Source organism: Patella vulgata, chromosome 3, assembly GCF_932274485.2.
Source record: "Patella vulgata chromosome 3, xgPatVulg1.2, whole genome shotgun sequence".
NCBI lineage: Eukaryota > Metazoa > Mollusca > Gastropoda > Patellidae > Patella > Patella vulgata.
Window position 1 is genome coordinate 14,416,764 of NC_065881.2, and position 72,089 is coordinate 14,488,852.

Consider the following 72,089-nt stretch of genomic DNA (forward strand, 5'->3'; position numbering starts at 1 on the left):
ATAAAACCCACGAGGTTGGACAGACGATCTTACTCCTTGTCACGTACAACCGGGGAATCGAAACCACGCCAGTTGACTCAATGGCAGACCGTATGATACAGCGCGCACGTGCTAACCATTCGGCCACCCAACTCCCCATCCCAATAACGTACGAGTTTTCTTCCAGTGAAAACAGTTGATAATATCCTACTGTTTGGAGTTTCTGATCTTACAATATTGTCTTACTTCTATCCAGGTGAATGTGAAGCAGGGGAGTTTAACTGTGGTACGACACCCGTCGAATGTATGCCGTTGTCATGGAGATGTGACGGAGACGAGGACTGTGATAATGGCGTCGATGAAATAAACTGTCCTACGGGTAAGATAAGCAGACATTAAATATTTGGACAAACTGTCCTTCCTCTATTCTAGCCAAACTTTCCTACCTCAGTTTTAGATAAACTTTCCTTCTCCTGTTGTCGACAAACTTTCCTCCTGTTCTAGGCAAACTGGCAACGCCATCTGTCCTAGACAAACTTCCCTCCCCTTGTTCTAGGCAAACTGGCAACACCATCTAATGAGCACAGTGGATAATGGGCGTTACACATTGGTCTCTGGGGAGGGGGTATGGGTGATTATGGTGATATTTTCAGACATCGCGGACTGCATAGATAAAGTTGCCGGTCGGGTGTGGGGTGGGATTAGATCTGTTGTGATAGAACAGGCCAGTTGGATAGCATTTCAGATATATTTATCGGGATATTTGTATTATTGTGTGTGGGTGTATATATGTATCTGCCTCAGAATAGACTTTCCCCAAACAGTTATGTTCATTAGACCAAAAGGAATACCCGTGTGTAGCCTACGGTTATTTAACCGACCCAGTTTTGTTCAGCCAAACTTGTCGACCTAATTTTTTATTACTTTGTCATAGAATTTTTTTCACCTAATTTCCCAGATCCTGTAAGAAAATTCTCACTGACCCGCTTTAGGGGGTGGGGCAAAGCAAACACGAATATTATTTTGGCTTTACTTAAAATGCCATTAAACATAATGTACTTAAAATATAATTTCAGCGAGTGAATGTCGAGATAATCAGTTCAGCTGCAGAGTGGATGAAGAGATGACATGTATTTCAAATACTTGGAGGTGTGACGATGACATAGACTGTACAGATGGAACAGACGAAATCAACTGTCCTGTTGTGTCAAGTGGATAATCTCTCCATGCCCGTTTAATATGACATTGTTGGAGAAAACTAATCCCGATAGGGGGGTGGGGTAAGATCAACATGTGGGTGGATAAATGGAGATTTTTAACCGGTCAATCGACCAAATTGTTCCGCGGAGTTCGTAATATTCATTGTAAATTTATCAGAAAACAACTATTATAGGATAATACCATACAGAACATTACGGATTTTTTTATTTACATACTTGAAAACGTGTTCTTCTGGGCGAGTCTCTTTGCAAAACGTCCAAGGCCAATTCAAGTAGGCTGGACATGAAAGTTAGCTACTTTTTCTTGTACAATTGTGCATTGATAGGGGATATCACGTCACAATTCCAAAATGGCTGCGATGATGTCATGCTCGGTTCCTGGTTGATGGAACCCTTATATCAGTTATTTTAAGGGGTTTCCCCCACAATATCAGTTATCTATCATGTAGGTTACGTCTACAGTTTGCTCTGCTCATCCGTACCTGTGATAATTATATCAGTTTTATTTCATAATCATCGTTACTTACCATTTTTCCATAGTTACTAACAAAGGCCTCAATAGTTACTTGAGACAGGTCTCTATAGTTATCCACATTTAGTCTCCATAGTTACCCGCGTGTGGTCTGCATAGTAACTTACATGGTTTCCATAGATACTCACGTGAGGTCTCCATAGTTACTGACGCAGGGTTTCCATAGTCTCATTTATTTTGTTAAATATTACTAGTCAATACTGAAGTCTCCATTGTCTCATTTATTTTTCAATACTCAATTTGAATATCTACGTCTATGTGAACATGTATTTTTATGTGTGTATGTTTATATATTTTATTTTTATATATGTAAAACTGTACAATAATAAATCTTAGTAGAAAAAATATAGCCTCTTTCTAGTTGCTGTCATTCATTCCAGCCTGGTGATAGAGAGAGAGAGAGAGAGAGAGAGAGAGAGAGAGAAATGGGGTTAAACATCCACTCAACACAAGCTAGGTCATTTCGGAACTAACACATGGTTCAATTTTATTTCAATGATTCGCTTGCGTGTAGGGATCTTTAGCAGTGGGAGGAAACCGGAGGACCCGGAGAAAACCCACGAGGTTGGACAGACGCCCCTTCTCCTTGTCACGTACAACGGGTGAATCGAAACCACACCAGTTGACAGACCTTATGATACAGTGCGCACATGCAGGATGAAAGGAAATGAAATGAAATGGGGTTTAATGTCCTACTGTTCTGCTCCGACTGGGCTATTGAAGACGGGCATACGTCATACAGTGTGCTATGAGGGAAATCTTACCCGGACAGTGGCACTATGGCCTACTCTTTTATCAAATTCCAACTGTCAAAGGGATCTTTTACGTACACGCCAATGTGTACACAGGACTTCGGTTTTTCGTTCCATCCAAATGACTAAACAGCTGTCCTTGTCAGCCCCTCCGTCCTGTATCACTGACAAGGGGGAAACACGCCGGAAAATCTGGATGAACTTTCTCGGGCAATGCTGGGATCGAAACACCCGACCTCCAGACTAGCTGACCAGCGTCTTACCCACTTAGCCACCGTGACCCCCAGGACAAAGGGCCTGGCAAGGGACAAGGTATAGTTGTTCAGGTCCTGTGTACAAATTGGTGTTCCTGTAAAAGAATCCTTGGCAGTTGGAATTCGAAATAACAGTAGGCCGTAGCGCCGTAGCGCCGCAGTACTGGCAAACTTTTCCTCATAGCACACTGTATGGGTATGTTCGTCTTCATTAGACCGGATAGAACCGACATATACAATGTTTAACCTTATTTCAAGCCTTCACCAATTCAATATGATGTCAAACTCCAATTTCATTTCATGTCTTCATTATCCGGTTTGTTGCAGAAAAGTAGGACGTTAAACCCCATTTTATTTGCACTGCAATTTATTTGTATGTGTTTTTGATTTAAAGCGCACTATCATAATTTAATCGCTAGAGTTACATGATCAGTGTTAGTAGTAGACGCGGTTATATCTAAAGTTTGTGTCACTAAAACTCTTTTCATTGTACACACATCACTATCTACAAGACATGTGAATAATTGAAATAACATCATTATAGTCTGTTTCTCATTATTGTCTCTCTTCTCTACTTTTACTTTAGTAATAGTCTGTTTCTTGTTTCCCACTAACTTTCCTTTCAACCCACCAATAAACTGTAAACCAGGATTTCCTTCTGCAATGAAATAAAATATTAAAATAAAATAATATGAAGGGGGACGGATTGTCCAAGAGGGAAGGAGTGCAGAGCTGGGAGTGTTTTCTGCGCCCTGGGGGAGGGAGTGCTGTGCTGGGGGTGTTCACTCTCCCCCCCCCCCCCGCATCTGCTGTTCATGTTGCATTATGGCAAGATGGAGGCTACCATCATCCATACATCTTTCTCTTTGAAATTGATATGGTTTGTCTATCTCCAGAGTTATTCCCCATTGATAATATCGTAACAATGGGGGTGCTCGATTGTCAGCCCGAAACGTTCCGAAGTGACGGAAAAGCAATTGAGTGACGCAGAATTCAGTCCTGTCACAGTTCTGTCAGTCCTGACAACGAAGGTGGTGTGAGTAGAATCGTGACGTAATTAAACCTAATGAATACGTTTCAGCTGTCATGGTTGGTTGAGATAGTTTTTCATGCATTCTGACCCAAGATCCCATTCAATCAAGTATCACCAAAGAAATGAAATGAAATGGGGTTTAACGTCCTACTGTTCTGCTCCTATACTGGGCTAATGAAGACGGGCATACGCCATACAGAGTGCTATGAGGGAAATTTTGCCCGGGCAGCGGCACTATCGCCTACTCTTATATCGAATTCCAACTGCCAAGGGATCTTTTACGTGCATTCCAATGTATACACGGGACCTCGGTTTTTCGTCTCATCCGAAGGACTAGACAGCTGTCCTTGTCAGGCCCTCAGTTCTGCACCACTGACAAGGGGAAACCACGTCGGAAAATCCAGATGAACTTTCTCGGCCAATGCTGTAGAGGCATCAATTATGATATGATTTTTCTGTGATTTGTTACTGAACTTTGTTAGAAGATTGGTGGAAGCTTTAATTACATGTAAGATCTTTAGGTCATAACCATTTGGACAACTTGGCCACTAGTGGACAGTGACTTGGTGATGGCTCACTAACAAGGCGGTCCCAGTTGGATCTTGGTATTGACTTTTTCAGTGTGGTATGTCTGTGTCAGTGTTGCACGAAATCGGTCTGGCAAACAACAGTGTTGGGTTCTCATTTGGATGAAACAAAATACCAAGATGCTGTATCTACCTTGCTATGCATGTTAAAAATACCAATTTAAAATTCCACTGGACACAAACTAGGTCATTTCGGAACTAACATGTTCAATTTTATTTCATTAATTTGCTTGCGTGTAGGGATCTTAAGCAGTGGGAGAAAACCAGAGAACCCGGAGAAAACCCGGAGAAAACCCACAAGGTTTGACAGGTGACCTTACTCCTTCCACATACAAGTGGGGAATCAAAAGAATGCCACTTGGCTCAATGACAGACCTTATGATGCAGTGCGCATGCACTAACCATCCAGCCCCCTCCTCCGCCCCCCCCCCCCCCTCCCAACTATGAGAAACATACATGGAATGAAATGGGGTTTAACGTCCTACTATTCTGCTCCAACTGGGCTAATAAAGACGGACATACAGCCTTCTCTTATTTCAAATTCCATCTGCCAAGGGTTCTATTAGGTGCACGTCAATGGGCACGCATTAACAATTTGGCCACCCAAACCCCCCTGTTTATAATTATATATATATAAATGGTGACAATATGTTAGTATAAGTACCTACCAGTATTTAAAACTTTCCAGCTTTGTGGTGCTTCTTCATTCAGTTTCTCTTTTCTATTGCAAATAAGCTCCACCTCTATAGCCACTGTACTGTCCTGGTGAACAAAGACTACAGGTTGTTCTATTGTAACATCAGCTTCAATACTATGTTCACTGGATAATCTAGAAACAGGTTCATCTCTAAATATTATAGGAAGCTGTAAAATATAAACACCATTGAATTAAAGGAGCTAAATCGCTAACATTTGGGACCTAGAAATTCACAAAAGTGGGTCGCAACGCATATAATACTGTAATATGAATGTATATAAACTGATTTACATTTAATGGTTTCCGTTTTTACTCCAATTTCAAATCAGTTATGTTCGGCGAAATAAGTCAGCAATCTCAATCGAGTGCAAATTTCTAGCTTCTAGTTATTCTAGAGTACATAACTCCATTTGATTTGGTGCAATGTGTCTAGCCTCGTCCCTCGAGTCTCTCAATACAACTGGGGCTGAAGCGCATTATGGTACACGATTCGTGTACCAATGTTAAAAAAATTATTTTATCTTAAATATCGGATATCAGAAGCTCATCTTTTCCCGGTAAGTTTACATCATCAATGTTGATTTAAATTGACCAATAATTTGTGTTTTCGATGTCGAAGATTTTGGAGGATTTTGAGTTACGGACTTAGGTCCTTTAAAGGCTTTATGCGTCATTTCCATTTCCGTCATTTCCATTTTCGCTAAAATATCAAATTAATCATGGCTTAATCCGTGCTAACATAATAATAATAATAATAATAATAATAATGAATTTATATAGCGTCTCTTATCTAGAACTTTTCTACTGGATAGCGCCGAGCTGCCCTATCATGTTTGGTATTTACAATTAAATAAGTGAGTCTTCATGGATGATTTAAAGGACTTTAATGTTCTGGCTTCCTTTAATGTTGTTGGGAGTTTATTCCATTGGATGGGTGCTGCCACTGAACAAGCCCCATCACCACAGGACACTCAGAGTGATTATTTAACAGTTAATTAAAGATACATTATGGGAGATTAGTTAAAGAGCTGGCAGTTCTCACTATAATAGTTAAAACTTAGATAATGTAAAGGGAATTTGCAGAAAATTTCAGTCAAATTGTTCCACTATGAACCAAGATTTTAGCGATTGAATATTGGGGTTAGCCTTGATCATCATTATTTAAGTCGGTAGGATAAAAAACATTGTCTTGATTATCCATTTTTTGATTTAATTATGAATGGAAGTCGAACAGCAAATCGGAATGTAATCAAATAAACATCGCAGGCTAGCGATGCCATCGAGAGTTGATTATTGTCTGGTGTGGTTTCCCCATGTCAGTGATGCAGGACAGAGAAACCAAGCAAAGATCAAGTGGTCGCTAGCCTGGAGATCGCGGGTTCGCTCCCTGTGTTGGCTGAAAAAGTTCATTGAGATTTTCCAGCATGGTTTCCCCATGTCAGTGATATAGATGGCCTGACAAGGAACAAAGTCTAGTCGTTCACAGTGCACGTAAAAGAATCATTGATAGTTGGAATTCAAAATAAGAGTAGGTTGTAAGCTACAACTTGTAACGCCACTGCCTGGGCAATATCTCCATCATGAACTACGGTATGCAATAAAGCCCTAAAATAGATGGTATCTATAAACAGTCCTACCTTCTTAAAGAAAAATCCTATTAATCCTATAATTCACTATTGCCAGTTGAGAAATTGGCAAAAATATAATTTTCAACTTCAAATTCAAATGTTTAAAGATAGCTATTCCATGGTGGGGAATAGGAAAACAAGGGAGGTAATTGTGTTATTATTTCCGGTGTTTAGATTTTTAAGTGTGAGAAAGATAACCTATGATCCTATAATAGTGAGTTGACAACCTATTGAGCAAAAGACATACAAATAATTATGTTTTGACTTTCTTAGAAAATAAGAAATTGTAACTTTAATAGCCTGGATAGAGCAGAAGAGCAGGAAGTTGAACCCCATTTCATTTCATTTAAAGTCTCTGCATGTCATTTCATGGATTGAGGAAACCCTTGCAAATCAGACTGGAGTCAATCTGATAAAATACATCATGTCAAGGATCATATGACTGATTTCTGACCAATTAAAATCAGTCATTCGATTAACCAAATTGGAAGTACAACATTTGCTTTGTTTCATTTTCTATTGCTGCAAATGTCTACCCACAGTTTGGCACGCTACATAAAAACCTGACTCAACAAACCACTTAATTGGTTAATCCCTCACATCAATCAGAACCTGCATTATTTAACAATGTTATTCTAGATCCCGGTGTACTGAAGCCAAGTAAAACAAAATTTTGGACTATAAAAACAAAACAATGTATGATCTGTGTTTTAATCAGATTGAAAGGAACTTTCTTGGCAAACTCAGACCCCCTGTTTGGTGAACCAGCGCCCTACCCACTGAGTCACACCCACCAGATCCCGAAAAGCTAAACATTAGATGGGTTTTGCCTTCTTACCTTTGATAATTTTGATGTTTTTAAATCAAGTATTTTAATTTCACTGTTATTTGTATCGGCTATATAAACTATTTCTTTCTTTCCATCAACACACAATCCTCCTGGTTCATTTAAAACACTAGTAGAGTTATCTCCCTGGTTACCATGACTACCATTACCTAATATAGTAGTACACATCTTCGTTTTCAAGTCAACACTTTTTATCTAAAAGAGAGCGAAAAAATAAAAAGTAAAAATAGGGTAAGAAAACTGTAATAAACCTTCAAACATAATTAAGACCAAGGATAGGGTGGCCCATGTACTGTACAGAAATAAAGTCCACCGCTGATAGTTCGAGACTACCACTGAAGCGTACTCATTCGCCGTGCCGATACCAACTTTCTGACAGTATGATACTATAAATAGCCATGGCACGTGCAATTCTCTACAAATCTATCAACTATTACAGCCGTAAAAAATTTATTGTTGACGATTTTGAATAGCAGTGAAATTAAGCTTCTTGGTTATTACAGCAGATTTAGAAATTACGTTCGTTTCATTTTTTAAATCGCTTTATCATTAACTGTACCGTTAAGAGCGGCATCTTTTGGTTTAGTACAAATAATATCTCTGAATCACTCGGGTTAGACAGGAACATGATACTACCAGTAGTTTCATTTTACTTTTACAAGGTTCTTAAAACGATTGTTGAGCTACCTAACGTGCTTATTTCTAAATTCAATTTCTTGTTCTAGCTTTCTGTTATGTTTCGTAAAAAAGTAGTCTTGATTATCCCGACCTGTCAATCAGACGTAGAATGGTCGATAGACTGGTTAAGTGAGACTAATTTCCAAACAAGGGCACGTAACCTATCTTTTACTCAAAAGTGTCTGGATGTTATGGACGACACTTGGAACCAGTTTTCAGTCTATTATTTATAGATGATTAATGGTCATAGCTTATTAAGTACAACATGATCGTTTATTTAGTGACTATAATTGTGTGAAACTGATTTGAGGCTTGGCATATATATATATATTGTGGCGTAATTGTCGAGATATATGGAGATATATGGAGATATTTATTTATGGTGGGTCACCCTACCAAGGAATGGAGGTTAAAATGAAATGAAATGGGGTTTAATGTCCTACTGTTCTGTACCTACAGGGCTAATGAAGATGGGCATACACCATACAGACTCAGTGTAAATTTTACCCAGATAGCAGTGCTGGACTGGGCCCACCTGTCCACCTGTCCATGACAGGTGGGCCTAAGCTCATTTAAAAAAGTGGGCCTAAGCCTACAAAGAAAAAAGAAAAAAAGAGAAAGAAAAAAGAAAAAAAAAGAAGAGAGAAAGAAAGGAGAGGGGGAGGAAAGAAAAGAAAGAAAGAAAAGAAAGAAGGAAGGAGAGGACAGGAGACAGGACAGGAGAAAGAAAAGAAAGGAAAAAATGAAAAAAAACACAAAAAAATAAGTGTACTAGAATTCTCAAATTCATCTAATAATAGTGCTCTTAGGTCATTCTGTTATCTAATTGTATCAGGAAATCAAACATTTGCCTTCTACTGCTTTGGTCTGAAATGCTTGGAAAATGGGTTTGCGGTTGTCAATTTTTAAAATTTTCCTGGGGGGAGAGCCCCAAAGACCCCCCTCGGACCGCGCTCGTGACACCCCTTCGGCGGGTACTTGTGTGGGCCTTGGTAAATGACCTGACAGGTGGGCCTTCGACCCCCCAGTCCGGCACTGCCAGATAGCAGCGCTATGGCCTACTCTTGTAGCGAATTACAACTGTCTAGGGATCATTTACATGCATGCCAATGTGTACACGATAGTCCATCCTGCACCACTGAGAAGGGGGGAACCATGCCAGAAAATCCTAATGAACTTTTGGCTTAGGACAATTTTTTTTTTTTTAAATACGAGCCAATTTTATTCTCAGTTAATCACACAATCCAAACGTCCGTCCAGCAGGTGTCACACCCTGATAAGTGTGCTTTAAAATCCTGAGGGTTCTTGTCGACCCATGCCTGGAGTTTAACCTGGGACATTCTGGTTGGGAGGCATATGACCAACAACAGTAGATAAAAAGTTTCTTGTGAATCTAAGATGGACAAATGCGATTAATTTTTATTTTCTATAAAAAAAACCCATGGAATGAGCTTTTGCCTGGATAACAAGAGTCCTCATTTAATTTCTATTTTCTATAAAAAAAAAACATGGAGTGAGCTTTTGCCTAGATAACGAGAGTCCTCATTTGTTTTATCCTACATGTATCTGATCTACTGAAAGCTGTTCCTTGCTAGTTCCTCTGTACTTCAGATCAAAGGGGAAATCCCCCTAGAAAACCCAGGTTAATGATTGTCTCACCTTATGATTATAGGAGTCAGCTATCAATAGTTGCTGTTTATCTTGTAATAAAGCAACACCTAGTGGATGTTGTAACTTAGCTTCAACTCCTTTACCATCAACATCACCAAAGGCAAACAGATTCTATAATATATACAACAAATAATCAGTGATAGATGGAGAGAAGGAGGAAAAGAGACAGAAAGAAGAGTTCTACCAGTAAATTGGGGGAACCAGAAAAATCTCACAAGGTTAGCCAGGCAACGCTATTCCCTGTGAGAGAGAGAGAGGGAGAGAGAGAGAGAGAGAGTCTACTTGACACAAACTAGATCATACTGGGACTAACATATTCTAAGGTTTTATTTTGCTTTGCAGTATGAGAAAATGAAATGAAATGAAATGGAGTTTAACGTCCTACTTTTCTGCTCCTAACCTGGGCTAATGAAGACGGGCAATCAAAGAACCTAGCTGAGACAACCCTTCTGTTTGTACAAAGGGAGTGAACTCTTTGATTCAACCTCTCTTATAAAAATCAACTAGAATGAAATGGGATTTAATATCCTGCTGTTCTGCTCAGACTGGGCTAATGAACATGGCATACACCATAGTGTGCCATGAGAGAAATTTTGCTACAATCTACTCTTATTTCGAATTCCTATTGTCCCATCCTGCACCACTGGCAAGGGATAACCACGCTGGAAAATCCTGACGAACTTTCTTGACGGACACCTGAATCATCACAAGTAAGTGAAGCAGCATCTTACTTGTCCATCGCAACTCCTATAGAAATCAAACCAGTTATAATGTTGGTGGGAAGTGAACACAAGCTATGTGCATTTTGAGGACAAAATATTGAAATATTCATGGTGCAGTATTAAAGTAGCTAAGTCCGTAACTCAATATCATCCAAAATCTTCGACATTGAAAACACAAATTCTTTTGCAATTTAAATCAGCATTGGTGTTGTGGTCTTACCTGGAAAAGATGGGCTTCTGATATCCAATATTTAAGACAAAATAAACATTTTACCATTGGTACACGAATCGTGTACCATAATGTGTTTCAGCGCCATTTGTAACAAGGTGCTCTGAGAATGAGGCTAGACATATTCCACAAGTCATGTCATACGGTGATGCCATATTCTTATTTGGAGAGCATGCGCAATATATACTATCAGTGTTGACTGGAATAACCAGATGCTAGAAACTGTCTTTCGGTTGAGACTTCTGGCGTATTTCGCCGAACATAACTGATGACAATTCACAGTAAAACGGAAACGATTGAATGTAAAACAGTTTATATAAATTCATATTGCATTATAATATGTGTTGGGACCCATTTGTCCCAATTTCTAGGCCCCAAAATATTAGCGATTTAGCTCCTTTAACCATGCTAATACAGGTAGGTGGTCAAATTCCTTATTTAAAGATGCATTATATAAGATTTAGATCTAGTTGTTCTTCCTATAATAGCTCAAAAATTGATAATGCAAAATGAATATATTGAAAATTTCATTCAAATTACTTTATTCTGAACGAAGTTATCACTGTTTGGAGTTTTGATAATACATGTATGTGGCAGTAATTGTTTATTATCGTAACAATGATACTTCTCGCTTCTCCATTTTTAAATTATATCATTAACTGACAGAAGCAGCGTTCTAATCTACTTCAAACGAGGGAGAGATGGGTTTTAATGTCCTCACGGAACAAAGTAGGTCACTTCAGGAATAACATAATTTCAATAATTCGCTTGTGCGTAAGGGTCTTTAGCAGTGGGAGGAAACCGGAGCCCCCCCTCCCCGCATCTTTAAGAGTACAATCTAACTGATGTTGTTATAAAAACTGAATTATTCTTACGTTTGGATCTCGTTCTCCACCAACTAGATTTTTAACAGCTCCATCTTTTAAACTTATCGTTCTTATAGTAGAACTCTCGCTATCAGCAATAAAAAGACTGTTTACTTCCTCATCATGTGATATTACTACGCCCGATGGTTGAGCCAGGCCAGCTTTCTGGGGATAACTATTGTTTCGGTTTTCTTCTGCTCCGCTACCAACAAACCTAACGCAGGTAAAAGCTGGGTATTTCCTGCCAAAAACATAAGATAGGTTGCCAGTGAATAAAACATATGCCCACAGCAGCTTACTAATAAACATTATGCACATGTACATGTATATAAAATGACGGCTTTGGTCTGTTTGTGCCCAATCTGATTAATATACAGATCTACATTTCGTTTCGTTTCTTTTATACTTTCGATGGCCTCCACTATATGAAATCTGGCCAGTTGCAGTGGATGGTCGCATCAGGGGTCATACGAACGGCTTTTGACACTATGACATCAGACATTTGATTAACCAATCAGCCTTGATGTTTCTAGTGGGATATCTACACTTCTGTGCACTGTGTGCCAAGAACTCACCGTAACAGATCGTTTCATTGGCTAATTTGTCACATCAACCAGAACATGGGTCATATAACAACTTTTCTAGATCCTAGTCTAAAACAAAATTTAGAACAATAAAAAACAAAATGAAATAGGATCTCTGTTCTAATCAGATTGGTTTGTGGCATGTGCCATATATTTAAATTTAAATTAAAAAAATTTGGTTCATTGGTCAATGATATCAACTTTTCAATAATGGGAAGCAAAATTCAAGAAAATATTGACTTACAGGCCTTTATACCAAGTTATATCTTGTAAACAATAAATCCAGATCTGGTGAGTTCCAGCCATGGCGATATATAAAACATCTTCTACAGTAGACCCTGTAATAATATAGGTTGCCCGTCAATGATACATATACAAACAGCAGCTGAGTCATACGAAGGGTCCATAAATTTTTATTTTTATTCTCTTCTAGGGGTTGGTAACATTTACCAGATGACTTTAATCAAGGGAAACAACCCATGAAGTGTAACTGTCAGATACATGTATAATTAATATTTGATTGGATTCTAGTTCTTCATAGAGCTAACATAAAACATGTACCGGTGAACAACTTTACCAGTTTGAATTTGGAAGATTTCAAGGCCAATTACTCTGATAATAGTGATTAGAAATAGTTGAAAGGTTTCTTCCTCTCATGAACAAATACAAATTTCAAGTTTATTCTCTTGAGCAAAATGAAATGAATGGGGCTTAACATCCTACTGTTCTGCTCCGACTGGGCTAATGAAGACGGCCATATGCCATACAGCGTGCAATGAGGGGAATTTTGCCTGGACAGCGGTGCTACAGCCTACTCTTATATCGAATTCCAACTGCCAAGGGATCTTTTACGTGCACGCCAATGTGTACACACGGGACCTCACAATGATCTTTCTCTGCCACTACTGGGACCAAACATGCGACCTCCAGGCTAGCGAGCCAGCATCTTTTTCACTTAGCTACTGTGGCTCCCTAATTCTCTAGAGCACAGGTTATTTTAAAGCGATCAAAGGCTGTTAGTCTGACAGTAGTAGACATATTCGTTTCATGATCATTCATAACATTACAAATGAAGTTCAAGTCAATCGGACGGTGGGGGTCGGGTGGGTGAATGGTCTAAGACATGCGATTTAGATCATAAGTTCTGTCATTGAGTCAATGTCAATATTGACATTCTGTTACACGTGAATTTGTTTAGTTAAAGTTTACTGGTTAACAACTTACTGAGATAAAATGAAAACAATGTGATTTTGTGTCATGGGGGTGGGGGTAAACATGTACAGTATATATAACGGATACCTCGGGACCGGAAGAAATTGGCCTTTTTAAACAGTGTCCGTTATACAAAAAATCTGCTATCGACCCTGAATTAGAGACCAGAAGGTAACACCACCCCATGAAATAACAACATTTATCATATGCAGAATCTACAGAACATACATGTATTTACATAAAAGTCATGTATGTATTCACAAGTTTCCCATAAAATCACTATGGATATTTTCTGGGAAAAGTATTACAGTCACCGATAATAAAATCAATATTATCATCATTTTGTTCTGTGTATCACAGAGTCCGTTATAAAAATAGACTTTACATTGATTTGTCGATTAGGGACCGATGAAAATCGTCCGTTATAAACGATTGTCCATTATACAGTGTCCGCTATAAAAGACTGAAAATGAGAAATTTCTATTACAAAAATCGGGACCAAACTATTGTGTCCGTTATAAGCGATTGTCTGTTGTATGTGAGTCTGTTATGTTTACTCCTTACAGAGTCAGTAATATCCTAACACCGTAGCTGCTGATGAATTACCTGGTGATTTTCCGAGTGTGAGATCCCAAGGTGAGGAGATAATCTGCTGGGTACCAATCTTACCGCCTACTTTATCATCTCCTTGTTGTCTGGTACCTATCACTGTAGTTACATTTCTTGATATAAGATCTACCTACAAACATATACAAATACTAGACAGGGAATGAAATAGGTTTAGCAACCCACGAGTCAGAGAAATGGGATTTAACGTCCACTCGACACAAACTAGGTCATTTCGGGTCTAACACATGGTTCAATTTTATTTCAATAATTCACTTGTGCGTAGGGGTCTTTAGCAGTAGGAGGAAACATGAGGACCCGGAGAAAACCCACTAGATTGGACAGCGACCACACTCCTTGTCACGTACAACTGGGGAATCGAAACCCCGCCAGTTGACTCAATGACAGACCATATGATACAGAACGCATGTGTCAACCATTCGACCATCCAACCCACCAAGCTATAAAGGAATTTGGCCTAGATAGTGGCATGTCAATGGTTCTTTTACATGCCTGCTAATGTGTACACAGTAGTACCTCGGTTTTTCGCACCATCTGACATCGTGCTGGCATGATATATTGTTTAATTGATCTATCTCGATTCACCTTCAAACGATTCGCGTATTGAATCGCAGAGGGTAAATCGATGTATCGCGATTCTTTTTTCGTGTTTTGTTTTTTTTTTGTCGCTTAAATTGTTTTGGTCCTCATTTTGCTCCACATTAATATAGTGATATAAAACAGTTTTATTTCTTCTACATCGCCAGGACTAAAAATATCAATTTTTTGTTTATCCTGAATTGCAATATGTATCGTATCATGACTGCAATGACCATAACCAACCAGCATTAATGTGAAAGACTAGACACTGTTCCTTGCCAGGCCTTCTGTCCTTCACCTCTGACAAGATCTAAATCCATGCTAAAATGTACTCTAAACAAACCAGCGGCACCTACATGTATAACTATCTTGGTATCTTGATTTCTAGCTTGCAAACTACATGTAGAGAGAGAGAGAGAGAGAGAGAGAGAGAGTTTAACATCCACTTCACACAAACTAGATCATTACGGGACTAACATGTGGTTCAATTTTATTTTGATTGAGAGGAAACCGGAGGACCTGGAGGTTGGACAGGCGGCGCTACTTCTTGTCACGTACAAACAAGGAATGAAAACCACACGAGTTGACTCAACTCAATGACAGATCTTATGATGAAACCTACCTTTCTAACAGTATGGTTATCAGTATCAGCGACATATATAACATTATCTTTAACTACTGTTCCTTGAGGTGACGAGAAACTTGCTGTATTAAAATCACCATCTTTATAACCTCGACTTCCACTACCTATTACTTCCTGTAAATATCATTTATCAATCACAGAATATCAGATCATAGTCCAGCCATTCAATTCACATTAACAGTGGTAGGTGTGGTGTACCAGGCAGGTTAAGCTTACTAGAACACCTGATACCACTATCTTAATATAATGACAGTTATACCAGGCAGGGTAAACTTACTCTCCCCAGAACACCGGATACCATTATCCTACTATAAATATCAGTAGTGGGTGTGGTATACCAGGCAGGGTAAACTTACTCTCCCTAGAACACCTGATACCACTTTCCTACTACATGTAGTATAACATCAGTGGTGGGTGTGGTGTACCAGAAACCTTACTCTAGACCTGATACCATTATCCTACTATAAATACCAGTAGTGGATGTGATGTACCAGACAGCCTAAGCTAAGCTTAGCACATTACATGTACATGGTGTACAAATGTACGTCCGTCTTCATGAGCCCCATGACCACTAGTGCAGAAAAGTAGGATGTTAACCCCCACCCATTGACGAAAATTAGAGAAAAGTGAAATATTAATACCAGTACATACCAAGATGGCTGTTCCCTTGACCACCTCACACCACCCATGATATGTGAATAGATTTCTGTATTATAGGACAATTTATTAGTTCATGTGGGCGGTACAGCTGGGCACATAACGATGCGGTTTGGGGATCAACTCAGCAGCCGTAGTTAGGGTGGTGTGTGATGGTCTAAGTGTTTAACATTTCATATAGAAATGAAATAAAATGTGGTTTAACGTCCTACTGTTCTGCTGCGACTTAGCTAATGATGACGAGCAAACGCCATACAGTATGCTATGAGGGAAATTTTGCCTGGACAGCAGCTCTAGAGCGTACTCTTATATGGAATTCCAACTGCCAAGGGATCTTTAATGTGCACGCCAATGTGTACATGGGACCTCGTTTTTTTTTTGTCACATACAAACAACTTGACAGCTGTCCTTGTCAGGCCCTCTGTTCTGCACCACTGACATGGGGAAAACCACGTCAGAAAATCCACATGAACTTTCTCGGTCAACACCGGGATCGAACCCACGACCTCCAGGCTAGGGAGTCAGCATCTTACTCACTTAGTCACCGTGGCTCCCATATTATGTAGAATGTAATCTTACCTGGACAACTCCATTCAAATCTATGATCACAAGCCGATGATTTCCAGAATCACTGATGATCAAGCTATCTCCATTAAATTCAATTTTACCCGGAAACTTAAGAGGCGAATCAGGAAGCCGATTTTTTTCCAAAGAAATTGGCAAATCATGGGATTTTATTTCTCCGACAGTTTTAAAATATTCTACAGCTATGTCTACGAATTCAAATAACTGATCCTTGTGACCTTCACCTACAAGGTTGTAGAGAAACTGACCTTGAGGGCCGACAATTACAAATGTTGGCCAGCACATGATTTGTAATTTGTGCCATAATGAGGCTTCGGAATCGTTGACGACTGGATGTGTGATGTCGTAGCGTAAAACGGCACTCAGAATATTAGCAGTTAATTTCTCATTTAAAAACTTAGCTGAATGTACTCCAAGAACCACAACTCCATCAGTTATTGTGAATTTTCTCTCAAGTTCGTGAAGATCTGGTAAGACGTGCATACAGTTAATACAGCAATACGTGAAGAAATCCAGCACCAAAACTTTTCCTTTCAACTGATTGGACAATAACAGGGGTTCAGACACGTTTAACCATTCAAATTCTGCAAAGATAGACAAAAAAAATAAGAATAGATGTATTTACTTTTACCAGGAATATAAAACTAATAAAAGTACATGTACATGTAATTTTGAAAATCATTGCAGCTGAAATGAAATTGGGTTTTTAACACCCTACTTTTCGGAACCAACTGGGCTTATAAAGACGGGCAAGAGCTATGGTCTACTCTTATTTGGAATTGCAACTGTCAATGACTATACTGGTACATAAACGACAAGTCGACAAGGGGGAACCACCCCCGGGAAATCACAATGAATTTAGCGATCCAACGTCTTACTCACTGAACTACCGCGGGCCCATGGCTATAGAGGGGGTGGTACAGTGTCAGTCCAGAAAACAGATGTGTTGTAAGCCTAAGCAGAATCATACAATTGATAATATCATACGAGTTGGTGGCTTGTGCTGAAATTTGGTGTGGGGTCATGGCTAGTCCTCTTGAACATTCCCTGGAAATTTCAAGTCTCTACAATCATGGGAACTGGTAGAGGTATGTTACTGAAATAGTACTCCTGTGTTTACATAATTAACATAATTTACATCATAAGTCCTGTCGGAGCAGCCCCCATTTCATTTACTTGATTGACATCATTCAAATAATTTTATTCTGGAAAGTTCAATTGTCATTGATCCCCTGTATTTTTGCATCTGCTAAGAATAAGCATTACAGATGGTAGACAGCTTCTGAAATTTCTCCATAAAGTAAGCAATAAAATCAACCTGAACAAACAAATGTTTGTTTAATGTTAAAACAGAATTTTATACACCATTTAATAACTATTGAGTCATGATGAAACTGTAAAATTAAAAGTAAACAAACACACTTTACAAGTTTACACAGCTAATATGAATTCAAAATGTCAAATATCATATTACCCTTAGAAAATTCAGGAATTTGATAATATCGTCTATTGGACAGTTTTTCTATGTGTTTATTGATCAATGTTTTACGTTCATCTGTCTCAGTCAAACTTGATAAACTTTCATCCAAATCGGCACAATCGGCTAAAACTTCATCGATAGCCGCCATCTTCAAAGTTAAAAGTTTCACTTCCGGTATTTTTAAGCGACCCGCCCTGTGACAGACTATACGGAAGACCAATTGGATCAGAATTGTTCTAGATCTTTGGTGTAAATTACCGATATATTTACGGTTTCATTTGTTTTATTTTCAGCTAGAGTGGTTCAAATATGGTTTAAATCCCAAAGATGAATCAAAAGATAAAAAATAAATTTACTATTTAATATAAGAATGCTTTTCTTCTTTCACTTTGAGCGAAATTTAGCAATTTGTATTTAGTTAGAAGTCCTACACCACTGCCAATCGGTCAACGCAGGGATCGAACACGGGACCTCTAGGTTAGCGAACCAACGTCCTACATACTGAGCTACCGTAAATCCCCACGAGTAGTGGACTGCTTGTACGAAAATGAAAGTAGAATTATTATAACCAAGGTCCATGACCTATTCGTCTAAGACAAAATTATGACAGTGCATAATCAATAGAAATAAATTTAAAACTTAATTGGCCATATCTTAAAGTGGAATTCGGTAGGCCTAAAATACTTTTGCTAAAATACTTAAAAAACAATAGATAATGAAAACAGAATATTATGCTGAATTAACCTTTCAGTTAAATTGCTTCACTCTGAACCGAGATATTTATAGCGATTCAATTTTAAGCTAGCCTCGATCGTCATTACTACTGTTGATACGATAATAAAGAAAGATCTGTGCAATAGGAAGATTTAGCCCTTGCACAATGCGCGTGTTTAATTTAGAATAACTACACTTTAAAACTAAAGACGTTTTTATTTAAATGGGTATTAACATCTTCATTAGTCCAGTAGGGTCACAGTTTGGCGTTAAACCCCATTTCATTTCATTTAAACGGCTTTTGTCGAGTGATCCATTTAATATGTAAATTATTCATTACGTGTAATTTTTTATTTATATTTTATTTATCAAGTATGTTCTTTGTTATCCCCTTTACCCATGAACTGCATTTTTTAAAATAAAGAATGCCTGATTTTCTTTAAATAGATTTGGGGAACAGACCAGACTAGACCTATGTTGACTCCTCTTCAGTATGTACAGAAATAAATTTAATTTATTCACACTCAGAACACATACAAACAGGATATTTAAGATTTATTTGAAACTAACACTAAATATTTTATACCTATATAAAGGTTGCTCTTCCATTAGTTTATATCGTTCCGTTTTATTTTTTTATATAATACAAAAATAAAATAGTACATCAAAGCCCCCCCCCCCCTCCCCCCCCAAAAAAATCAATAAAAACCCCAAACAAATCCAAAAACAACAAAATCACACACACAACGAGAACGTACTACTCAGACTTGAATATGGTATTAGCTTTTCTAGGTTGGTAATTGATGAGTGTCTTTGTGCTAACATGTTCATGGTCGTGTGTTGAAAAATGATCTTGTGTGTGTGTGTGTGTGGTGGGGGGGAGGGGTGTTCCAGCGAGAATGATGGGTATGGGTTTACCCCCCGCCCCCACCCAGATAAGTTTGAAAGTACCCAGATAAGTTTAAATGTACCGCTCTCCGTCCCGCAATAGCAGGTTTGAAAGTACCCAGATAAGTTTAAATGTACCGCTCTCCGCCCCGCAAGAGCAGGTTTTGGACATGCGCTCGATGTCTTTGTGCTACACTCGGTGGTGCTATTATTTATACATGTCTTTGTAGTTGTAGTAGAAATGAAATGAAATGAAATGAAATGAAATGGGGTTTAACGTCCTACTGTTCTGCTCCGAACTGGGCTAATGAAAACGGGCATACGCCATACAGTGTGCTATGAGGGAAATTTTGCCCGGACAGCGGCACTACGGCCTACTCTTATATCGAATTCCAACTGTCAAGGGATCTTTTACGTGCACGCCAATGTGTACAGGCGACCTCGGTTTTTCATACCATCCGAACGACTAGACAGCTGTCCTTGTCATGCCCTCCGTCCTGCATCACTGACAAGGGAGAACCACGTAGTAGATGTGTATACCAATAATACTAAATAATGATAATAACCGAAATGTTTGCTCAAGCGACTTTATCTTTACTTACTACACTATCACTTGACGTACACGATATCGTGTAGCACGTGAGGCCTACATTACCTTTTAAAGGGACACAACTATTGGGTGAAAAAAAAATTAATAGTAACTTTTAAAACGATACAGTTTCCCAGAGCCAGCCGAGAAGAAGCTGTATGGTTGTAATTCTAGAACTACATAATTGACACATTGTTGTAGACCCAAAATTAGTAATTAGTAGTTCATATTCTAGACATTAAATTATAGCAATTCATAATACTTTATTTACTTGAGTTAATTGTGTTGGGGTTTTTTCTTTCGCCCATGGCGTAGTTTTTTTTAAATAAACCAACTTTATCAATCCCCTTTAAAAGCCGAACCTTATGGCTCGTGTAACCTTTGACATTTGTTTTATAACACTGACCTGACTGGAATCAGTATTGACGTCAATGTTACGTCATTACTTTAGATATGAATGGGGGTCATTAAAGGAGATTTTAATTATCGATATGTAAACAATAAAAGTGTTCATAAGATGTTGATACGGGGCCTAAGTTTAACTAGGCTAACAAAACAATACACACACACACATATATATATATATATATATATATATATATATATATATATATATATATATATAATAAAAGGTTATAGTTAAAGCTACTCTTAGGTGTTAGACATTCGAAATAAAGATGTTTTAGGAAAAAAAACTAGGTTTTTGCGAGTACTTTCCGCTTTATTAAGCTTCTTCAGGCAAATTTTACCAATTTGCCTGAAGAAGCTTAATAAAGCGGAAAGTACTCGCAAAAACCTAGTTTTTGTTCCTAAAACATCTTTATTTCGAATATATATATATATTCCTAAAACATCTTTATTTCGAATATATATATATATATATATATATATATTTTTTTTAATTTAAAAAGTAAAAAACAAATCCAACAATAAAACAAACCCCTCCAAATTAAAACTAACAAAACCAGAGAGAATCAAATACTATTATTATTACCCCATGAAATATAAAATGCTATTTTTTGGTGTTTTTTAAAATCAAAATATAATACAATAAAATAATGAATGAATGAATCGATAAATAAATAAATAAATAAATAAATAAATCAAAATATAATACAATAAAATAATGAATGAATGAATCGATAAATAAATAAATAAATAAATAAATTTAATTCCGTACAAAATCAAATAAAAGGAAGAATAAAATACAGTACTAATAACAAATAAAAAGAAAAAAAAATAAATACATAGATTAATTCGTAGCAATATATTTCATAAACAAATAGTATCGTTAGCAAGGAATAAATAAATAGATACAACCCCCCCCCCCCCAAAAAAAAAACAAAAAAAAAATAAATAAATAAAAACACACATAGCAACGTGTCGTATCAGCAAAACACGTCTTTAATAGTGTTCGGCACGAATATTCGAATATTCGAACATTCGCTCGTCGAAAATAATATTCGAATGGCAATCACGATATTCGAATATTTTCGAATATCTACATTATTTATTCTATTTGCTCTCAAATATTATTAAAGGCGACCTTCCTTGCCATATTTACATTCAAAGCCTATTTAGATTACCTAACTGCAGCTTCCAAGGGGGAGGGGTGGGTGGGGTGAGGTGGATGGCCGAATGGTTAGCGTGTGCGCGATGTATCATAAGGTCCGTCGTGGTTTCGATTCCCCGAAATGAGCTAGTTTGTGTCGAGTGGACGTTACCCTCCCCTCTCTCTCTCTCTCTCTCTCTCTCTCTCTCTCTCACATCTTGTAAGGGTGCTACCCCTACATAGATCTACCGTCTTCAGAGACAGTTATTCGGTAAGTAGCCAGGGAACCCGATGCTAAATCAGTGTGTGACCTGCTTGAGAGACTTCGCGTTTCTGAGGGGGGGGGGGGGGTGGATGGCTGAATGGTTAGCGTGCGCGTGCTGTATCATAAAGTCTGTCATTGAGTCGACTGGAGTGGTTTCGAATCCCCGGTTGTACGTGAGAAGGAGTAGGGTCGCCTGTCCAACCTCGTGGGTTTTCTCCGGGTCCTCCGGTTTCCTCCCACTGCTAAAGACCCCTACGCGCAAGCGAATTATTGAAATAAGATTAAACCATATGTTAGTCCCGAAATGACCTAGTTTGTGTCGAGTGGACGTTAAACTCCATTTCTCTCTCTCTCACGTTTCTGAACAAATGTGATTTTCGTGAAATGATGGAAATTGCTGCAGGGCTAGACCCACGAATGATATCGTGGAAGGCCGAGTTCTTATGTTTACGTAAAAGATCCACTGGCAATTGCTAAAATATTGTCTTGTGCATTGTTCATGAGTCAACAGAGATTTCAAGTACTTAATAATTGATTAAGACTTATAATAAATTGAATATAAACCACTTTAAATATATTGAAAATATTCGAATAGTATTCTAATACTATTCGAATACGAATTTCAAGACCTGTTGAATATTCCAATATTATTTGTGTTCGAATATCCGAACACTAGTCTTTAAAGGAGCTAAATCTCTATTATTTGGCAGCTAAGAAATGGACACAGATGGACCGCAACGCATATAATAATAATGCAATAATGTACATGTATTATGAATTTATATAAACTGATTTACACTCGACCGTCTCTGCTTTTAGTGTAATTTTTAGTCAGTTATGTTCGTCGAGGCCATTTTGCGAGGTTTGGCAACTGATGGGGGCAATATGTGTGTGTGTGTGGGGGGGGGGTCTCTTTCCCGGGCTCGCGGGGGTTCTGGGCTCCTACCCCGCGAAAGTTTTGAAATTTTGGCCCTCAAATGACCATTCTTGGCTATTTTAAGAGAGAAAATCTCTGACCCACCAATCTTTTTCAGTTGTGGGGCAAACACCCCTGAACTTTGGCCTTAAAAATTGGCCTGGTTTGACCAAGAAAGTCCCCGGGTTTGATCGGATGCTACCCTGGATGCCCGCGGTCTGTCGTCCCTTGTGACAAAAAAAAAATAATCGACACAGCTTAGACACAAGCTAACGATCTTACTATTGAGTTTTTGTGCCCTCGTGGGATCGATCTGGCTTTCATGCGGTCACCGCAGCAAACTAATAATCAATCAGGTCCCCGTCCCAGTCGTATGATCTTACAATAGGCACCAATAGTTAGAGAAATGATCCTCGGTCTAATCTGGTTTTACTAGAATGGCAGGTTCTGGAGCAAGTGATCCAATCGTATGATCACGTAATACGTCTTATAATAGTAAGAGCAGGGGCACCGCACTACGCACAGAAAAATAACGATAAGGCAAACCTACGGACAAGACCAACTATACAGGAATTGTAAGAAATAAACCATAAATACCAATTCAAATAAATGGAAAGATTTGGTTTAATGGTGTAACTCAGTGGCGGCGCCAGCCGTCGGTGATTGGAGGGGCAAAGCTGGGGCAAAGTCCAAGGTTAAGGGGGCAAAGGCACGAGCTTCAACTAGGGGTAGGGGGCCTCCCCCAGAAAATTTTGAAAAACAGGTTGCCGGAAATGCAGCCTGGCAGTATTTCACTCACTGATCGATGAGGTAAAGTGTCAAACGAACGGACTTGCGAATCACGACGTAGCCCACTCAAGAGCGTCAAAGAAGGGAGTCCTCCCCCAGAAAATTTTGAAAAATAGACTGTCGGAAATGCTGTCTTACAGTATTCTGTCAGACACCGATCGTCGAGATAAATAGATCTGACCAGATACCGTCCGTCGCCTGATCACTAGTTTATCCGACTAGAGAACAGAATGTCAAACGAACGGACTTGCGAACCTCAACGAATTCCCCTTGTGAGCACCAAAGTGGCGAGTCCATTGGGGACCTCGCGAAGAAAATTTTGAAAAATAGACTGTCGGAAATGCTCTACAACATGCAAGTTTATGACTGAGTGGGGATGTGGGATTTATTCACCGTGGCGCCGCCACTGGTGTAACTTAAAGATACATTATGGAAGATTAGATAAGGAGCTAGTAGTTCTCACTACAATAGTTAAACACTAGATAATGTAAAGGGAATATGCTGTAAATCTTATTTTCAAATTACTGTAGCCTCGATTGTCATTGTCAACTCTGTCACGATAATTTACATAGTTAATCATCAATGGGCGTTTAAATAGCAGATCGGATTCAAATCCAATGAAAATCGGATACAAAAGATGGCATCGAGAGTTGATGAAGGTTTTGTCATGTTAATAAATATCCAGTTAATAATTTAGAGACGTGCAATAGGTAGATTTACCTTTTGCATAATGCATGTTTAATTAGGTAGGTCAGTGACTTCTGAATGAATAACTTGCGTAAAAAGGAGAAAGCGGGCAAATTGGGTTTAACGCCCTTACGACCGAATGAGATGATTTGAGAGGGATGGACTGTCGGGTTTGGTATGTCAAAATCAGATAAAGATTAAACGAGTTTGTTATCGTGGTGCGCTAGACTGATGAAACCACGTGTTGTCGATTCGCTTGGTTATCGTGAAGTCAAACGTTTTCCATTTTTTTTTTTTAAATAAAATCTTTCATGATTATTTGATATCAACAAACGTGTGTTACTGATCGAATGTGTTTACGTTCAGGTGACCGAATACAGTTGATAACCCGGGAGAGCAAGGTGAATTTCACAAAAAAAATTGGGCTGTATATGTAGGACTAAATGAACAGTAAACAATATGAGAACATTTGTCGAAACGTCGCGCTTACGGCCGGATTAACCAAAAGGCTTAGTAGGCCATTGACCTAAGGCTCACAGGTTTCTGAGGGACTGGGGAGAGGGGACTGGAGGGGAGGGGGCTGATGAGTTTGGTCCAAGGCCCACAAGTCGGTTAATGTGATATTGTGAATTGAAAACCTTCGCATGATATACATTAAGTGGGACGGTTGAGATAAAGATGGAGTCAAATATGTGATAACGATAACTGGACTGGTCACCATACTAAACTTAGGCCGCCTTTCTACCGCTTGAGAAAAGACACTAAGCTAGTTGACCGACATTTTAAGTCCTAAATCGACGATTTTAGACGAAAACACTAAGTATAGATTTTTGTTTTGCGTGTAGTGCGGTCCTCCCGCACTTACTATTAGAGAATTGTATGTGTATCAGTGTATGACAGATGTTAAACGGAGTAGAAACGCATTACAAAGCAGTATACTAATTTTTGGATATTTAGAACAGAGATCTATTCTCGAAGAATGAAGGGGGGTGGGTGGGGGGGGGGGTGGATGGCCGAATGGTTAGCACGCGCGCGCTGTATCATACGGTCTGTCATTGAGTCAACTGGCGGGGCTTCGATTTCCCGGTTGTACGTGACAAGGAGTAGCGTCGCCTGTCCAACCTCGTGGGTTTTCTCCGGGTCCTTTGGTTTTCCCCCACTGCTAAAGACCCTACGCGCAGGCGAATTATTGAAATAAAAATTAAACCATATGTTAGTCCCGAAATGACCTAGTTTGTGTCGAGTGGACGTTAAACCCCACCTCTCTCTCTCTCTCTCTCTCTCTCTCTCTAAGAATGAAGTAGATGGACCCATGTGTGCAGAATAGACTGGTCACCTGACACCATAAAATAAAACGTAATAGATAATGTAACACAAACTACATGTATGTCATTTCGTGACTAACATATGGTTACATTTTATTTCATTTTCATTATAAACATAAAATGCAAAATTGTTTAAACCAGAAATGGCTATTCCATATAAAATAGAAATGAGTTTTAACGTCCACTCGACACAAACTATCTCATTTCGGGACTAAAACATGGTTCAAATTTATTTCAATTGATCGTTTTCGTGTAGGGTCTTTAGCTGTGGGAGAAAATCGGAGAACCGGATAAAATCCACCAGGTTGGACAGATGCCCGTACTTTGTGTCACGTACAGACTAGAAAACGAAACCACGCCACTCAATTTATCTTTTGCTGTTGGGGGATTGGATGGTTAACGCTTGTGCTTAAAATCATGAGGTCTGTTATTGAGTCAAGTAGCGTGGTTCGATTCCCCTCTTCAACGTGATAAAGAGCAGGGTCGCCTATCCAACCTCGTAGGTTTTTTCCGGGTCCTCCGACTTCCTCCCTCCGCGCAAGCGAAATATTGAAATAAAATTGAACCATATATTAGTCGCGATACGACATAACTGATGCGTACCAAAGTCGAAGTCATGCAAGAACTTTTCATCCCATGAATCGGACGAAAATTGTAGTCTCCGGAAGGTCCACAAACTTCATTCATAATTTACATTTTGCGTAAAAGGCAGGGGGCCAATGCGCACCAGATTTGAACTCATCCAAGAGCTAGTGATACTTGTTTTAAGTTCATCTAAATCGGATAAAAATTCTGACCTCCAGATGGTCCACAACCTTGGCATAACATGTTTTTATATTATTTTCGTAGACGAAAGTGGCCATTTGACTGAAAGTTTCGGTCCGGTTTTCAGGACGGTGATGTAAATGTGATATATTTGAACGGTATTAAAAATAAGATAAAAATCGTGATCTGTAGAGGGTCCACAAGCTAAAAACGTGATATTTCGTACAATCAGAGGTCATAATCAAGAAAGTTACGGTCCAATACGCGCCAATATCGAAGCGAACACAGACCTTTGGTATATATCAAAATTGGATGAAAATTCGAACCTCTGGGTGGTCCACAACCTAGATATTGCATGCTTTCAAGGGTAGCGGCCATTTCGTCGGGCAGTTTCGGACCGATTTTCACGAAATTATTTGAACTCAGCCGTATTTATGGTGTAACGGTGATATATTTGAACGGTTTCGACAATCAAATAAAAACTGTGGGGTCTAGAGTTTCCACAAGATACAAATGTCGTTATCTTTCATTTACAAACATACGTTGTCAGTCAGTTTCAATAAAATCGTATAAAAATTGGACATCTAGAGTGTCCGCAACCTTGGTATTATTATGCATATATTTGTCAAGTTCAGCATCGCAGGAAACCAAAATCGACTGTGTTTGCATGGTAAAGGATATAGAAAAGAAATAAAATTTCAAATTTCATTGCTGAGTAATTTCATTAGCCAGAAATTGTCTCTGACGATATAGATCCCCAGAAGCCTCGTCTCAAGTCCTAAGATGGTAGCGCCCCCCCCCCCCCCATCAAAAATTGCTTTCGCCGGCCCTTAACACATACATTGATGACGTCACACACAGATATTTACACTAGCCAAAAGTCTTTATTGTCTGTGCCGAGTGGACGTTCCCTCTCTCTCTCTCTCCCCCCCCTCTCTCTCTCTCTCTATCAGCTTTTGCTGTTGGTTCGTGGCTCAGCTATGGAAGTCGGATGTAAGTGTAGAAAAGTCCTCGCCTCTCCTTCACCCAAATCCTTTCATATATCGCCAATCATCTATCTGCCCATTTAGATAAGAAATGAAGACAAAGACGTCAACTTCTGATTGACTTCAATGTTAATATATAATCTGTGATTGATATTATCTTATAATTGATAACATCATCATATATAATTCAATACAATGTATCAGAAATGATATTATCCATATTAAATAGACCAGTATAACACTTAGTTTAGTCAAGTGGATCATTACAGTTTATTACCAATATCCATAGTGATAATTAAAACAATTTCTTGTGAACTATATTTCTTGGAGAAAGTGCTTAAACATTTCTAAAACTCAGAGTTGGAGTGATATAACAATTGTGACTGGATAAAGTTTATTAGCAATATTAAATTTTGCCATTGAGATATAACAGTTTGAAACTTGTTGAGATATATTTGTTGCAAAATACCAATTTAGTGAAGATTCGTTTATTTCTGTGAGTTAATTTGAAACAACGTAAAGTCACCAACATGATTATTACCTACCTGTTGTATTTTATATTAAGCGTTCTATTGATCAAGTTCTATCTGTAAGTATTTCTCAATCTCATCTTTGTATTGAACAGGGAGCCGCGGTGTTTCAGCGAGTAAGACGCCGGATCGCTTACTAGGAGATCTCGGGTTTGACCCTGCTATTGGCCGCGAAAGTTTATCGGAATTTTTCCGGCGTAGTTTCTATTGTCAGTGATGCAGGACAGAGTATAGTCGGTCGGATGGGACGTACACGTACACGTAAAAGAACCATTGGCATTCGGAATACGAACAAATAAATTAGGTGGTTTTGCCACTGTCCGAACAAAATGTCGTTCATAGCACATTGTCTGGCGTACGCTCGATTTCGTTACCCCAATGAGGGGCGGATTCAGGGAACTTTTCGGCAAATATCTTCTTATCGGTATCTAGTACATTGTTCTATTAATGTGTATCTCAGTCGCTAAATGCCCCTTAAAGAGTATGTTCATTATATTTAATAGATCGTTTAGTCTTGCCAATTCTAATAAATTTGTTTCACATTCTATGAATATATATGACATCAGGTATTGTCAACTGTCCTTAATAGGAACCTGGCACCCCCCCCCCCCCCTGCATAAATTACTGGATCCGACACTGCCCAATCGGTACAGAAAATGGGACGTTAAGCGGCATTTCATTTCACGCCACGTGAATGATTTAAAGCTATATTACTTCAACGATAATAAGACCATATCAAAACACGGTACAGCTTTGTAGGCCTAACTATTTTCTGTCTCTTTCAAAAACAGAGAAAGACGAAAAGGTCAAAAGATCTTCAAGAAGATGGGCATACCAGGTCCGAGCCCCAACTTTCTATTTGGAAATTTGCTGGCGCTGTGGGGACAAACGGTAATATAATTTATCAACAATAGGCCTAATTTACTTAGTGACTCTTACAGTTGATTTGCAGTGATGACCATTCGTCTTCTATCGAGGCTTTACGTCCGATTCCATCTAGGGTGATATCGCAAACCACTGTCGTCTAGGAGAACGTCCGATTCCACCCAGGGTGATTTCGCAGACCACTGTCGTCTAGGAGACTTGCAGGATAAATCATTTGTGAATGATATAGGTGAACATGCAAGCGCCATTACGATATCTTATTGCCCCAATTTTCTTTGTTAAAATCGCAATCTGATGAGTTTTCATGTCAAGAAAGGGTGAGAAGGGAGAGGGGGCGGGGTACACGACGTAACAAGGACGTCACACAATCTGATAGGTTGACGCCATCTTTATACGCCATGCTTATAAGCCATAGCGTAATTAAATTCACGTACATCTCCTCGATTTTTTTTTAAGTTGGTGAAATTGTAATCTGTATTATCATCAATGATATGGGGTATCACTAACTAACCTAATGTAATCACTTTTGTTTTGATAACAATCGTGTCTCGTCCATGGTCGAGTGATAAAACTGCTTACTATGTGGGCTTATACAAGTCTAACGAGACAGAATAGACAATCTAAGGCATTTGCTGAGAAAGTTCATCCAGATTTCCCGGCGTGGTTTCCCCCCTTGTCAGTGATGCTGGATGGAGGGAGGGAGAGAGAGAGAGAGAGAGAGAAATGGGGTTTAACGTTCACTCGACACAAACTAGGTCATTTCGGGACTAACATATGGTTTAATTTTATTTACATAATTCGCTTTGCTTAGGGGTCTTTAGCAGTGGGAGGAAACCGGAGGCCCCGGAAAAAACCCACGAGGCTGGACAGGCGACCCTACTCCTTGCCACGTACAACCGGGGATTCGAAACCACGCTAGTCGACTCAATGACAAGACTTTATGATACAGCGCGCGCACGCTAACCATTCAGCCATCCAACCCCCCCTGGATGGAGGGCCTGACACAGACACCTGCCTAGTCGTTCGGATGGGCGGAAAAACCGCGGTCTAGTGTAAACATTTGCGTGCACGTAAAAGATCCCCTGGCAGTTGGAATTCGATATAAGAGTAGGCCGTAGTGCCGCTGTCCGGTGGCTAAGTGGGTATGACGCTGGCTCCAGATTTTCCGGCGTGGTTCCCCCCCCCCCCCCCCTGTCAGTGATGCAGGACGGAGGGCCTGACAAGGACAGCTGTCTAGTCGTTCGGATGGGACAAAAAACCGAGGTCCCGTGTACACATTACCGTGCACGTAAAAGATCCCCAGATAGTTGGAATTCGATATAAGAGTAGGCCGCAGTGTCGCTGTCCTGGCAAAATTTCCCTCATAGCATACTGTATGGCGTATATACCCGTCTTCATTAGCCAAGTTCGGAGCAGAACAGTAGGACGTTAAACCCCATTTCATTTCATTTCTAAAAAAGAAACGAAAATAATGTCATCGCCTTTTTTCATTCAGGGATTTCATTGTATGTATCAAATATGGACGAAGCTTTATGGACGTACATTTGGGTGGGTATAAATAATAAATAAATGATTTTATTTTGTTTATCTGATTATTATTTAGTATATATACAAAATAATTCCGCTCTCATTGAATCTAATAATCCCTTCTATAAGACAAGAGAATTGTGCGAGCACGAATTTATCGCTGACGGCGAGGCTCTTACAGGGACCGCTATTTCTAAAGATGTCACAAAATAACTACTTATACGGACAGACTACTACAATGATGAACTAAGGCACAACAAACACCGAAGAAGACTTTGTTTTCATTAAAACAATTATTCCCATATATTATATCCCGTAATCTGAAGAGTAGAGCGTTGTTTGATAAAGATGCTTGTAAGAGTAATGAAACGTCGCATTTAATCAAAAACCTAAGAAGTAGTTAATCCATAAAGTGGTGTTATTATGAATGTTATATCTCTAATTATAAATGGCATTAAGGATAATAGCAATAAACTGCCACTGGTTTGTTATTAACTCATGCTTACTAGCCAGTAAAGGGAGGCAATTGCGATGTTGATGGACTCAGACTAGCAATTATTTGCCCATTGACTTCAATGTTAAATGGCTGGAACATGACAGGCTGTAGCTTTTTGCCCAACATCATAATTTTGTAGGGGGTCGACCATTTAGATTTTTTGCTACGCGGATTTGAAGTTGACTGGGGTGAAAATCTCACTTCCAACACAATGATTGCTCTGCAGAAGGACACTTTACACTCCCTATCCCTCCGCTGTAATATCATCAGTATTACCCAAAACTGCTATGAAACTGCAAATTGTATCCCGTTTCTCCAATTCTAGATCAAAAAGTCAACCCAAAAATGCAGGAAGAGGGGAGAAAAAAATTAAGGGAAAAATTGTCTATTTATAACTCACACACATTATGAAATAAGGGAAAATAATTACTAGTCTTAGTCCTGATATCAAGACTAGCAGTTATTTGCATATTAACTTCAATGTTGAATGGCTGTGACATCATAAACTTTAGCCTTTAGCTCAAAACTAAACGTCACTTAAAATATTTTATAATCAGCCTGCTTTGAAACGGGCATATGGCGATACACCCCCCCCCCCCATCCATACGATAGCATTAGGGCATTTCATTGCGCATTGTGATACCACCCTTTACATAGAATTAATGTCACGGCGCATTTCGACATCCCTTCTCGTTTATTAATTTTACTTCGCATTTTTATGTATCATATATAATTCATTGTGCATTTCGACATCTCTTTTATAGCATTAATTACAAGAATCTAAATTTCTTGGATGGGAACAAAATGGTATTGAAATGATATGAAATGTAATTTTGATTTAGGTATTTTGAAGGCCCGTCCCCTGTATTGGTTACATCCGATCCAGATATTCTTCAAGAAGTTTTTGTCAAACAATTTCATAATTTCTACGCTAGAAAGGTGGGTTCAGAATGTAGCAATTTAACTGAAATTTTCAGCATATTCCGTTTTCATTATCTTTTTAACAAATTTTATTGCGAGAACTGTCAGCTCTTTATCTAATCTTACCTAATGCCTCTTTAAATCTGAGAAATGCTCCGGTTACAAAATAAATAAGGAAGAATGAAGTCCATTTCATTGGGTGCTTGGAACAACTGTGACTTGGCAAGTCAGACGTTGGTTCGCTAAACTGGAGGTCCGGTGTTCATACCTGGTGTTCCCCAAGTTAGAATTCGATAGGCCATAGCGCCACTGTCCGGGCAAAATTTCCCCCGTAACACACCAGATGGCGTATGTCCGTCTTATTTAGCTCAGTCAAAGCACGACAGCCGGGTGTTGGATATCATGATGGCCGAAGTATTGCGATTGACTTTATAAAGTCCGTTTCTAACATTATCTCAGGTTTGGCCAGTACAAGTGGATCCCGAAACAGACGAGAAAGTTCACATGTTTTTCGCCATGGGTGATCGATGGAGAAGGCTTCGATCTGTTGTCAGCCCAGCTTTCAGTTCCAACAAAATGAGACGGGTTCGTATTCTGTTGTTTTTTTTCTTTTGTTTTGTTAATTTTGTTTTTAAATTGGAAAGGAAAAAGGGAAACGTATTAAGATAACCATAGTTTTCTTGAAAATGATAGAGCTAAATCTTTTCTTGTATGTCTTTATTCCTGTTCCTGAAGCAACGACTGCGAGTTTTACAACATCTTGACGTTGCTAGATTACTTCACAATTCCCGAACTTATAGCTAAGTTGTCTACAGACACTTAAACAGTGGCGTCCAATCAGAGGTTGTGACACAGCGAGCTCCACGGAAACCTTGACATTGAACGAATCTTGAACTCTGCAACTCGATTATCACAGGTAGACATTTTAGCTTGAAAGCGCGAGACTTGGTATTCACGACGATCGAGGACTCTGATAGGCTCACAAACTGGGCTTGTACCTAATCGGAATTAGTGCCGACATATGCAGGGTATTACGTGAAGGCCTTGATAAGATGTACGTAGTTAAAGTGAGATCAAGCCCTCTATTGAAGATGGTCTTTATTTTGGTCACCAATGTTATATAGATTGTTATTTAAACATTTATTCACATGACAAGCTCATAATCAACTCTATAGACTATCGGATGGTCACGATTTTTAATGAAGTCAAAGACGATCGCTCTTTAGTAATTTAATATAAAACTGGACAATCAAGACTTTGTTTATTATCGTAATAATTGTACTAGACAATCGAGACAATCATGGGGACACTTCAAAACCTGATAACTTCGCCCCAAAACTAGTAATTTGACTGTTCCATGAAATGTTCAATATATTTATTTTTGTAATAACTGTTTAGGTGGGGTGAGGTGGGGTAGGATGCGACGGTGACGCGGCGAGTATGGCGCTAGTAGATCCCCGGTTGACCGATTAAGCTTCTCGGAATTCTAAAATGTTCCTTGTGTCTTAATAATTGACTTAGGGGTTTTAATTTAACATCCTCTTGGGTTTTCTCTGTGTCCCCCGGTTTCCTCCCACTGCTAAAGACCCCTACGCGCAAGCGAATTATTGAAATAAAATTAAACTATATGTTAGTCCCTAAATGACCTAACATTTCTCTATCTCTCTTTAATTTAACATATTTATCATTTTATTACTAGATGGGTCCTGAAATTGGAAAAAGCATAGCATCAGTAATAAATATAATTAAAGAGAAGCAAGGCAAGGCCATGGACGTTTTAAGGTAGATACCTTCATCAATTAGATACTATAATTTACTTCTTCTTGATGATTCCACCACTTTCTGAAGTTCAATGGTTAAAAAAAAAACAAAAAAACAAGCAGGGCCTACTATCGTACTAATCATGATGCACTGTGGACCCTATTCTCAAAAGTTTAAACTAAACATTCTTAGAATTCAGCAGTTTCATTGGCTGGGAATTAAAATTCTAGTATAAAATCCAGCTTTTAACCAATGAAAGTCACTATTCTTAAACTATTTTAGTTTAAGATTTCGTGAATAAGGCCCCTGGAACTAAATATGACGTCATCGCAGCCATCTTGGACTTGTGGCGTAATATTCAGAAGTATGTCAATTGTCCAAGGACCACGCATGCTCAGTTTCGTGTCGATCGCAAATGAATTGGCGGTGTCCTAAACTTTTTTTGAAAGATCGGCGCCCAAGGACAAAACGATAAGTAGCCGTTATATTAGAAATTAAAGATACATTATGTACCAACTAAATCTTCCTATTGCAGGTCTTTATTTTTGCTTTAAGAGTGATATAAATTTATAATTAGACAAGTTATTCACATGACAAGCCTTTAATCAATTCTCTAGATCATCAGATGGTCGAGATTTAAATGGATTAAAACAATTAAATGATTTAAGTCTCGATAATAAACAGTCTATGCTACATTTTCAAACAGCCATAACTTCGCTCAAAATAAAGTAATTTTAATGAAATTTATTTTTAATGTATTCATTGTTTTTATTATTAAATAATTTAAAACTATTATAGCAAGAACTGTCAGTTCTTTGTCTAAATGTTACATGATTTATCTTTAATATTATTATTATCCTCTAGAACTGTCAGTGCTTTATCTAAATCTTACATAATGCATCTTTAATATAACTATTATAGCAAGAACGACCAACTCTTTATCTAAATCTAACATAGTGTATCTTTAATATAACTATTATAGCAAGAACGACCAGCTCTTTATCTAAATCTTACATGACTTTGATATAACTATTATAGCAAGAACGACCAGCTCTTTATATAAATCTTACATAACTTTGATATAACTATTATAGCAAGAACGACCAGCTCTTTATATAAATCTTACATAGTGCATCATTAATTTTACTATTATAGCAAGTACGTCCATCATTTTTTCAAAATCTTACATAATGTATCTGTAACCTTTATAATGATAGTTATGACTTGATTTCAGGTTGTTTCAGTGCTTAACACTGGATACAATAGTTCACTGTGCTTTCAACGCTGACTGTCAATCTGTAGGGGATGAAACAGAACCGTTTTTAACCAACTGTCGTGGCGTCATCAAAGATACAACAAAACAACCCATATTATATCTGTGTGGATGTAAGTTTATTTATTGTGGATCTGTGCGGATCACTATCTTTTACTATGTAGCTTTATTCTCCTCCACGCAGTGTAGATGAATACTTTCGATTAGTTCTTTCGATCATTACATTAATACTTTTGACCATTACATTAATACTTTCGACCATTACATTAATACTTTAGACCATTACATTAATACTTTATACCATTCCATTAAAACGTTAGACCATTACATTCAAACTTCAGACCATTACATTAAAATCATAAAGAATGGCATTAAAACTATAGACCATTACATTAATACTTTAGAATATTAATATTTAGAACATTAATACATCAAAGCATTAATATTTTAGACCGTTACTACTTTAGACCATTAATACTCAGACCATTCTTTAGAACATTAATACTTTAGAACATTACATTAAAATTTAGACCATTAATACTTTAGAACATTAATTGTTTAGAACAGTAATACTTTAGAACATTACATAATATTTTAGACCAAAAATACTTTTGAACATTAATTGTTTAGAACATTAATAATTTAGACCGTTAATACTCTAGACCATTAATACTTTAGACCATTAATACTACAGAACATTAATATTTAAGACCATTAATACTTTAGACCAATTATACTTTAGAACATTAATATTTTAGACCATTAATACTACAGAACATTAATATTTAAGATCATTAATACTCTAGAACATTAATATTTTAGACCATTAATACTTAAAACCGTTACAGTGTTACTTTATTTATTTAATAGTTATATTTCCTGCACTACAGAGATTGTGGATTGGTATTTATTATTTTCTACATTATATAAAATTTAATCCTGTATTCTGGTTGGAGAAAAGATTGGGTTTACTCATAGAGAATAGAAAACGAGATCATAAGGTCAGTCATTTTTAACACAGCATACCATATTCAATAACCACGCCGAAAAATCCTGGATAACCTTCTCGACCAACATCGGAATTGAGTCAACTCGGCTCTCATTGGGTGTACGGTTGATATGAAACGAAATACATTTTTATTTATTATTATTATTTTTCAGCCTCATAAATCAGATTTGCTACAACTGTTGATAGAAGCCCGGATGGACGGAGCCATTGCTTCAACTTTTACAAATGTCAGTACAGCAGAAAGCAGGGGTCATATCCCCAAAAAATTATCCAATGAGGTAACATACTAAACTTACGCTATCTATCTACAACCATCTCCCCTTGTGAACAGACACTAAGCTAGTTATTTCCTACATCGACGATTTTAGACGAAAGCACTGTGTATATTTCGCGAATTTGGAGAAGTGTTTATTCCGTTTCCATTTAATCAAATTGAAAAGTTTTATTAAAGATACATTATGTAAGATTTAGATAAAGAGCTGGCCATTCTTGCTTTAATAGTTCGAATATAGATCATGTAGAATGAATAATTTGAAAATTTCATTCAAATTACTCTATTGCAAGCGAAGATATTAGCCTTTGAAGGTTTGACAAGACCGCCGTACTGGTTGTTCGAAGCTAAGTCTCACTCCTCCATTTTTAGATTAAATCAAATTATGTCTAATCTATTTAATATCGGAGAAATCCGATCTCATCGAGAGTTGATTTTGACCTAGATCAGTCAATTAATGCCTAATTAATAATTTAGAAAACATTTCAGTGTTTAAGACTTTGTGTGTATGACAGATGCGAAACGGAGTAGAACCGCTTTATAAACTAGTATTATATAATAAGTAGCTTATAGCAATTTTTGGATATGGTGACCATTTAGGGCAGATATCTAATATCGAAGTAGGTAGTTCTCTGTTTGCATAATAATTCATTTTATTAACCCATTTTTGAATTCCACATATAAAACTCAAATCTAAATGAATAGGTATTTCTCCAAATTCTCCCGGCTTCTGATTATTATATCATATTTGATGAGATAACTTCACATTTTTGTCTGCCCCATGGGTGTTTTTCAGGGATTCCAGTATTTATCTAGGTTGGGTGTCTCTACTGTCCATATATATCAAAATTGCCATTCTTTTATTGGAAATAGATGGATACCGGCTTCGCCCCGGGGCCTAAATCCTGGGGTTCATACTCTTATTCGAAACTAGAAGGATGGCCGACTTCGCCCGGGGTCCAAAGCCCTGTGGTCATAACACGGAAACCGGAGTGGTAGGCTTTTGCCACCAGGCCTATGTTACTCCCCGGTCCGAGCTAACCCTATACACCAAATTTCAGCTTGCCCCGGGACAGGGGTGGGGGGTGTTGGATGGCCGAATGGTAGCACGTGTGCGCTGTATCAGAAGGTCTGTCATTGAGTCAACTGGCGGGGTTTCGATTCCCCTGTCCAACCTCGTGGGATTTTCTCCGGGTCCGCCAGTTGATTGAACCATGTGTTAGGCCCGGAATGACCTAGTTTGTGTCGAGTGGACGTTAAACCACATGTCTATCTCTCTCTCTCTCTCTCGCTGCCTCGGGACAGCAGTAGTATAGCCACCAACTCAGAACATATCGACAGACAAACAGTCACAACTATTAGTATAGATAACAACTTGATAAATACTTTCGTAGGAATGTATCTTTAACACTGTGTGACAATATGTGTTCTACATGATGGGAGCAGCTGAGAAAAGCGCACGTTCATCGCCCTTTAAGGTTGATGAAGGTTATCACAACTGGGCTTATATCAGATTACCATAACTGTTTGTGACCGTCTTTCTTTAATCAAGAAATGGGGATATAATAAATGGAACTCATACCTGATACATAATCACTGGCTAAATTTAGAATTTTTGAACACTAATTTTAACATTTTTGATAACTTGTTGCTAAATTAAGAAGTTTTGATAACCTTTGGCTAAATTTAAAATGTTTTGATAAACCTGGGATCGATTTGGAATTTGTGGTGACCTCTTGGCTAAATTTAGAAATTAGAGGGTGACCTCTGACTAAATTTAGAAATTTTTGATAACTTGTTTCTAAATTTAGAAATTTTTGATAACTTTTTTTTAAATTTGACATTTTTGATAACTCGTTGCTAAATTTAGAAATATTTGGTGACCTCTGACTAAATTTAGAAATTTTTGATGAACTTAAATGTAAAGAAAAAATGATAACATCTGACCGAATATGCCATTAAGAATACCAAATAAGGACATGTTGAAGTCAATGGTTAATAATTAATGTTCCATGGCTTGATAAATTATATTCATATCAAAGATGCATTGTAGAACTAAATCTACCTATTGCAGATCTTTATATTGGCTTCAAATGTTATATAAACTATTTTTCAAATATTTTTTAACATCACAAGCCCATAATCAACTCTCTAGGCCATCGGATGGCTCCGGTGTTAAGTAAATTAGAACGCTTCGGCCATTTAATGATTTATTTCAACAATGGAGAAGCTAGGCTATGTCTAGAATAACAAGTACCGTTGTTACGATAATAAACAATCAATGTCACACGTTGTCAACACTCCAAACAGTGATAATTTCTCTCAGAATAAAGTAATTTGAGTACAATTTTCAACACATTCATTTCGTATTGTGTATTTTTGACCTATCATAGCAAAAACGGCCAACTCTTTATCTAATCTTACATAATGTATCTTTAATTAATTGACATTAAATGAAGAAAACAAAATCAAAATATGGACGGTAGTGGTCCCGCCAAACTATTTCAGCGAAGATTATAGCATCCTCGTTATCCCGTTATCTCAGTGGTCTGATTCCACTCCACTCCACTATACCCTGGGTTCGTCCATGGGGGTATTCACGTATTCATATTATAGCGTGATTCTACGAACCAATCAAAAAACAGTTTATAAACCAGTCTTAGCCTAATTGTTTACTTTCACAACAATAAGGCGGCTTGTTCGCTCGATTAGGAGAAAGTTTACAAGAAATTTCATACAAAAGAAGTGACATGGATCTTTTTGATGGGGAAGATGATTTTATGTCAGTGAAATTAGGCAGTGGCAAGTTGTTATAGTGTCAAGCGTATCCTGTTATTGGTCGATAAAAATAGGACAATCGCCACGGGCAGATAGTTTGAATACGTGTCTCCCTCATGGATGAACACAGGATATAGTAGAGTAGAACGGAATGGGACCACTGGGGATACAGAGGATGAGATTATAGGTTTCCCTGTCGAGTGGACGTTAAACCCCATTTCTCTCTCTCTCTCTCTCTTTCTCTCACTCCCCACACAAACTAGGTAATTTCGAGACTAACATATGGTTCAGTTTGAATTCAATAATTTGTTTGCGCGTAGGTGTCTTTAGCAGTAGGAGGAAACCTGAGGACCCGGAGAAAACCCACGGGGTTGGACAGGCGACCTTACTCCTTGTCACGTGCAACCGGGAAATTGAAACCACGGCAGTTGAGTCAATGACAGTTCTTATGATGCATCGCGCAAACGCTACCATTCGGTCATCCAACCCTCAGCCCCCCCCCCCCGTGCCAAAGAATAGTGATTCATCTTTTAAAGGTGATATCACAGACTATGACTGGTTTTTAGACAAATTTGTTTTATTTCAGGAGATTGTCCAACAAGCTCTGCTATTTTTATTGGCTGGCTATGAGACAACAAGTACAACGCTATCCTTCGTTTTTCACGAATTGGCCAACAACTTCGACATACAGAACAAACTACGAGAGGAAATAAACACATACTATCCAAACCAGGTATGTCGAATTTTAGTATAACGAATTGTATATATTGGAGGTAGTCACACAACACGCTTCTTTCTATATATTATATATATTCGAGGTAGGCGGGTTCAGATTCCTAACCAGGTATGTCGAATTTTATTATAGCGAATTTTATATATTCGACGTAGGCGAGTTGGATTCATTCACGCAAAATATACATAAACGATCCTAAGCAGGTATGTTGAATTACAGAATAACGAATTACATTTATTCGTGGTAGGCGGGTTTCGGTCCATATTCGGGTATGTAAAATTAGAGAATAACGAATCTTATGTATTCGAGTTAGACCGTTTAGATTCAGGTATGTTGAATTGCAGAATAATGAATTTTATATATTCGAGGTATGCGAGGTTAGATTCTTGCGCGAAAGATGTACCGAAGTTATAATAATCGGATATGTCGAATTACAAAGATTGATTCTGATATATTCGATGTATGAATTAGGTACCTACTCCAACCTTTCGTGCATTAGAAAATCTGTTTTTGTTTTTTTTTCCGCGTTCTAATGAATACTGTATTATGGTTTCCGGACTTTTGATTGTTTCCGCGTTCCAATGAATATTGTATTATGGTTTCCGGACTTTTGGTTGTTTTTAAGGATTAGCTTTATAACTGTCGTATTTTTTTAGGACGATGTACCAACATATGATGATGTTAGACAGTTGAAATATTTAGATATGGTGATTAAAGAAACGTTAAGGAAATATCCTCTAGCTAGTGTGTAAGTGTTCTTTATATTGTTTAAAGAGGCTAAAATTCTAATTCAGTGTTAAGGAAATATCCTCTATCTAGTGTGTAAGTGTTCTTTATATTGTTTAAAGAAGCTAAACCCTAATTCAATATTTTCTAAAATATTCAAAATTAAATACACGAATCAGAATTTAATGTTGGTCCATTTGAATCTTACCGTGATAATATCAAATATGTAAGGCACAATCAACATTTTATAACCAGTAGATTAACCGTGTATTTTATGGCTTCGGGCGCCATTTGTAATGAAGAAAGAAAAACATATCCTACCAGAAAATGCGAAAGTGATTAGTTATGGCTGATTCACAAACGACAAAATAATAATAAAAACTCGTAGAATGGACTAATCAGACGTAAACGTATGTTGTTAAATTTGGACTGTTCACGTATTTCGCCGAACATAATCGATCAGAAATTATATTTTTTTAAAAAGAAAATTGAATATAAATCACTTTATATACACTCATATTACATTAATATGTGCTTTTAGACCCATTTCGTTTATTTTAACGGTTGATATATTCGGTTCATATCAACCGCTGATGACGTCGATGATCGAAATAATACAAAGAACTCAGAAATAAATTTTTATTCTTTTGACAAATAAATTTTTTTATGGTACAGTTTGTAGCATTCAGCACCGAAATAGACGGCGTACTTATCGGAATACTTAGATCGGTTATCCATGTCTAAGATATCTTTCAGAAGTTTCTTTTCGTCCACAATTCGATTATTTCTCCAAGACTTGAAATTATTTATAGCCCAAGAGTTCATTTGTAGAGTATTTTTGGGTACAGTCCACTTAACACAGTCGGTCAAATCCTTCTCAGAACATACCGAAAACCTTCAAGGTTCACTGTCAGAATTATCGGAAAAGATTGCCTTTTCATCTAAATTTTCTTCAGCCTTTTAACTAGCAACTAGTAGATCCTCGTCAGAATTTGCATGCACATCTATTCCACCGTCAATCTGTTGGCTAAAAAGGATTGATTATTCGTCTGATAACGTATTACTATTCATTTTATTTTTGCTTTCAATTCAATTGAACCTATATTTACTCCAAAATGGCGACAAGGTAGTTGGGTATAAACAATAAAACACACGTGCATTCACGTGATTAGTTCGTCGGCAATTTTCGTTATTTGACGGAAAGTATCGAGCAATTACAAAATCATTGAAGAGTCCATTTAATTTAAGGGTAATTAAAACTATTATGTCGGATATAAACCTTCTCTCCCTCGGATTGATATGAGAGGGGCCACTTGGGTTTCGTCCGCGTGTTCTCTATCATATCAACCTTGGGTAGGTTAATATCCTATATATACATAACACACTGTTAGTCTTCATTAGACTTGTAGTTGCATTAAATCCCATTTCATTTCATTTCATTCCGCAAATTATATTTCGATAGTTACACAATTATATATCTCTTCATCCCACAGTATCATAGCTAGAAAATGTACCAACACGTGTGTTGTTAAGGGAATAACAATCCCAAAAGGCATGGTTGTCCAGGCAGACGTTTGGTCGTTACATAAAGATAAAGCTATATGGGGTGATGATGTCGAAACTTTTGATCCGGAGAGGTAAGATCCGTTTACTTTGATGTAGTATTCCCAGTAGAGGGTTTCATATTTTATTTATCTGTCGACGGTATCATGCACCAGTCTAAATTCTATACAATTCTTCAGCCCGAAGAGTATCAGACATTGGTCAATTTATCTCTATGGGTTACTGTTTGGTTAATAAAGCCATATGTTAAACTCTCACATCTTTTCAGTTTTCCCTTGTCAGTGGTGTCGGTTGAGGGGCCTAGCAAAGACAGTGTCTAGTCGTTGGGATCAGACGAAAACCGAGGTCCCTGTACATATTGGCGTGCACGTAAAAGAACCCTTGACAGTTGGTATTCGAAATAAGAATACACGGTATTGCCGCTGTCCGGGCAAACGTTACCCCATACACATTGTCTTGCGCATGTCCGTCTTCATTAGCCTAGCCCACTCTAGGTAGAAAAGTAGGACGTTAAACCCAATTTCATTTCCGACATTCGTTATTGACACATGTAAATATGTGTTTATCAACTAATTATGTATTGAACGGATTAGCTTGTTTAGTTGAAAAGGCAAGCTGATTAAAATACAGATCTATATTTCGTTTCGTTTTTTATACTTTCGATGGCCTACACTACTACACTACATGAAGATCTGACAAGTTATCGCGATAGGTCACGTCAGACATTTGATTAACCAATCAGCATTGATGTTACTAGTGGATTACCCACAGTTCCGGGCAGAAAAGGTCAAACACTCGATTCGACAGACCATTTGATTGGCTGACCCCTCATTTCAAGCAGAACACGAGTTAAATAACAACTCTTCCAGATCCAAGTGTAGTAAAGACAAGTAAAACGAAATTTTGAACTATAAAAACGAAACGAAATATGATCTGGGTTTTAACCAGATTGTCGAAACGGTTATGTGTCTACGTTCGATCCACTTTAAAATCTGAACGCACTCATCATATATTACGGAGTTGTAATTTGCTAAAGGGCCTATCCACGTGTAAGACCATTCCTTCATCAGTAGCCCAATCATTTGGTTGTACTTTCTCCTAACAACGTAAAAAAAATATCGATCTATTTGATGTTCACGTGCCGTTATATCAGACCTGATCGCGATCTTTTTTTTATTGTCATTGCCCAAAATGTCCATGAATTCGATCAGGGTTCGAATGAAAATAGAGAGAGAGAGAGAGAGAGAGAGAGAGAGTCTACGAGGTTGGTCAGGCGACCCTACTCCCAGTGGGGAATCGAAACCACTAGACCACCTATCCCTCCGAATGTGTAAGAATCCTGAACTGTTGACAATGGGGCTTAACGTCCACTCGACACAAACTAGATCATTTCGGGACTAACACATGGTTAAATTTTATTTCAGTAATTAGCTTGCCCGTAGGGGTCTTTAGTAGTGGGAGGAAACCGGAGGACCCGGAGAAAACCCACGAGGCTGGACAGGCGACCTCACCCCTTGTCACGTACAAACGGGAAATCGAAACCCCGCCAGTTGACTCAATGGCAGACCCTATGATACGGCGCGCACGTGCTTACCATTCGGCCATCCAACCCTCCTCGAAGAAAAGAGTTTACAGGTCATGTGATAAATAGTAACTTGTTAACAGGGCCAACCCACTTTATACAGATACCTCGGCAGCTTTTATGAACAAATCAATTGTGGCTACATCACACCGTGTAAATACCCCCACCCCACCGTCATCTATTCAGATTTGGTCCACTACCCCACCCCCCCCCCCCCCTACACACACACACACACACACACACACATACATTTCATGTTTAAACCAAATCGGATAAAAATTGTGTCCTCTACAGTGTTCACAAGCTAAAATCGTGACTTTTCCTACATTCAGGGGCCATAGTCTATGAAGTTACGGTCCGATACATGCCAATATCGAAAGGAACCGGGATCTTGGGGTGTTAAACCTATATTTCATTCACAGACAATTGTGGACATGAAAATGTGGGCGTATAAAAATTGATGTATGGTACAATATCGCGATAATGTAATCAGCCGAGGACGCATATTATGTTTCAATACCGACACATGGGGACTTGATGAACGCCAACAACCTAGTACATACACACCTACATCCGAGGACGTTACAAGTGTATATCAATAATATAAATTGAGTGGGATCAACATTATATCCGCGAACAGACCCCCTTTGAGCACATTAGCAGCCCATTGAAAATATAATTTTGTATTGATTCAGCCACTTAAACTTCTAATTTTTAAACCAATTGTGAAAAAACTTTATAGGGTATTAAGTAGGCCCTATTTATATTACTTATTAGTTTCTCGTCACAAATCTATATTATGATACTGCTTGTGAACTATACATATATAAGCCTCCGTATTTTCCATAAATTCATTCTCATATGCTAGTCAAAACTCGAAGTCGGAGTTTTATACATTTTATTATAAAATTGTAATAAATTGGTTTTATATGAATGAATAGAATAAAAAATAAAGTCTACAATTTAAAACAGTACAATAATATTGGGATTGGGCGCCCTACAAATCCCTGAAAGTAAAACAAGTATCACTCAGCTAAGTTTTTTCCGGGCTATACTATATACCGGGAAACAACCGAAAAATACTGGAAAACACCATGTTATACTGAATACCGGAAAAACACTAAATACACTAAATACCGGAAAAAAAACCTCTAAATAGGTAACTCGGAGCCTGGTCCTCTGGAAAACACCCGAAAAACCTAACCATAACCCTAACTCCCCGCAAGCAGAGGGCCAGGCTCTGGGTTACCTATTTAGGGTGTTTCCAGTATTTAGTGTGTTTTCCTGTATTTAGTGTTTTTCCGAAGTTTTCCGGTATTCAGTATAACATGGTGTTTTCCGGTAGTTTTTCCGGTGTTTTCCGGTTGTTTTCCGGTATATAGTATTGCCGCTTTTTCCCAATGCAGCTAGCAAATCCTAATATGGCTCCAAATCGCAAAGCCTGTTGGACCAGTTTCTTCTGCTGTATTGAAACTTTTATTATTTTTTAAATATTTCCCAAAAGAATATTATTATGTCTTTTACATATTTCAATGGAATCAAAAATAACGTGGAGGGTAAACGTTTAATTGGGTAAATATTTGTTTGTCTAGATTTCAAATTGGATAGCCACAGTGGCTCAGTGAGTAAGACGCAAGCTCGCACAGCAACGCATGGTGGTCTAGATGGGACGAAAAAACCACGCCCCGTGTATACTTTGGCGAGCACGTAAAATATACCTTGTCGTTGGAATTCAATATAAGAGTAGGCTGTAGAGCCGCTGTCGGGGCAATATTTCCCTCATAGGCACTGTATGGCGTATGGGGAGCCACGGTGGCTAAGTAAGTAAGACGCTGGCTCGCTAGTCTGGAGGTCGCGGGTTCGATCCCGGTGTTGGCCGAGAAAGTTCATCGAGATTTTCCGGCGTGGTTACCCCTTGTCAGTGGTGCAGGACGGAGGGCCTGACAAGGACAGCTGTCTAGTAGTTCAGATGGGACGAAAAACCGAGGTTCGGTTTACACGTTGCCGTGCACATAAAAGATCCCTCGGCAGTTGGAAATCGATATAAGAGTAGGTTGTAGCACCGCTGTCCGGGTAAAATTTCACTCATAGCACACTGTATGCCGTATGCCCGTCTTCATTAGCCCAGTCGGAGCTGACCAGTAGGACGTTACAACCTATTTCATTTCATTTGTATGACGTATGCCTGTCTTCACTGGCCCTGTCGATGAAGAACAGTGGAACGTTAAACACCATTTAATTGCAATTGTCGAAGGCGACAAATCGACAAAATGAAGGCGACGATTATCGAGTACATTTTGTCGACTTGTCACATGCAATTATTTCGACTTGTCGTGTCGAGAATATAGAATGGCCGCTAACTATGGAAGCGTATAGGGGTCAATAGCGCGATAAATATCGCAATATTAAGTTGGTAATATGTTAACATATTGTGATTGTTCTGATGGTTTTATCTCGGAAAAGACAATTTTTGTCGAGTTGAATGAGCAACGCGCTATGTTATATGTCTCCATTTCGATTTAAATGTGCCCGTTTGCATTAAGATATTGCTATTCTGAAACTTTGTCGACATATTCCATTTCGTCGTAATATATGTCGACATTTTCGCGAAATATTGCCATGCGCTATTTCGGCGTGTGCATTTAAAACGAAATGACGACATACAACATAGTGAGTTATTTAATTAACTCGACAAAAATTGTCTTTTTAGAGATAAAATCTTCATAACAATTACAATATGTTAACATATTACCAACTTAATATTGCGGTATTTATCGCGCTATTGACCCCTGTACACTTCCATGGCTAACAACCACCATAATGAAGATCTACTTAGAAAGAAATGCCAACACTGGTTTGTTTGTCATTAAACATCAAAACCTTCAAAATTATTCCACGATTTCTACCCGAAAAGCCGACGGATGAGAATTATGTAAAACAAACCAAATCGCGCTATACGTGGATATAGAGGGGATCTGTCCCTGCTTTCCTATTGGCAATTTCTTTTTTTGGTTGGGGGGGGGGGTGTCTCTCAGATTAATAACCGAAATTCTGTATAAAAGAGTTTACAGGTCATGTGATAAATAGTAACTTGTTAACAGGGCCAACCCACTTTATACAGATACCTCGGCAGCTTTTATGAACAAATCAATTGTGGCTACATCACACCGTGTAAATACCCCCACCCCACCGTCATCTATTCAGATTTGGTCCACTACCCCCCCCCCCCCCCTACACACACACACACACACACATACATTTCATGTTTAAACCAAATCGGATAAAAATTGTGTCCTCTACAGTGTTCACAAGCTAAAATCGTGACTTTTCCTACATTCAGGGGCCATAGTCTATGAAGTTACGGTCCGATACATGCCAATATCGAAAGGAACCGGGATCTTGGGGTGTTAAACCTATATTTCATTCACAGACAATTGTGGACATGAAAATGTGGGCGTATAAAAATTGATGTATGGTACAATATCGCGATAATGTAATCAGCCGAGGACGCATATTATGTTTCAATACCGACACATGGGGACTTGATGAACGCCAACAACCTAGTACATACACACCTACATCCGAGGACGTTACAAGTGTATATCAATAATATAAATTGAGTGGGATCAACATTATATCCGCGAACAGACCCCCTTTGAGCACATTAGCAGCCCATTGAAAATATAATTTTGTATTGATTCAGCCACTTAAACTTCTAATTTTTAAACCAATTGTGAAAAAACTTTATAGGGTATTAAGTAGGCCCTATTTATATTACTTATTAGTTTCTCGTCACAAATCTATATTATGATACTGCTTGTGAACTATACATATATAAGCCTCCGTATTTTCCATAAATTCACTCTCATATGCTAGTCAAAACTCGAAGTCGGAGTTTTATACATTTTATTATAAAATTGTAATAAATTGGTTTTATATGAATGAATAGAATAAAAAATAAAGTCTACAATTTAAAACAGTACAATAATATTGGGATTGGGCGCCCTACAAATCCCTGAAAGTAAAACAAGTATCACTCAGCTAAGTTTTTTCCGGGCTATACTATATACCGGGAAACAACCGAAAAATACTGGAAAACACCATGTTATACTGAATACCGGAAAAACACTAAATACACTAAATACCGGAAAAAAAACCTCTAAATAGGTAACTCGGAGCCTGGTCCTCTGGAAAACACCCGAAAAACCTAACCATAACCCTAACTCCCCGCAAGCAGAGGGCCAGGCTCTGGGTTACCTATTTAGGGTGTTTCCAGTATTTAGTGTGTTTTCCTGTATTTAGTGTTTTTCCGAAGTTTTCCGGTATTCAGTATAACATGGTGTTTTCCGGTAGTTTTTCCGGTGTTTTCCGGTTGTTTTCCGGTATATAGTATTGCCGCTTTTTCCCAATGCAGCTAGCAAATCCTAATATGGCTCCAAATCGCAAAGCCTGTTGGACCAGTTTCTTCTGCTGTATTGAAACTTTTATTATTTTTTAAATATTTCCCAAAAGAATATTATTATGTCTTTTACATATTTCAATGGAATCAAAAATAACGTGGAGGGTAAACGTTTAATTGGGTAAATATTTGTTTGTCTAGATTTCAAATTGGATAGCCACAGTGGCTCAGTGAGTAAGACGCAAGCTCGCACAGCAACGCATGGTGGTCTAGATGGGACGAAAAAACCACGCCCCGTGTATACTTTGGCGAGCACGTAAAATATACCTTGTCGTTGGAATTCAATATAAGAGTAGGCTGTAGAGCCGCTGTCGGGGCAATATTTCCCTCATAGGCACTGTATGGCGTATGGGAAGCCACGGTGGCTAAGTAAGTAAGACGCTGGCTCGCTAGTCTGGAGGTCGCGGGTTCGATCCCGGTGTTGGCCGAGAAAGTTCATCGAGATTTTCCGGCGTGGTTACCCCTTGTCAGTGGTGCAGGACGGAGGGCCTGACAAGGACAGCTGTCTAGTAGTTCAGATGGTACGAAAAACCGAGGTTCGGTTTACACGTTGCCGTGCACATAAAAGATCCCTCGGCAGTTGGAAATCGATATAAGAGTAGGTCGTAGCACCGCTGTCCGGGTAAAATTTCACTCATAGCACACTGTATGCCGTATGCCCGTCTTCATTAGCCCAGTCGGAGCTGACCAGTAGGACGTTACAACCTATTTCATTTCATTTGTATGACGTATGCCTGTCTTCACTGGCCCTGTCGATGAAGAACAGTGGAACGTTAAACACCATTTAATTGCAATTGTCGAAGGCGACAAATCGACAAAATGAAGGCGACGATTATCGAGTACATTTTGTCGACTTGTCACATGCAATTATTTCGACTTGTCGTGTCGAGAATATAGAATGGCCGCTAACTATGGAAGCGTATAGGGGTCAATAGCGCGATAAATATCGCAATATTAAGTTGGTAATATGTTAACATATTGTGATTGTTCTGATGGTTTTATCTCGGAAAAGACAATTTTTGTCGAGTTGAATGAGCAACGCGCTATGTTATATGTCTCCATTTCGATTTAAATGTGCCCGTTTGCATTAAGATATTGCTATTCTGAAGCTTTGTCGACATATTCCATTTCGTCGTAATATATGTCGACATTTTCGCGAAATATTGCCATGCGCTATTTCGGCGTGTGCATTTAAAACGAAATGACGACATACAACATAGTGAGTTATTTAATTAACTCGACAAAAATTGTCTTTTTAGAGATAAAATCTTCATAACAATTACAATATGTTAACATATTACCAACTTAATATTGCGGTATTTATCGCGCTATTGACCCCTGTACACTTCCATGGCTAACAACCACCATAATGAAGATCTACTTAGAAAGAAATGCCAACACTGGTTTGTTTGTCATTAAACATCAAAACCTTCAAAATTATTCCACGATTTCTACCCGAAAAGCCGACGGATGAGAATTATGTAAAACAAACCAAATCGCGCTATACGTGGATATAGAGGGGATCTGTCCCTGCTTTCCTATTGGCAATTTCTTTTCCTTTTTTTGGTTGGGGGGGGGGGTGTCTCTCAGATTAATAACCGAAATTCTGTATAAAATTGCAATATTGCTATTGTTTAGTTAGCTTTCCGCTTTATGGGTTCTCTTCCGGCGTGGTTTCCTCTTGTCGGAGGTGCAGGATGGAGGGCCTGACAAGGACAGCTGTCTAGTCGTTCGGATGGGACGGAAAGCCGAGGTCACGTGTACACATTGGCGTGCACATAAAAGATCCCTTGGCAGTTGGAATTCGATATAAGAGTAGGCCGTAGCGCCGCTGCCCGGGCGAAATTTCCCTCATAACACACTGTATGGCGTATGCCCGTCTTATTAGCCCAGAGGAGCAGAACAGTAGGACGTTAAACTCCATTTCATTTCATTTATGGGTTGTCATAATACTACACGTTCCCACGATTATAAATCAGACTCGAGGCCTACCCTGACAAGTTGAAAATTTTTTAAATATAACTATTATTTTTAAGAATGTTTTGGATATCGCTTCGCCCAGCTGGTCGTCATTGTTTAGAAACAATAGATGTGTAATCTGTGTACAACTGAGTGTCATTTATATAAACTGTCATAAGGTGCATTGAGTATATTAATAATTAATAACCATTAAAACGTAATAAAAGTTTGCATTTTACCCAGCTTCAAATAGCTAAAAGAAATTTATTTTGTTCGTTCTGCACGACTGTCTTTCATTTCTTGCTTCTCTTTCTCGGAAATATTGCACCAAATTGCCCGGGGTTTTTATTTATCTAAAAATCACTACCTTTTTTTTTTAAAAAAAAAGCCCCAATTATGTTGTCCTCGATTCGCTTCATGGATAATTATGGATAATTGAAATTTTAATAAAGCCGCGTAATACCGACACTGGTAAGGTATATGGAAGCATGTCATTTATTATATAAAAACGTGAAAAGTATATTTGCATTGACCAAGCTTCAAGAACTCCTAACATATCTTTATCGAAAATGTTGTATGCACATATGAAACTGAAGCAAAGAATGTAACAAACTCTTTTAAGAGCGTTGAATATGATAAAATTCCCATTTTGAAGCTAGCGCTGTAAGATATAATATGACATATTTTGTTATTTTGGGTGATAAAACACGTATCAATCACCAAGAAAATAACATTTTTTTACCAATTGTTCAGAAAATGGAAGAAAACTTAATTTAGAGTGATCCTGTATTATGAACAAATCAATTGTGGCTACATCACACCGTGTAAATACCCCCACCCCACCGTCATCTATTCAGATTTGGTCCACTAACCCCCCCCCCTACACACACACACACACACACACACACACACACACACACACACACTCCCCCTCCCATCCCCACCTCTATTCAGGTTTAGTCCAATGTTCATTTCCCCAAACCCCTAATTCCCTTCTCAGTTCGGATTTGGTCCACTGCCCATTTCCCTTACTCCTCCTCCATTCAGGTTTAGTGTCCATTTCCCCCCTCCTCCATTCAGGTTTGGTGTCCATTTCCCCTATCCCCTCCTCCATTCAGATTTTGTCCACTGACCAGCACCCTACTAACCCTCCACCATTCAGATTTGATCCACTGTCCACTGCCCATTTCCCTTTCACCCTATATCCCCCCTCCCCGCCCTCCATTCATATTTCGTCCACTGTTCATTTCTCCTTTCACATACTTCCCTTTCGCTAATTAGACTTCGTTCACTGACTCTATCCATCTTTCAGTAATCGTCTTTTACTTTTTTTCAGATTTTCTGACGAGAATTCGAAAAGTCGACATCCGTATGCTTGGATACCGTTCGGTGCAGGACCACGAATGTGCGCGGGTTTACGATTCGCTGTTCTGGAAGCCAAAATGGCGACGGCTACCATGGTGAAAAAATTCGCATTTAAACCATCCAAAGATCACAGACTAGAAATGATAGAGGGAGCCACCGTAACTCCAAAACATGGTGTATTGCTACACGCTACACCGATTTGAACTAGATCTTACTAAAACATTATGTAAAGATATTGGTGTCGAGTTATCCGGGCAATAAAAGCGAGATCTGTCTTTTGTAATGCATGTGTACTACGTCATTATGCGTTACGCCAAGGAGACAGTGACATTTATGTAAAAAGAAAATTACATTATACAATGACGACATCTGTTCGTTCCAGATGTAACATCATTTGCAAACTCCAAGTACTTGCATGTTTAGCGTCATCATCATCATCATCATCATCATCATCATCACCACCACCACCACCATCATGATAAAGCTTAATAATTGATGCCAGGAAGTTCAGATTCGGTACCATTATTACTTCATCACACTCAAGATATATGCAAGTTGTGAAACAATGGAAACGTTGTCTGGGGCGTAATTCAATAAGTTGTTGCATGTGACGGAAGTAACCCTTGTTAAAGAAATCCCTCTGGACTTCAGAACGGACATTGAAGGGTGGTGTCCCTTTATTATATATAATAAAACCGTGTTATAGAAAACCCTTGACTTTAGAACGGATAGTGTATATATACATGTAATAGACTGGCAGAATGGATGCCCTGAACTCTAGAACAATGTATATAATAAATAAATATTATTCTGTCGCTGATATAAGACAGTGTGTACCTTGTATTATATTTTTGTTGTTTATTTTTTGCACTGTCTGTGTAATTTTGTCTTGTCCGCTGGTTTGTCTTATCGGTGTTTGTTTTGCGTGTAGTGTGTATAGTGTGTGTATAGTGTGTGTAGTGTGTGTATAGTGTGTGTAGTGTCATACTCCTCGCAGTGTTTCGTTTGATTAGACCTAATCACACTTAACACTTCTGTAATGGAAGCAAATTTCTGTTCCAAATTATGACTGGTCAATAGTCCGATTGACAGCCATTTGCTAACTGCGTAACATTTTCATTAGGCTTTAACCAGAGCTCCAAATTGCACCAAATATGTTTACATAACGTTAGGTCATGACTCACGAAATTTACGCCCAATTAACCAGTACATAGCAGAATAATGTAGAAAAACTAATTGCGTGACAAACGAGGCTATCAAAACGGATATAATGTAAACAATACTGTTTGGAGACTAACAATGCCATCACCGTTTTAAATACCTTAAATCACTGTCCAAAGTTTCAGGGAAGACCTCAGGGCTGTCATGTTGCTGTACTTTGGATAGATTTGATTGAAAGGGAAGATAAGACACACTCCCTCAAAAGCTCAAGTATCAGAAGTCAATCCAGCAATGGCCAGAGAGGGATTCCGCGGGTCATTGCTTCGGGAATATGGTGTAGTGTGTGTCTGTGTAATGTGTATAGTGTGTGTAGTGTGTGCATAGTGCGTGTAGTGTGGTACTCCTGAAATGAAGTTCTCGCCTCTCGATATAATAGGTCTAAAATAGATAATCACTCTGAGCCGAGTTTTCTTTGTTACAATAACATTGTAGCCTCAATTGTCATTGCTACCGTTGTTACGATAATAAACAAAGTCTCAATTATCCATATTTACGGTAACCGAATCAACCGGAAACGTATTTAAATCTACTTAATATCTGAGCCACCCGATGGCATCGAGAGTTGATTATGGTCTTAGTAAGTTAATTAATGTCTAATTAATTATTTATATAATGGACAGATTTAGCTCTTGCATAATGCTTGTTTAAAATTAAACAAGGAGATTGTAAACAGAACTATAAAATTAAACCCATTCTGATTTTGTGTGCTTTTTATATCTGTACTAGCAAGATACCCAGCTTCGCCTGAGGACCTAATTCACGCCGGACCCATCGCCCGGGACCAAAATTAAAGTGAATCCAGGCCTAAGACATTCACGCGTCATGCTGGTGAATTTAATACGACATATGTAGGGGTGAATCGCGGCGACGTCTTTTATTTTATTTATATACATTTATTTTCAAATAAACACGAGGGGGGGGGGGGGGGGTAGGGGAGACAAAACAGGGACGATGTAAGATGTTAAAGAACTACTATACAACCTAACCCAATCTGTTCATAATAAATATTATATTTTTTTTTATTTACACGTAAAACCGAATAACATTTTAAGGTATTGCCAAACAACATAATTAGGTGGATGTATGGGTCCGTTATCTATAGCAAGGTTCATATCCCATAGATTTAAATACCACACGGAATCCTGAAACTCCTTCAGTTCTTTTTGTAATATATCTGTAAAAACTGGACCGGGATAATCATTTAAATGTGACGGACACATTGTTTCGTAGAACACATGAGGTGCCTTGATGGCCACATGTAAATCCTTATTTTTACTCAAAGCTTTTCTCAGAGCTGGTTTCAAAGATCGAATTTGATCTCGGAATAATGTATAGTGTTGTCGAGCGTAATGACAAAAATAATGTAAAACGAAAACAATTTTGCCATTTGTTGGCAATTCCTCCAAAGTTTTCACAGCAGGTTTTAAACTTGATTTGCCATTCACTTCCTTTCTGCCATTTGGAAACGGAAACACATGGGGAGCCCATATTAATGTGAAATTCATTTTATCATGGTAGCACTTGGAATATTCGTACCACTTTGGTTTTGTCCATTTTTCTGTTTTTTGCTCACAAGCCGTGACATTTTGTAACACCTTATACCACTGCCTTGTCGTTGAATCACCATATAATATCACGGTCGTGTTTCGCAGACACGACATAATGTCTGCCTTTGTTAAATCGTTTTTACATTTTAAAAGTTTCCATTCCCTTTTTTCGAAGTAACCGGTTGGCATGGTGATATCCCATGTTTGTTTACGCGGGAGTTTGTTGCACGTGACCTGTTTTTGTTGATCTAAACCTGGAATTATATTAACATATATTATTTAACAAATAAATAATCATAACGAGAAATGGCTCGAGAGCGCGGACTTGGATTTGTTAATCGGATGCTGTTGTCACCAACCATTTACTGTGCCCTTGTTTCGCCCATTTATACTCTCCCTAGAGATCCCCGTCAATCAGAGGTCAATATGGCAACAAGGTTTATTGAGCAAGGAGGGTTGGATTACCGCATGTTTTAACGCGTGCAAGTTAGATAATACGGACCGTCGTTGAGCCAAATGGCGTTGTTTCGATTCCCCGCTTGTACATGACCAGGGGTAGGCCGCCTGTCCAACCCCCTGGGTTTTCTCGGGGTCCCCCTGTTTCCCCACAAAGTAAAAAAACCTACGCGCACGGGAATCATGCAAATAAAATTGAACCATGTGTCCCGAAATGACATAGTTTGTGTCGAGTGGACGTTACCCCCCCCCCCCCTCTCTCTCTCTCTCTCCCTCTCTTTGAGGTGGTCGGATATTCTGTTGTGTAAGCAAGTGGACACAGGAAACCATGGATTCTTAGTGCAAATTTTATAGCCTTTCTCCCCGCCTTACCCGCTATGGCATGGCGATTTTTGTGTCCAATTGAAGAAAGGGGTTTGAATACATGTTTACTGGGTTTGGTGAATATTCATGATTTGTAATGCTATATTTGAAGATACCGATTTTTACATTCTATAATATAGAGTTTGTTGGACTCGGATATCCAGAACCCCTTACTCTTCAACGTACGGAAGGTCAGGTTCAGTTGTCCTGGTACGCATGGTCAATGAAACTATATATTTAGCTAAAGTCAAGGTTCTGGGTGTCCGAGACTAAGACTTCGTTGGTGTTTGGATTGGTTCAAACGTGATCACAGCAAAATAAGAATGAGTACCTACCCGGAGAAATGTCTAATTTAATAACCGAATTCAGTTTAACTTTTGTCGTGAGTCTGTAAAATATGAAAATAAATTTTTTTTAATGAAAGTCTACAATTACATGTAGTTTGTTTACATCTTTTCAAGATGCATTATGTAAGATTTAGATAAGAGTCGTCCGTTCTTGCTATAATAGTTATATTAAAGATGCATTATGTAAGATTTAGATAAAGAGCCGCCCGTTCGTGCTATAATAGTTTAACAAGTACGATCTTAATATGGACCGGGATGAAATTTCAAAATTCAATTCACCAAATCGATGCAGAATTGTTCAAAGAAGAAGCGTGCCAATTTTCATGTCGATCGGACATTAATTGACGGAGCCTTAGGCTCTTTCGAAGGGCGTCACCCCAAGAAGACGAACAAGAACAAGATGGGTGGCGGTTAGCGACCAGTTCCTGGTCCAAAAATTGTTAATGTTAAATGATTATATTGAAAATTTCATTCAAATTACTTTATTCTGAGTGGATTTATGACCGTTTGAAATGAAATGAAATGAAATGGAGTTTAACGTCCTACTGTTATGCTCCTAACCTGGGCTAATGAAGACGGGCATACGCCATACAGTGTGCTATGAGGGAAATTTTGCCCGGACAGCGGCACTACGGCCTACTCTTATATAGAATTCCAACTGCCAAGGGATCTTTTACGTGCACGCCAATGTGTACACCGGACCTCGGTTTTTCGTCCCATCCGAAATGACCGTTTGAAGGCGTAGCGAAGATTGTTTATTATCGTGGTAGTGGTACTTGACAATCGTGACTAATTCTCGATTATCCACTTAAATTTATAATCCATTTAGATCTCTGCCATCCGAGGACCTAGAGAGTTGGTTATGGGCTTGGCATGTGAATAAATGTCTAAATAATAATTTATATAAAATATGAAGCTAGACAAAAGACCTGCAATAGGCAGATTTAGCTCTTAATAAAATGGCGATCAAGACCACTATTTCGGCTTAAAGTGTTATATTTGTTATTAATTAGATCATCGGGTTGATGCGATTTTCAATGCATTGAAACATTATCGCCATTTAATAATTTAATTTAAAAATGGATAATCGAGACTTCGTGTATTATCGCAAAAATGGTACTTGACAGTTGGGACTATACTGATTCCTTCAAGTCCTGATAACTTCTCACAGAAACAAGTAATTTGACATACATTTTTCGTTATCTGTTTTCGAACTATTATAGGGAGAAAGGGCGGCTCTTTACCTGAATCTTACATAATGTATCTTCAATAACAATTAATTATACATAGACTGGTTAACATGTTATAAATGACGTCATGCTTGTTCCTACGTCACGTCAGAAAAACGAGTAACTTAGGGTATTCGGCAAACCTCGGAAGATTCCGTTACTCTACATCTATCCTCGGTTGTATGACGGTAAGTGATATGTACCTACGCCCATACAATTGCGATGCCGCACCGGTTTACTTATTAGGAAAACTTGCCGCTTTTAAAAAAAAGTTATCAAAATTGCGTCGTTCGAAGCGTGTTAGAATTTTCAGGGCAAAGTTGTCCTTGTTTGAAGAAAATCGGAAAACTTGCCGCTTTTAAAAAAAAGTTATCAAAATTGCGTCGTTCGAAGCGTGTTAGAATTTTCAGGGCAAAGTTGTCCTTGTTTGAAGAAAATCGGATAAAATTGAAAGAAAAACAAGCTTTAAACTTTGAAATATTTGTATGATAAAACATTCTTCAAAGGCGTCGCCATGGGCAACAACGTTGGGTAATCCGGGAAATTGAAAGTAGTTCCAATGGCGGACTTCGTCATACAGCCGAGGCTAGATGTAGGGTACTGGGATCAGCTGAGGTTTTCCAAGTGTAACTTATTGGTGTGGCTTACGCATTACGTCATTTAGAGCAGGTTACCTACAGTCTCTATTATACCTCACCTGTCGAAGGTAATAAACTGGGCTGGCGTGACGGGTATCTGAGTATAATCAAAATCATTGGCTAGTTTAAAATCGTCACATGAAAGCAGTGGATTGATTGGTTGACCACAGAACCAGGGATAGTTGTAATTCATTGACGTAAGGTTACAAATACTAGGATACCCCTGGATAGTAGGGTACGGAGAACACATTGTGTATTCACTTAGAGTTCCTTTTACAAAATGGCCATAATAATAAAACAATGTCCTGTATTGCCGTCGCCATTTAAACATGGTAGCTATCGCTTCTCTCGTGTAGGGTAAGGTGGCTTCTATCGTAACCTTTCCAGACCACAATGCTTTTAAAGTCACCGTATAACTTCCGTTGTTTAAATCCATGACATTTCCACTCGCCAGATGAACGTTGTTGATTCCTTTCATACGGACTCTGACGTCATCACCACCGACAACCCTTTGCTTACCATATCCATCCACCATATTAATCCGCACAGTAATGACGTCACCTACATTATACTGCGTTTTAGGATTCAGTAAAGTAAGTGTGGAGTGATTTAGATTCGCTGCCGTTAAAATATCGACAAATTCTTCATCATGCAACATCTCCTGTTCCACTGGCAACATTTCATTCTTTGGCGGAAAATTCGGATCCTCCATTGGCTTTGGAGGAATGAGAACTAATTCTTGTGGAAAGCAGACACAGAGTGGAGTCTGACATTGGTTCACCCCTATTAGATTTTTATGGAATGGTCCAACACATTGCTGCCTCATACCATGGACCACACAATGCATGGGTTTGAGGGAGAGGTAGATAGTTGGGGGTTTTGGTTTGGATTTTGGATGTAAAGTTGGTTTGGGTTTTGGTTGTTTAATTGTAGTAGGTGGCAAAATATCTTCGAAAATGTCCACCTCCATTTTGTCCTCGGGTTTGGGTGTCCAGTGTTTGAGATGTATTATCTGATTGGTAAATCTGAAACAATATAATTAAAAGACATGAAATAAAATGGGTTTTAACCTGTACTGTTCTACCGAAGTTGGACTAATCCATACAGTGTGCTTTGAGGGGAATTTTGCCACTACGACCTACTCGTATATTGAATTCTTACTGTCAAAGGATCTTATACGAGGCCTCGGTTTGTCGTCCCATACGAACGACTATAAGTTGTCCCTTGCTAGCATGCTGGTCACGAGATCTCAGGCCCACGAACCTGGAGGTGTCGGGTTCGGTCCCGGTGGTGACCAAGAAAGTTTCTCAAGATTTGCCCTTGCCAGTGGTACACGGCGGAGCGTATGGTAAAGAAACACATCTGGTCTTTCGTGTGATATAAAACAAAATCGATCCCATGCTAAAGACCCATACACGCAAGCGCATTATTGAAATAACATTGAACCTTATGTTAATCCCGAAATAACCTAGTTTTATAGAATGGATTGTATGTGTGAGAGTTATAGACAAATAGAAACTATATGTATAATGGTAAGCAGGGATATCCACCTAAATTTTTCATTTTTGAATTGTATTACATTCTGCTTTAATTCATATAGTTTAAACAGTGGTCTGAAGCAAGATTTATATCATTAGTGGTTAAGGGGAGATAACAATCATTATTATCAGCTGACTTTTGTAAGCTTATTTCTCATTGGTTAAAAATACCATTTTTCGATGAAAGTCAATAGCTGAAAGATTGTTGTTTTCCCCGCCGCCATTGATAAAATAAACTCCTTATAATGACTCTCAATATTTTCTCCTTTTTCTGCAGGTAAATATTAATAATCATAATGTCAAAGTTATGTTAATTTGTGCATAAGATATCCAAGAATAAGTTGACAATTGTCATTATTCAGATATTGTCCCGTTTTTGTGCATTTTTCATTTAAAGTGACTATTGTGTTCGAGTGATCGAAAACGCATGGTCGGTAGAAATATGTGACGTCAGTGCGTGGTTCTTGGCAAAGCCGTATTTATATATAGCCTAGTAGTCTGGTCGGGGTAGAAAATTTGCGGGAAGAAATTCCTACCCAAATGATTTCTTCATTTTCTGAAACAACTTTTTCCCTAGTGTTCCAGAAAAATTTTCCCCGCCGATCGGAGTTGAGCAAAATTTTTTTACAGCATTTTGAAATTTTGACACCCTGGGTCAACATAATGAAACTGAAAACAATTTATAACTTCAAGAATATCAATTTTACAGCCTAGAAATATATTATCAACATAGGAAAGTGATACCAAGGAATCCAGAAATGACGTCAATAGTAATGTACGACGTCACCGTGACGTCAGAATACAAAATGGCGGAACTATGACGCCACTGTGATGTCAAAATTCAAAATGGCAGAGACGTGTTGTGAATAAAGCAAGCAAATAGACAAGAGGAATAAAATATTCATTCGGATCATTTGTTCTACCCCGTACAAATTTCATCTTCTAAATCAATGCTGATTTGTTCGCTATTGAGACAACCCTCCCCGTGGCATCCTCCACACGCTTCAACACATTTCAAACCATTCTGTGTACAAGAACATGACGAGCATTGTTGTTTCAACGATTTACATTTACACCAGATGAAATTCAGAACGTTGTCTGGTGCTGATGGAAGAACAGTCGCGATGGGAACGTATCTATTCTCTATCACTTGCCAACCCCAATTCACAGGATCGACGCCATTGTCTAGTTCATCCCAAATTCTAACCTGAACATGAATGCGGTGAGCATGCTGCTCGGCCGCAGCAGCTGTTGAGTGAAGTCTATTGATTTGAATGGAAATGTTTTCAGCGATCATAGCTTTGTACCTTAGGTACCGGACTTTAGTCGGAGATATCTCATTTTTGTGACCATACATTGACATTGCACAGAATAACCTTTCCCCAGCTTCAGATACTTCGAACTGGGAACTTCCAGGTGAAGCTATTGTCTTGCTAGCTTCCTGAAAGATGTCACTGTTCGTATGTTTAAGAAGTCCCAATTTACCGAATCCGAAACAACCAGATTTCCCTCACCAAATTGTCGTATTTGGTTCATAGCTGTCGAACACGACTATTGGCGAGGGAAATCTTTTTACAAATGACCGATAGTTTTCTAAGATGTTGGAGATATTCGTACCCTTATTCCACCTTACAAAGTTGATTAGCAGACCTCCATCAATGACAGTTATTTCACTGGCGAGCGAAGTGTTCGAAACGGGTGAAACGTTCTTGAGCAAATGCTCAGCGAGATCGGACTTGGTTACATGTCGCATGAAAGCTCCTGCAAACAGTGAGGACGGGAAGGCACTCAACTCATATTTGAAGAACTGTTGAATATCTGTACCTGTGCGCTGTGCCACCGTAATACATCTTTGGAAAATAACTTCTGGTTGCACTCGCACTGTCGTGCCTTGAACTTTAACACCTGGCTTCAGGTCCCTCGCCAATCGTCGTGTTCAGCGTCTATGAACCAAATATTAAGGATCATGAGCACGAGCGCCGAGCTGCTACGTCTAAATATAGGAGCAGTGACATTTCTCTGAAATCGGACACCACAGTTATCTATAGTCAAGCCCAGTTTCTGGCCAACACTGAAAACAAAATCCGTCTAATCAATCAAGTGGTCAACGATCTTGAATTTTGACATCACAGTGACGTCATAGTTCCGCCATTTTTTATTCTGACGTCACGGTGACGTCGTACGCAAAGCCCTGTATAGGGAAAGTTACGACAACTCATTTACAGGCGCCATTTTGGTGTCCCAACTATAACGCCATAAAAACTATGACGTCATGGCGTCATATAGCTTTACTTAACAAAACGTTTTATTTTTTTCTTGGTATAACGTTTTACGGGCTACAGTTCATCATAAACAAATTGCAAAAGTAACCAATGCAGTTTGGTTCAATGATAAATATGTCAGACGAAATCATACTCAAATTCGGCCAAAATGACATGATTAACAGAATTCAATTTGGTGTTCTTCAGGAATTTTCGGAGAGTGGTTATGCAAGCGAAATGTGTGAGAAAAATCGAATTTGACAAACATCAATAAAAAAAATGTATTTGTCATTTGGTGGCGGGCATTTCTTTCAATATGACTGCCAAATTTGGTAAAAGAATATCATTTTAAAAAATAAAAATTAAAATGAAAAAAACAACATTAATTTGGTAATAAAAGGGCAGCGATAATTCATTTTAGGTGCATTGAAATGTTGGCAATAAAAATAATATCATAGTTTTTAGTTACACATTGTTTACCAACCACCCATAGATCCTTTAATGACAATAAATCATATCCTTTATTCAGCTCGACGCTATACCGGTATTTAAAATGATTGGATGCAGTTCGTTTAACTTGAATGTAGATATTATATATCTATGTTGCATATATAGGACTTTTCGGTTGAATCATATCTTAGAAGTATCTTATTTTTACATATTTGTCGACATTATAAAGGTATACTTGTTCTATTGTTTCATTTAGCCTATGCGTTTTCTTGTTTCACTTGACTAAACAACTAAACACAAAATTTTGTAGGAATGTATATAGGCTTTTATAGATTGAAAAAAAAGCTGATAAAAATTGAGATGTGTGGAACATGTTCGAGGCGATTTGTAACAAATCTCAGACACGATATATATTTGATACTAGTTGAGCATCAGAACAACATGATTATTTCATTGGAAATGGGGCGCAAATAGCCAAAAGAGTCCTTCACTGGGCCCCTTCAATATCTGTCTACCTGTGGAATAACATGTACATTATTTGTATCTGTTAAATTTTTGCGGTTTATATATTAGATTATTATTATTATTTACCCATGGGCGGGGAGTGATAACGTCTTACCCCAAAAAAATTGCAAAAGAAACCAGAAAGTTTCGGAGAGCGATATCTCGTATCAAATTTCACTGATGAAACATATGCCCGAAACACATGTCACGCTAGACACCTTTTATTTGAATTACACTGATTTTACACTGATTTTAAGTTACACTGATTTTAAATGTTTTATCCATTAGTCAATTTAAAGAAATTTCTATTTTCGAAAAATTGATGATACAATTAATGATTGATGACTGAAAACTGACACACAATCCGGAATGACTCCAGACCAAAAATCATGGAATTTCAGGCATTTATTTTGCCGGCTAGAAGGCAAAAAGGTTGTATCTCCCAAATTACTATTTAAATTTTCATTTTTCACTTTACCCGTCTGCACAAAAAATCTGATTTTTAAAAGCGTATGCAATTTAATTGCGCTTTTATTTGGTGTATCTTTTATTTCACTTTCTTATGAATTAGACTATTCTTATAACAATAATGTGCGCTTTCTGTATAATAATAATAATAATAGTTTGTTCAGCTATACTTTTCGTTTAAAAAATGTATTCTGACATATCTATATACATACTTGTCGGGGGAAGCAAACTTCGACACAACAATAAAATAGATAGTAGGTACAAATACTTGGGACCCAAGATGGCGTCTAACTACACTTGAGGTCATATTTTCATGACGTCATATGAAATTTCTGGCTTCACAATTGTCGCAACTTTATCTATAATATTATACGGCTTTGGTCGTACGTTACTTTTGACGTCATTTCTGGATTCCTTGGTATCACTTTCCTTTATGTTGATAATACATTTCTAGACTGTAAAATTGATATTTTTGAAGTTATAAATGGTTTTCATTTTCATTATGTTGACACAGGGGGTGAAAAGTTCAAAGTGCTGTAAAAAAGTTTGCTCAACTCCGATCCGCGGGGAAAATTTTTCTGGAACACTAGGGAAATAGTTGTTTCAGAAAATGAAGAAATCATTTGGGTAGGAATTTTTTCCCACAAAGCTGGATTTGTCACCTTCTCCAACCAGCCTATAGATAATTGAGCAAATATTTTTACAGCACTTTGAACTTTTCACCCCCTGGGTCAACATAATGAAAATGAAAACCATTTATAACTTCAAAAATACCAATTTTACAGCCTAGAAATATATTATCAACATATAGGAAAGTGATACCAAGGAATCCAGAAATGACGTCAAAAGTAACGTACGACCAAAGCCGTATATAGATAAAGTTGCGACAACTGTGAAGCCAGAACTTTCATATGACGTCATGAAAATATGACGTCAAGTGTACAAAGACGCAATCTTGGGTCCCAAGTAACTCTACCAACTCATTATCTTTTTATATGCCCTATTATATTGTTGGATGTCATAGATTTCAGCGAATAAGTGTCTATAGGAGATAAAACATACATTTTTTAAACGAGAAGTATAGCTGAACATACTATTATTAGTATTATACAACAAAAAGCGCACATAATTGCTATATAGCCTTATTCTATAAGAAAAATCAAAATAAAAGATACACTAGATAAAAGTGCTATTAAACATATTTAACTTGCATTCGCTTTTAAAGGAGCTAAATCGCTAATATTTGGGACCTTACGTATCTTAATAGATGCCCTTTTATTATACCAAATTTATGGGTTTTTTGTTAAATGGCCTTATATTGCCAAATTCGGCAGCCATTTTAAAAGAAATGCCCGGCACCACATGAAAAATACATTTCTTTAATTGATGTTTGTCAAATTCCATTTCCGCACATATCGCGTACATAACCACGATATAATAGAGACTTTTGGCAAGCGGAATTTTCCCATCCGTATCACGTATTCGTATCGTATACGTGATACGTTGCGTCAATGAAGTTTTAGAGTTTTGGCAGATTTTCGCGTCGCGTACGTGTGCGTCGATCAACTGAGCTTAGTTCTATAACAGCATGATGGCAGATATCTACCAAGATCACCATCAGTACTAGTCAAGTGCCTATTAGAGCCGACAATTTCCCGGGGGGAATAAAGTCGCCCGACAGTCGCTGAGCTATTAAAAAAAATAATGTCGAATCTTATTAAAAATCTTCGACTCGACTGCAATTTTTGGTTTCACTTATGTATCATTTCAGAAAGTTTATACCCCTTTACCACAGAATAAAATCATTTACAGAATTGCAAGGTTCCGTTACCTAAATTTAGCACGTAGATCAACCATCATGGTTCAAATCACATCAAATATACACCTTCGTGTTCTGGAATGCACACAGATTCATAAAAACGCTACGATACAACATTTCAGCGTCTAAAAGTAGCAAAAAAGACGTTAAAAGGACACGACAATGATATACGGACCTTTTCCGTATGAAAGCTGTTCGATACGTGTTGCCGTATCCGTGTGACGTATCACGTATGAGAAATGCACACACATTGATGACGTCACACGCAAAATCCATACGGATACGCCATACGGACCAGAAATTTACGCTTGCCAAAAGTCTCTATTGGCCGAACATTACGTACATCAGATAAACTACTTTTAAAGCCCAAAACTGTTCAACTAGTCTCTTATGGTCAGCACCCTTTTAGTTATCAAGCACCTGTTTTATGGATTAATCGGCCATTTAGTTTAAGATGTTGTACATCTCTATATCCTTTAAAAAAAACAACTTAAAACACATTTATTTAATGAGGCTTTTAACTGACTCTGTATACAATCGTTAACATATCCATAATCTTGTTGTTTATTGTCCCCCGCCTTTCGAAGAAAGCAGGGGACTATTAACATGGGTTCGGACGGATGTCTGTCCGTCACACTTTTTGGGACACAATAACTCTCCTTCTAACTGACCTAGAATGTTCAAACTTGGTGTACGTGTTGATTAGGTCAATGCCCCGACGGAGTTCGAAGATGAGCATTTTCTGCTTAGAGTAAGTAGAGATAATCAATTTGATTGGTTGATGCTTTGGGACACGATAACTTTAGTTCCAATTAAGTAAGAGTGAAAAAACTTGGTGTATAGTTTCATTACATCAATACCTTGACTAAGTTCGATGGTGAGCATTTTCTGCTCAGGGTAAGCAGAGCAATAATCAATTTGATTGGCTGAGAATTTGGAACACAATGACTCTCCATCTAATTGAGCTAGAATGTACAAACTTGGTGTAGGGGTTGATGAGGTCAATGTTTTGATGGAGTGCGAAGATGAGCATTTTCTGCTTAGGTAAGCAGGGATAAGTAATTTGATTCGTTGATGCTTTGGGACACGATAACTTTAGTTCTAATTAAGTGAGAGTGATGAAACTTGGTGTATAGTTTCATTACATCAATACCTTGACTAAGTTCGATGATGAGAATTTTCTGCTTAGGCTAAGGAGCAATACATGTAAGCATTTGGATTGGTCAAGACTTTGGAACATAACAACTCTGCTTCTAATTGAGGTAGTATGTTTAAACTTGATGTAGATGTTCGTTTTGACGGAGTTCAATGATTAACATATCGAGCTAAAGCTAAGCAGAGATAAGCAATTTCCTTGGTCGATGCTTTGGGACAAGATAACTTTGATTCTATCTGATAGAGAGTGATGAAACTTAGTGTATAGTTGATAATCAGTTTGATTGCCTGATACTTCTGAAAAAAATAGATGTGCGATTAATTAATATGTGTCATCGATATATTTGAGGATTTCACTGTTGGCTTGTTTATGATTACATTGTCACTTTGTAAAGTGCCCCTGAACATGTTTTATGAAAGGGCGCGCTATAAATATGCTGTAATAATAATAATAATAATAATAATATTACCAAATTTGGCGGCCATTATGAAAGAAACACCCGGCACCATATAAAAAATAGTTTTTTTTAACTGATGTTTGTCAAATTCGATTCTTCGGCACATTTCGCTTGCATAACCACTCTGTGTTTGGGTAATTTTAAAAAAGAAATCATTTATAATCCCACCAGTAAATAGTAAAACACACTGATTACGAGATATCGCTCTCAGAAAGTTCCCACATTTTGAGTATGATTTTGTATGATATATTTATCACTGAACAAAACTGCATTGGTTTCTTTTGCATTTTGTTTAGGGTAAACCGTTATCCCTCAACGCCTAATACTGCAAGAAATAAAAAAAATTTTGGTATGTAAACCACCTGTATGTATGAAGCCATGACGTCATAGCTTTTATGGCGTCATAATTGGGATCCAAAATGGCGCCTGGAAATGAGTTGTCGTAACATTCCCTATATAGGGCTTTGGTTCTTGGGAATGGAATTGCACATGTTTGTTAAAGTATCATGATTGTCAGTTATTTCCTATTTCATTTTTAGTCCTAAAAGAAACAATACCCAATTATGTTATATTGAGTAACGATGTCAATAATTCATTGTTGTGCTCGATTTGTCAATAGTATTCATTCCATTATTTGATCATTGACATCAAATCCTATTTGTTCATCCTCAATTGTGTTAGACATTAGACCTTGAACAGAACGTTAAGGAGTATGATCTTCTGTGCGTACGTCATCAGAGTTAGATTGTGTCATTCATTGTCTCATTTTATATCCATTGCGCATAACACTCATGAGTGATATTTTTTTATTGTTCTTTATAAATTACAATTGTTCAAATTGTTTGTTTTCCCCGCCGCCATTGATAAAACAAACTCCTTATAATAACTCTCAATATTTTCTCCTTTTTCTGCAGAAATCTGTTGCCTAGAGACCACGGCAAGGCTAACATAAACCCACTTAACAGGGTCATCTGTAATGTTTTATGTGCATATTTTGTATTTAAACCCCATCTCCCCCTCTCTCTCTCTCTCTCTCCATTTTGAAGTGGACGTTAAACCCCATCTCCCCCCCCCCCGCTCTCTCTCTCTCTTCTTTTTGAAGTAAACTAACCTTGTTTCTATATCTATTCTGTAAGTATCGGGTCTTCTCAACAAATAGATCGTCAAGCATGCGAACATCACTAGCATTAAAAACATAAACCTAAGGTTGGTCCCTGGAAATATATAATCAAGGAGAGGTGCTATTTGACGTCCACTCTACACAAAGTAAAAAAGGGTGGGAGGGGCATAATTTTTAGACTTAAACATACATTATGCAAGAGCTAAATCTGCCTATTTCAGGTCTTTCTTTTGGCCTGAAATGTTTTCTAAATAATTAACTTATCCAGGCCATAATCAGCTCTCGATGGCATCGGATTTCTCCGATATTAAATAGATTAGAACACTTCAGCCATATTTTCATTAGAGCTAAAAATGGAGGAGCCATACTTAGCTTCGAACAACCAGTACGGTGGTTGAAATTATTGCAGTGTTGTCAATATCTTCGTTCGTAATAGAGTAATTTGAATGAAATTTTCAAATTATTCATTTTACATTATCTATTTTCGAAGTATTATAGCAAGAATGGCTAGCTCTTTATCTAAATCTTACATAACGTATCTTTAAATCTCCGATACAAATTCTGTAAACGTGTCATTTTGTACCATCATTAATACTAGCGTTTACCTTTGTTATGTGCTCGATAATATTTATGCTTTTTTTGTGAATAAAATGCATGAATTAATTTTATTTTATATAAAACGCAAATATCATGCAAACTATCGCAGAATCTCTCAGCAATTTTCAGGGGATATAACTCTGTGTAATGGCGTCAGACCACCATTAATTCCTCCATTCACTTCAATGTTAATTAGACTGTTTCTTTGCCCGTATCCAACTTTTCCCCAAAATTTTCGTTGGGGTGAATGCTTTTCGCTACAAAGAAACGAATGGTCATGTCTCTGCACCAAAATTTGTATGAGGTTGGCCGGCAAAGTTTTGAGATACACAAACATGTAACTATTCGCCGTACATATCACCGTATCCAACCTGATAACACCGTTATCCTTCCTCCACTAGATCATGAATATTTGCCAAAAACTGGCAGAAAACGTTAATTCAAACCCTCTTCATTAATTCTTGACCACAAAATCAACAAAACCAACTAAAACTAAGATGGTGACATTTAATGGTGGTCTGACTCCTTAATATAGAGATCGCTAGAACATGTTTTAGCAACATGACGGCAATGGAAAATAGATACTAGCTTAGTATATTAATAAGTGTGGGAGAACCGCACTACACGTAAAACGGATAAGACAAGCCTGCTGATAAGACAACCCTGTTGATAAGACAGACCTGCTGACACGACAAACTTGCTGATAAGACAAACCTGAAGACAAACCGATTGACAAAGACAAATCTGCTGACACGTGTGCAAGATTGCTTCTTTATATCATGTTCAGATGACAAGACTAGTTTAACATCTTATAATACTTTTATTCTTCTTCTAACATATTATGTACAAAACTTAAGACTTCGTAATTAGCTTGTGTTGAGGGAGCCAACTCCCAACTAACTTACATTACATGGCCGTTGTCCGATCTTAACTCCAGACCTGCGTGGTGCCTGGAGTTAATTTCTAGACGCCCTCGCCTAGCCTCCGACTCGTGTCCTGGCCGGACATGACTGTCGATTCGTTTGTTATCTGGGTTTATAAACCCTTCCAAACAAAGGATCTTATTAGGCATCTGGCTAATGTATCATATATCATATCAGGTTTAACATTCGATACATGCTAATCAGACAAAGAAAGTTTAAATAAAACATGCCAACAACAAGTTAAGATTACATAATCACATAAGAAAGGCTACCAAGAACTCCAGGGGTCGGACAGGTTGATATATGTTGATATTAAAATCACTTCCATGTGTCAAAGTGGCAGGAAGCGTCTATAACATCTGTGATTATGTAACACATGACAAAACCTATTAACAAGACAAACTCCCATAGACATTGCGAGAAATAACAACCACGTAAGCTTCAACAATAGGACGTTAAACCACAGTTCATTTCATTTCATATCATTTCCACGGGGCTTTCCTTCATTTGTATTAAGAAATTGATTCCAGGGTCCAGTCACAATAAAAAGAAAAAAAAATAGAAATGAAATGAAATGGGGTTTAACGTTCTGCTGTAACCGGGCTAATGAAAACAAGAATACGCCACTATGGCCTACTCTTATATCGAATGCCAACTGCCAAGGCATCTTTTACGTGCACGTCAATGTATACACAGGCCATAGGTTTTTCGTCCCACCCGATCGACTAAACAGCTGTCCTTGTCAGGCCCTCCGTCCTGCACCACTGACAACTTGAAACCACGTCGGGAAACCCCGATTAACTTTCTCTGCCAATGCAGGAATCGAACACGCGACCTCCAAGTAGTGAGCCAGCGTCTTACCCACTTAGCCACCGTGGCTCCCAATAAAAGCATATAAAATTTTTTTACCTGTATGGAAAAGCATTGTCATAGCAACGTAGTTGAAACACACCTGCAAAATAACAGAAATATTTAATATTAAAGGGAAGTGCGGTGTAGAGATACACACTAGGCCATTTCATAGACATGGTATAATCTTATTTCAAAATTTATCACCTGGAGAAAACCAGAGAAAACGGAGAAAACCCACGAGGATGGACAGTCAACCTTACTGCTCGTCACTTACAAGCATGGGATCGAAGATACGCCACTTGACTCAATGACAGACCTTATGATGTAAAATGTAGACGTTAGACACTATAAAGACTGGATCTCTAAATTACCGAAGCACGTTATGTCTTGATTGATATTTGCCCTCAGAAATTTTTGCTTGAACGATTGCTGAATACCATGGATACGTATTAGTCCGATAATACCTTGCTGACTTTTTCATTTCGGCACCAAAGAGTCTGGCGGATGCATACTCCAATCAAAGTTCCATAATGAAAATTGACACGTAACATCAAAAGAAACCGATTGACGACGCCCCTTTAACAACAATATGACTTTTATTGTTAATTGTCAGTAGTAGTAATTACAAATTTTGAAAAGAGATGTCGATGTATTTTTGATTTTACATGTAGCTTCAGTCCATTCAAAAACCTGTATTTATTACTCAAATGGTTTCTCAATTGGCAGAATGTCAAATAAAGAAAATACAGTTACACTTACAATATGACTAACTAAGAAGTTATTCGTCGCGATTTGGCCGGACCCCCACTCCACCCGTTACATGTAATAACAATTTATAACGAGTAATCGTGATTACTTTGTTACGGTAAAACTCCTGTTTTGGGAATGTGGATATGTGGGATTGTTTATTTTTTTTAAATCGGTACAGACTTGAAAGTTCGCGCATGCAGAGCGTCTTCTGAACAAACTGATGTTTAGTCATATTTTGCAGTTGACATATTCTGTCAAAAATATTCCTTACACCGGTGGTAATTAATTTTTTGTATTGTGCACAAAGGTCATTCCTTAAATAGCCCCACGCCCCTTTAACTTATAAAGCATGATTTCTCTGTTAGGCAATTTATTCTACACTTTCATGTGCTTTATAACTATTGAAGAGGCTCAAATTCATAAGATTTTTTAGATGTGTTTACTCTGTGTGTTGATGGATAAAACAATCAAAATTAATATTTGTGTCTGTGATAATTATTGGAAACGGAACATTTTTTTTAATTAGGATATTAGTGTTTATGGCATGAAAACGGTAAGCAGTTTGTATTTGGAATTTACAAATTGAACGAATGTCAGTTAACCCGTTCAGAAGCGAACTCGTACACGGCTAAAGATACATTAGTTCAGAGTTTTATAAAGAGTTGGCCATTCTTGTTATAATAATTCAAAAATAGATGATAAAAAATAAATGTTGAAAATTTCAGTCAAATTACTTTGTTCTGAACGGAATTGTCATGGTTAGAAGTTTGGAATAGAAATAGGCATCAATTGTGTCGTCACCATCTATGAGAATTTGCGATCGTTTGATTGACAAACGATAACCCCACCCACATATTCTCGATTATCTAGAAACATGCTCAATGGCTATGGTAGCCTCGCTTGGCAGGCCTTTCATCACCAGTTTCCGGTTGTTACATCAGCGAGTAACGGTAAACGTTAGCTTGGTCCGCCATTTATTGATTTAATTTTAAATAGACGAGGCTGTTTAAATCCAAACTGTATCCAAACCATCCGTGGGTCTACAGAGTTGATTTCAAGCTTGTCGTGTAAATAAAGGTCTAATTAATGATTTCTATAACATCTGAAGCCTAAATAAAGACTTGCAATAGGCAGATTTAGCTCTTGCATAATGTATGTTTAAGGTAATACTCTTGATTAGTATATAAATTGGTTGGAATAAATCAGTTTTACTCCTTGGTTGTTTATATTGTTTTATTTACCTAATAATCAACTAGCTTGGCTCGCCATAACGACAGAGATTAGTTCACCGATGTTTTTGTAATAAAAACAATAGTATTGTTTGTTGATTAGCGTTATGATTTTAGACAAAATGATAAGTTTACCAATGTTTTTGTAATAAAGTAGACCCGTATTGTTTGTTGATTGACTTTATCCCATGATTTAAAAAAAATTGGCGATGGTTAATATTGGGTCAAAAATAATTCCTTAAAGTGCGCCGGATCCCCTTTTAGATAAACAAAGTGGCGACGTGCAATTTATTATTCTTTGATCTTTTATACACGGGACATTTCTGTTATTCAAACCAATCTGCACGTGAATTACTACATAACAAGTTGACAGTTCATCATTGATTTAGGGTTCATGTGGAATAGATTCTTCGGTCGAATACAGTTATTCTTTTCTAAAATAAAACGAGTGCCTTGGATTTTTGTGTGGATTTGATAGCGGTTATAATTAACCAATATTCTCTTAGATAGGAGACTTGTGTTGCGTTCAGTTCATTTTTACGGTAAGTACGAGCTTACGTCTGACTTGAAAGCGCTTTCGAATCCCGTTGCAAGTTCTATTTATGTCTTATTTCTGTTTGTAAGACCGATAACCAAAATACCTTTAGAGTTTGCAAGTCTATCTTTGCCCGTAATTCTTAACTATATACACTCTGAATACAGTAAATATGCAAAACAATTTGAACACAGCGTAATACATGTATAGTCTTATGCATACGTGTCCTTTAAAATGTTCTAGACATGCAGCT

The 72,089-nt window shown here is 38.0% G+C and overlaps 3 protein-coding genes and 1 long non-coding RNA gene across 4 annotated transcripts in view; 2 read left to right on the top strand and 2 right to left on the bottom strand.

Annotated features, from left to right (window-relative positions):
• The window catches only part of LOC126816231 (uncharacterized), a 3,018-nt gene extending 1,360 nt beyond the window's left edge, over positions 1-1,658 (top strand). The window contains exons 2-3 of the long non-coding RNA XR_007678258.2: positions 236-358; positions 1,056-1,658. This is a non-coding gene — a long non-coding RNA (uncharacterized LOC126816231). The remainder of the gene's footprint in view (positions 1-235; positions 359-1,055) is intronic.
• A 352-nt stretch (positions 1,659-2,010) lies between these two features.
• Positions 2,011-18,212, bottom strand: LOC126816162 (NHL repeat-containing protein 2). Its single transcript, XM_056099666.1, has 10 exons — positions 18,057-18,212; positions 16,577-17,166; positions 15,316-15,454; positions 14,098-14,226; positions 12,524-12,617; positions 11,705-11,936; positions 9,867-9,989; positions 7,521-7,724; positions 5,026-5,221; positions 2,011-3,395 (listed from the first exon to the last, which is right to left on the bottom strand). Exons 1-10 carry the CDS (start codon positions 18,208-18,210, stop codon positions 3,139-3,141), a joined length of 2,118 nt encoding a protein of 705 aa, XP_055955641.1. The 5' UTR covers positions 18,211-18,212; the 3' UTR covers positions 2,011-3,138.
• A 9,856-nt stretch (positions 18,213-28,068) lies between these two features.
• On the top strand, positions 28,069-51,624 carry LOC126815308 (cytochrome P450 3A12). Its single transcript, XM_050540877.2, has 12 exons — positions 28,069-28,127; positions 28,860-28,959; positions 30,449-30,501; positions 31,819-31,915; positions 32,357-32,486; positions 34,961-35,044; positions 35,802-35,932; positions 36,093-36,167; positions 39,576-39,722; positions 40,379-40,470; positions 41,942-42,085; positions 51,348-51,624. Exons 1-12 carry the CDS (start codon positions 28,069-28,071, stop codon positions 51,577-51,579), a joined length of 1,344 nt encoding a protein of 447 aa, XP_050396834.1. The 3' UTR covers positions 51,580-51,624.
• A 5,608-nt stretch (positions 51,625-57,232) lies between these two features.
• Positions 57,233-58,193, bottom strand: LOC126815306 (NXPE family member 1). The gene has a single exon (XM_050540876.2). The coding sequence runs from the start codon at positions 58,145-58,147 to the stop codon at positions 57,233-57,235; it is 915 nt and encodes a 304-aa protein (XP_050396833.2). The 5' UTR covers positions 58,148-58,193.
• Positions 58,194-72,089: the final 13,896 nt, after the last annotated feature.

Excerpts from the sequence above, each read along its gene's own strand:
- LOC126816162 (XM_056099666.1), bottom strand. The coding sequence starts at position 18,210 with ATGGCGGCTATCGATGAAGTTTTAGCCGATTGTGCCGATTTGGATGAA. Across the intron at positions 9,990-11,704 it reads GTGGAGAACGAGATCCAAAC|AATCTGTTTGCCTTTGGTGA; the intron begins GTAAGAATAATT and ends TATATATTATAG. Across the intron at positions 7,725-9,866 it reads CTGACTCCTATAATCATAAG|ATAAAAAGTGTTGACTTGAA; the intron begins GTGAGACAATCA and ends GCTCTCTTTTAG.
- LOC126815308 (XM_050540877.2), top strand. The coding sequence starts at position 28,069 with ATGATTATTACCTACCTGTTGTATTTTATATTAAGCGTTCTATTGATC. Across the intron at positions 28,128-28,859 it reads CTATTGATCAAGTTCTATCT|AGAAAGACGAAAAGGTCAAA; the intron begins GTAAGTATTTCT and ends TTTCAAAAACAG. Across the intron at positions 42,086-51,347 it reads GAAACTTTTGATCCGGAGAG|ATTTTCTGACGAGAATTCGA; the intron begins GTAAGATCCGTT and ends ACTTTTTTTCAG.
- LOC126815306 (XM_050540876.2), bottom strand. The coding sequence starts at position 58,147 with ATGGAGGTGGACATTTTCGAAGATATTTTGCCACCTACTACAATTAAA.